A 70,578-nucleotide genomic window follows, 5' to 3' on the forward strand; every position below is an offset into this window, starting at 1 on the left:
TTGTAATTACAGAACTAAGACAACTTTAGGATGTTCTTAACAACTTTGAAGTGGAGGAAAACACTGAATCATTATTACACTCATCAGTCCTTGATCTTTCTCTGTGCAGGTGACTCTGTTCTGGAGTTTGAGGTGGAAGTGGTTTCTCTGACACAGCAGACTCCTTGGCAAAAGCTGGTGAATGACATCTTTCCCCTTGTGTGCCTGGCATTAGTGCCCACTTTATTGGGACTTGTGGGTATATACCTCTACAACAAGGCCAAAGCACAACCTCAAGGGAGGAAGAAGAGCAAGGACAAGAAGAGTAAGAAGAAATGAGAAGGACATGAAAGGAAGAATAAACTATTTAAATAAAAAATAGAAAATGTGAAAAAAAGTTGCTTGGAGTGCAGTCCTTGCGACAGTTCCCTTTATGTCAATTTGTTGTTAATTTTGTTTACTTGATATCACAGAAAAATATAATCTAGCTCAAAAATAATTTTTTAAGGCGTTGAACATCATGATCCTGATTTTTTTAAACTACAGGAAGTAAAGGCAGTCTAATGTCCAAAATATGCATTACAGTATAATGTCTAAATATTTTTAAGTGTGACGTTCATACTATTTGACTTCTTGACTTGTAATGTGACTCTTTTACATTCACATTGTCATTACACGTGTCCTGGAAAATTTATTTGTTTAAATATTTGGTATCTATATGGTACATAGTAACCAACTTTGTCTTTCGTACAATATTTTATATTTGCTCATAGCTGCATGTATATATGTGTGTAATTTCTCTACAATGTGTGCTCCACCACATGAGCAGCTTCTATCACTGTATGCCGCTTGTGTGTTTGTGCATCTGAAGTAGTTGATGCTTGTAGTGACTGGCGGGACACTATGAGAAGTGGATTCCGCTGTCGTAAGATCTCGTCGCTAACAGAGATGCCATCCAGGTACTGCTTGAGAAGAACCCTCAACTGCTGGTTCTCCTGCACTAAAGCCACCTTGTCCTGTTCTAGGCACAAACGCTCCAGGAGAACCTTGTTGTAACGCTGCCAAAACTTTTCCAGAATGGTATAGTCCAGCATTGCCTAACATAAAAGGAGATGTGAAAAGTCAAAGATGAAACTCAAGGAAGACATGAGATAATGGTTCTGTGCTATTCTAGAAGTCTTAGGTAGTAACCTTTGGTATAAATGCCACTACAAAATTGCAAGCCTGCTGTGCTTTGAAAGTCAGTAGGCTGGGAGTGATGCAGTGTACTGTTAGAGGTATCACACAATAATGACCGTAAGACGATACTTGGAGCGTATGGAGTATACCCGTGCCAGTTCTTCAGATGGTTCCTCCATAGCATGTGCTCTCTCCTGACTCAACTCCTCAGCACTTAAAGATGATGTGTAGAACGGAAGCACCTTCTCTTGCTCTGTCTCCAGTTTGCGACACATTTCAGCTAGACGCAACAGTTTCTCACCCTGGGGGCAAAAAACAAAGAAGTGTGTCGTGGGTCAAGTTACTTGGCATGCTTGATTTGTTTTGGGGGTTTTCTGTCTGAAATGTCCCTGGAGTCCCTATTTGAGGTATGACCACTACACTCAGAGAAGCTGTTGAGCCTCAACAGGTAGTGAGCATGAGTACAGTAATGAATGTGTGTAACTACCTTTCCTATGATGTCTTGTAGTTTGTTGATGGTTTTACTGCTGTGCATGGTGAGGTTAGCTAACTGTCTCCTCTCAGCTGCTCGAGCCAGACTGAACTTAGCCTTGAGCTGTTGGACTTTATGGGTAACCTCCTCTCGAGCTGCACGGAGACCATGTACAGACACCTCGCATTCCCTCTGACTGGAGCTCAGCTGAAAACGCAGAGCACTGATGGAGTCCTGCATGCACAAACACACAGCACACAGTTCTGTGAATATGAAAACAGCTTAATATACAAATTTTGGAGCTAGATCATGCAAGGTCATTTTACGGCATTAAATTCATTATGCACAATAACTTGCATTTACAGGGCATGCTATAAATATACACCATTTTAAAATCTTGTAGTGATGTGCTTCTCCCTGTCTGACCTGCATTTTCTGCAAGCGTCTCATCTGCGAGTCTATCTCCTGAGCACTGTGCTCATCTCTGGCACGGAGTGACTCGAAAGCGACGCGGCGGTCCTTGGTGGCCTCGCTGTAGTTGTGTAGCACCTGCTGCAACTGCTTCTGGAGCTCCTCCATGGTGCCTTCCAGCTGCAAACGTAACACATTCTCTATGAGTGAGACACCACACCCCTCTCCTCCCACCTGAACAATCTGGCCTACTATAACTCTGCTGTGTCTACATCATTTACCAGTACCTTGTTTTTGATGTCATCTCGGGTGCTCTGATAGTCCTGCCGGACCTCGCTGTCTATTTCAGCATAGCGCTGCTCCATGGCAAAAGTAACATCCTCTAGATATGCAGTTTCTTGCTTCTGTAGCATCAAAATCTGTTCCCTGAAAAAGTAATACAGTTAAAGCACTAGACTGAGTTAGTTTGAATGCCCTGCAAAAAAAAGGCATGTACACATTCAACTTACAAACAAGATGAAGTGGAAGATGTTGAGGATAAAATATGTGTCTACCTCTCAACATTGTATTCAGTGTTGAGGTCCTCAAGACCAGTGTCCCACTCTAATGCTAATGCAGCCAGTCGCCCCTTCTGGAGCTCCAGCAGGCGATCCATGCTCTGGAGATGAGCCCTAAGTGCGAGAGCTGACTGCTGCTCTGCTTCACTCATATCACACACCAAAGACTGCAAAACATACACATGCCCAGTCATGGAAGCAGTGTTTTTGGAGGACTCTGATGCAGTCTTTTACAAAAACAATCACTCATGCTGATAGTCATTAGGGGAGAATACATTAGATAAAACAAAGATATCTGTCAGTCTACAGATGGTGTTCTGGTGTTTCATAAAAATGTTTTATTGTTCTGTATATTTTTATTATTTAAAAATACTAAGTGATTGCCCTTGGACAAATTAAATGTATTTTCCACCAGACTGTTCTTTTTATTTTTTTGGTTGTTGTCACGGTACGACCTCTCCTCCCAAATGTCTCCCCGTGTGTGTGTGTGTGTGTGTTCGTCCGTGTGGCCATGCCCTCCCTATGCTCCACACCTGCTCCTTGTTGTGTCATTAGTATGCATGTATAAAAGTCTATCGTTTACGTGTTACAATTGTCCGTGTTTAACCCTCATAGCCTGCATGCTATGTTTCCGTGTTATGTGTTAATAAACTTATGTCTTTGTTTTACGTGACTCGTCCCCGCATTCTGCTTAGCCTCGTCATTACAGAAACTCCAACTGACGAAGGATGCCTGGGAAGGGGAGCAAAAAAAGGAAGGAAGGAATGCCCTTCCACAACCCTCGCAGAAAGACACTCCATAATCCTGGCCTCACTCCATACTCCCACAGTGAGGGAGAAGGCCAATGGTGAATTTTGGGGAGGGCCTGTGTATGATCCAGGGTCGGACTCTGCGGAGTCCTACAGACCACAGCCAGACTATGGGGAGCAGTACTGAAAAGTGGACTCCGCTGGGTCTTACAACCCCTATATGGACTACTATGAGGGTTATGCGGATTATGGAGAGAGAGGGGAGTGCAGTGACATTAGTCTGCGGTCGGACTTGGGGTTCGATTCTGTGGAGGATCCACCAATGGAGGTGGAGGAGGTCCTCTATGGGGATCCTCTCACTGACAGTGATGTGGAATCTGCAGTCTTCAGGAGCGAGGAGCCTCTGGCACCTAAAATACTGCCCAAGGCTCTGCCCCGGGGCTGCCGCTCAGGAACAAGCAAGCCGTCCCATGCGGCACACAGAGGTGACCTCGTTTGAAGAGGAAACTCCCTCCACTAGGGCACACAGCCCTGGAACTTGTGCGCCAGTACCGAAGCCTCGCAGATGCAAGAAGGAAGTGACACCAGTGCCCACCCCAGAGACAGGCAAAATAGCTTCTGCGCTTCCTGATACGGGTGTGCAGAAGTCACCGCCCCCCAAATTGGTGCGGGGCGACCCCCCACAGACAGGTTGGACTTCAGCCCAGCCAACGACTGGGGAACAGCCTGGGGCTCTTGCCGGCTTTCCCAGACTCTTTAACATTCCTCAGTGTAGTTTTGTACCTCTCCCTATCACGCTGTCTGTGCCAGTCGCTTTGTCCCCCTTTGTGTCAGTGCCTGTATCTTTCAGTGTGTCTATTCCTATGTTTGTTGTCATCCTGGTCCCTGTCCTTCCCCCATCTGTCCTGCTTGCGCTGGCCCATGTTGGTTCGCTTAGTCCTCCGTCTATGTCATTTGGTGTTGGCTTCGGGGCCATAGCCTAATAGGCTGGCACGCAAGGAGTCGCACCGTTGGGGAGGCGGTCTGTCACGGTACGGCCCCTCCTCCCAAATGTGCATGTGTGTGTTTGTCCGTGTGGCCACGCCCTCCCTGTACTCCACACCTGCACCTCATTGTGTCATTAGTATGCGTGTATAAAAGTCTATCGCTTATGTGTTACGTTTGTCTGTGTTTAACCCTCATAGCCTATGTGCTATGTTTCTGTGTTATGTGTTAATAAACTTATGTCTGTTTTATGTGACTCGTCCCCGCATTCTGATTAGCCTCCTAGTTACAGTTGTTTGTTGTTTCATGCTCAGTATTCCTATTACCCTGTTTGAAGAACAGTTGAGTAAGGTTAAGAAGGGAGGAACTCAAAATTGTGAACCACTTAAATAATTCAGCAGGCAGGCTTATTCCAGTGAATCCAGTGGTTACTATTACATTTCTAGATAAAGTAAGGTGTCGTTGAAACTGTTGGATGGCTAATACAGATTCAGGTGTGCCAGCTCACCTTAATGACGCTGTCCTTGCGGTCTAGGACTCTCTCAAAGGTCTGAATGAGTATTTCAATATCAGTGCGCAGCTCGACGGCACGCGTCTGGCGCAGGACAGCACGCCACTGTTGCATCAACTTGTGCCGGTTTACTGTGCTGTTCCGCTCTTCCTTCTGCAGCTTATCCTACCAAGCACACACACTATCAAAGCTTGACTGAATAACATCATAGCCACGGCAACATATTAGTTTACATTGTTTAAAAAGATTGAGTTTTTAAAAATCAAAATGTGTAATTATATATATCAGGTGTAACCGTATAGTTTATATATATATGTTTAAACAGTCATATAGTCATCAAGCAAAGCACGCACACACACACCTTGAGAAACTGAGTGAGCATGTCTTCTTTTCTTTTAGCCATTTCCTCCTCAGCCCGAGCCTTCTGCTGCATGTACACGAGTCTCTCCTCCTCTGTCATCGCTGCCTGCTTTCCTCCTCCCTTCTTCCCTTTCTTCGGCATAACTGCGCTGCTTCAACACTTTGCTTTCCGAAGACAAAACATTATATTGCTAAACTAAGTTACAGTCAACAGCCTATTACTTCGTTAAATTTTTAATAAAAATAAACAAGCAACACTTGCTAAACATAATTAGCAGCAATTCAAAAATAATCCAAACTGTTTATAAAGATTATTTCTTTCTTTATTTAAAAAGCAATAATAAAGCAGCTAAGTTAGGTTAGCTAACTAGTATCTAAACACAGTAAAGTAACGTTAACAATTTGGAATGGCAGAGTTTAGCTTAACCTACTTACACAGTATTAGTATTAATTCAGTCTGACAAATCTGTATGCGTCCTTCGTTTCAGAAGAAATATGACTCGCAAGGTATGTGTGCCTCGATATAAAATTGACAAACGCATAACTGGCTAAATAAACGTGTAATAAACATGTAACATATGTTCGTTACGTTCGCTATCTGCTAGCTAAAATAAATTTCTTCATAGAGTGCTTCGGTTGATCGTTTCCAAGCAACAAGTAGGTTATAGCTAAATTGTTTCTGGTGGGTCCTAGCTTCTGACAAATTTGGTTCCTATTATCTAGTGGCTAAAGATTGCGCACAAACCCAGCCAACCTTGGGCTCCTCCTATGCATTACATTTTCTAGCCTGTCTGAATTCTAAACCGGTAAATGTAATAACGGAACACAGACGTTGCCAGTCCACTTTTGCTATGTTCCAATGCATAACGCAAATAATTAACTCTCTGGTCCAAGTAGCTTAGTTTTGAACAGGAATACAACAAAAATGTGCTCTAACATTGGATTCCTGAGAACCTGATTTCGGACTAATATTTGGAGTTTATTGCTGCAGCATTATTATTTTTCATACAATAATGTTGTTGCTTTTTTTTTTTTTTTTTTTTTTAAAAAAGCAAAATTTCACAACTGCATTTGGTTTATTGAGTTTTCCTGAATTTCTGTCAACTTTTTTAAAGACTTTAACTTTTACTCAGGTATCTCAAAATCTGCTAAATATAAAGCTCATGGCATCCAGGATGTAAATATTGTGCTGTACTTATAACTGTATTATAGGTGCTTTATTAGATAAATAGGTGTCAAATATATAAGTGTGTTCATTACGATACTTGATATTACTCTCATGGATCCCATGAACACTTGTCCCAGCATTGCCACACCCACCTCTTCCCACCATCATCTCTGATCTGTCTCTGAGTACTAAATATATGCACCTGTTGCCTATTCTCTCCCTCTCTGAACTCTCCTATTTAAGCTCCCCTCACTCGCACTTTCACTGTTCAGTATTGCCATTCTCATCAGAAATACCAAGCTTTTCCTGTATGTGTTAGGTTTCCTGGTTTCCAAACTCTGCCTATTTTACATTTACATTTACACTTACATTTATGGAATTTAGCAGACGCTCTTATCCAGAGCGACTTACAAAAGTGCTTTGTTATTTACTCATAGAATATATCCAAGTACAGTATAGTAGGTTAGAATCAAACATACCAATGAACTAGAATACTGTAGAATACAGGGATGAATGCTGATACCTAGAAGTGCAAAATATATATGGTCTATTTTAAACAATGATAAGTGCTATAAACAATAAGTGCTCTTCAGTCTGCGTTTGAAGACTGCAAGGGACTCTGCTGTCCAGACAGCAAGCGGGAGTTCATTCCACCATCTTGGAGCCAGGACAGAAAATAGTCTCGATGCTTGTCGTCCATGAGACCTGAAGCAAGGTATTTCAAGCCGAGACGTACTTGAGGTTATAAATACTCGAGGTACAGATCGGGCTTGACCTCATGTATGAAGGGGCTGGTCCATTTTTGGATTTGTAGGCAAGCATCAAGGTTTTAAATCTGATGCGTGCAGCTACAGGGAGCCAATGAAGGGAACGCAGCAGTGGAGTAACGTGTGAACTTCGGAAGATTGAAGACCAGTCGTGCTGCTGCATTCTGGACAAGTTGTAGAGGTTTGATGGCTCTTAGAGGAAGACCAGCAAGTAGCAGTAGTCTAGCTTTGAGATCACAAGAGACTGCACAAGCACCTGGGTAGCTTCCTGCGAAAGAAAGGGTCGAATCCTTCATATGTTATAAAGGAGGAATCTGCAAGACCGGGTTAGATTAGAAACATGAGTTGAGAACGACAACTAGTTGTCCGAAGTTATGCCCAGGCTACGGGCAGCTTCGGATGGTGATACCAGGGAGTTCTCAAAGGAAACAGAGAGGTCATGGTAAGGGTTGGGAGTACCTGGGATGAACAGAAGCTCAGTTTTACTGGGGTTGAGCTTCAAGTGGTGGGCTGTCATCCATGACACAATGTCAGTCAAGCATGCCAAGATACGTCTGGAGACCTGCGTGTCAGAGAGTGGAAAATAAATAAATAATTGAGTGTCATTGGCATAGCAGTGGTAGGAGAAACCATGAGAAGATATTACATCACCAAGAGAACGAGTATACAAAGAGAAGAGAAGGGGGCCCAATACTGAGCCTTGTGGAACACAAGTCTACATGGTTTGGATATGGATCCTTTCCATGTCACCTGATAGGACCGCCCATCCAGATAGGACTGAAACCATCTCCAAGCAGAGCCAGTCACACCAAGCCTGGAAATAACAGAGAGAAGAATGTTGTGGTTCACTGTGTCAAAGGCTGCTGAAAGGTCTAGAAGAATCAAAACAGATGATTGTTTGGCAGCTTTAGCGGCATGAAGTTTCTCAGTCATCGCTACGAGGGCCATTTCTGTAGAATGTGTTGGTTTGTAGCCAGAGTGATTGGGATCATGCGGCTGGTTCTGGGTGAGAAAAAAAGACAATTGATTATAAACTGCTCGTTCAAGGGCTTTTGAGAGGAAAGAGAGAAGTGATACCGGCCTGTAGTTGGTAACGCTGGAGCTGTCAAGTGTGGCCTTCTTGAGGATTGGTACCAACCTGGTGGTTTTGACTGCAGTAGGCACATATCCAGAAGATAAGGAGTTGTTGATGATGACAGAGATGAAAGGAAGCAGATCTCTTGCGATTGTCTGGAACAGAGCAGAAGGAATTGGATCCAGCGGACATTTTTTACAGACCTTGTCTCCTGCCTGACACCTGGACTCCATCTGGACTCTGCTCCTTGTTTTCAACCTTGAACCGGCCTGACCTAGAACACCTGCTAACTCCCCCAAACCTGTCTTGCTATGTTTAGGATCCAAAAAACCTCCCACTTCAGTCGCAGCCCACTCCATAATCCTAATAAAACCTCTTGCATCCACTCTTTCTTGTGTTTAGGCCTTAGTTACAATTACAAATTATGCAAGTTTTAGCTTTACTACTTTTTCAGCTCTATCTAAACCTTTACCATCTTAAAGTAATATGTCATAATAAGATATTCACTCTTTTAAATTATAATATGATTGTAAATGTCATAATTGAATATTTACTAAAAGTAATATCTATACCTTTGGACTATAATATATAGGAATGAATAAGTTTTGAAAAATGAAAAATGAAGAAACAAAACAGAGGCCAAATGAGAAGAGAAAGGGAAGCAAGAATAAAAGATGCAGTGAAACAAAAATGGGAGGCTGGAGAAAGGAGGACAAAGAGTTTTTGGAGGAAGCACCCAAAGAGATGCCATAAACATTAAACAGAAGGAAAGAGAGAAAAATATGAAAATAAAACAATGTTTTAACCACACTTTAATTATTTTGTTACGCAATGTAAGATATTACAATAATATTTCTGTTTAGAAAATGAAAAGGCATGTATAAAATGTATACAACACAAGCTGCAGCAGTATTGGTTGTAGGGGGAGAAGAAAGCTCAGGAGAGCAAGAGGACTAAATAAGAGCTAGAAGGTGCTCAACTGAACAAGAACAGCTCACCATTTTGTACTTGACCAGTCTGAGGAACCTAGGCTACCTGGATGGAAGATGTTTACAATCCAAGTGTTCAGAGCATCATCCTAAATCCTTATCCTTTACTAGTCCCAAAAACGTCAGCAGTTTTTAAGGAGACCAAGGCAAGACATCATATTCTAGAGAAACATATTATATTTGTAATATTATTATATTTGTAAATGCTTAGAGGCATCATAAACACCAGTGTGTTTAATGAAAAGGTAGGCTATCGACTGAGTGGCTGTTATGCATGGAACACAGTGGGTAGGTTAGAGTTTTAATCACCTTCAGATGATTGTGATAGCTGAATTACTTTCTGTAAATGAACGACATCACGCCACTCCCTCCGCGATTAATTCTTTAATTCTTCTCTTGTTCTAAACCTTTTCACTAAAACTGATAAGCAATGTCAGGTGTAAGCGTATGCTTTTGTATGAGTCTGTTTAAGTTTCATTTTATTCATTCTCCGATTACAGTATTTTTTAAAGCCGATGAACAACGTTAACACATTTCCGGTACGCCTCTTCCGGTCCTCTTTCCTGCCTCTTGTTCAAGATGGTGAGTGCTGAAACGTGTTGGTGATTTACGCTAATGTGGATTAATGCGATTTATCTCGGTTTGATATAAAGTAAATGTACTTTCATAAAGTGCTACTATTGCGGTAATGTTCTGGGTAACGTCAACAGTAACGACTAGCAAATTCGGTGCATTTTGAATGGAAAATATGTGGCTGTCTAAGCCATGTCGTTCATGCTAATCTAGCTAGCTAATGTTAGCTAACAAGGCCTCGGGTTGTGCAGTGTACAGAATTATTTTGCTGTGTATCAATATTAGTAAGTTGGCACAAATCTATAGCAACTCTGATCAAGAGAAACTTATTACTGATCCTATGAGTTGGCCCGTAAACTTTGCTTTTTAAAATTAATGTTTATTTAGACTCATTTTAGCTTTGGTGGCTATCTAGTTAATAAATAATAGCTACCCAAGGTAGAGTTGATAGGCTTTAACAAGTAATCCTCTATTAGAGTTTCATGTTATTGTTCAGAGTTTGTTAAAGCGAACACTGGCGAGTGGTGCCAGCACACCTAGTGCTTATACTAGAATGCTATTGAGGTCCTTGATTAACTGGATCAAATCGATTTTATTAGGGTGGTAATCAAACTACAGGACAGATCGGGACACAACGCCGATGTGAACTAGCCGCAGCATTTCAGGCAGCCTGTTTAAGCTCTTCTCAAATGTTTGACCTGCGGTTCAACTTCTGGGCCATAGTCATACATCTCCATACGTTTTCATTTTGCAAAGCTAATCTTATGTTCCTCTTTTTTGAATGCCAGACTAAGAAGAGAAGGAACAACGGACGTGCCAAGAAGGGCCGCGGGCATGTTCAGCCCATTCGCTGCACTAACTGCGCTCGGTGTGTTCCTAAAGACAAGGCCATCAAGAAATTTGTCATTAGAAATATTGTTGAGGCTGCAGCTGTGAGGGACATCTCAGAGGCAAGCGTATTTGACTGTAAGTTACTGCATTTGTCAAACACAAACTAAATTTTAATTGCTGTTTTTGTTTGACATGTTAAAATGTTCTCGATGGTGGCACAAAAGGGACAGTGAGTCTAATTCAGATTAGAGAGTTAAGACTAAAGATGGAGATTTTACAGTGAAGCTCAGGAACTTGGCAGTGGTCATATGATACATAACTGAAAACCTGGTTCTGATCTTACCTTTCCGTAGCCTACGTCTTGCCCAAGCTCTATGTGAAGCTGCATTATTGCGTGAGCTGTGCCATCCACAGTAAGGTGGTGAGGAACCGATCTCGGGAGGCCCGCAAGGACCGCACGCCACCTCCACGCTTTAGGCCAAGTGTAAGTGTAGCTGATGCTATCAATTCACACACTCATCAGTATACATACAAACAAGATGCATTAAAATGTCTAGTAAAGAACCTTGTGCACTTGTACTTGGAGTACATGATATGAACAGGCAGCATGACTTAGCATTGTCAGATGCCACTGGCATATTTATTGGAACCCATATTGAAATGTCTTAACAGCATGAAAGCTTTGTCTATAGTTTATTCTAATTTGCTTTTTCCCCTTCTTTTTCCTCATACCGCAGGGCGCTGCTCCTAGAGCTCCTCCAAAGCCTATGTGAAGAATTGGTTGCAAACTGTACACTGTATTGTGTGCACACTAATAAAATCTAGTTAGAAAAGATTTAAAGTGTGATTCTTTTTGAATGACAGTGAAGTGATAACATTGTATGTTAGTGATTGGTCACAAAAAAATCTTCATCCAACTTGAACCTAAGTTGTACATTATTTCAGAGAAGTAGCTGTTTTAGCCATCATGTGACTTAAAAATCACTGTCATGCAAATTTAAGATTTTATTTAAAGTGATTTTGGGTTGCATGGAATCATCGAATAGTTCATAACATGCAGATTAATTTTAGTTAAAGACTTGACTATTTTTAGTAGGGAATTATTTTTCTTAAAGCCAACAAATGGTTACTTAGAAGATAAGTGTATTACTATGGCAAAAAAAACCCTGCCTGCAGAATATACATGTCAAACTTCAGCCAAGACTGGAATGCAGCTAATTGGTTATTGAAAGTTTGAGTATTTGTGCTTGGAGCAAACGTATAACATGGGAGAAGAAGGCTTTCAGTTATGTAGACTTATCCTTTTGCCATCTGTACATCTAACCTACATGAAAGATTTAATACTGCTGAGTGTCAGTCTCACTGATCCTCTTTGAGGGTTGTCAGTTCCTAATCGCCAGACATTTCTCACACATATAAAATAGATCCACTGAGATGAAAACAGCACATGCTGCATTGTCTAGCATGTTGAGAACAGTACATACTGCCCTGTCTTGAAGATTAACATGTCTGTGTTTATTCACGTTTATTCCATATCGGTTTCTTGTGTGTAAGAAGAGTAGCAAAAAAGCTTAGCCTGCTAATCGACGTTTAAGGCTTTTCTTGAAACATCCAAATAGAGGAAGACCAACGTATGCAACGTTTATATTTCCAAGGAGCTAGTTTTCGGTGATTAGAATGTCTGTGCGTGATGGAGCTGGGGAAGAGAGGGTGATGGAAGCGCAGCAGCTGAACAGTGAGGAAGAGGCGCTCCTTCACTTTGGGCGGTATGCTGAAGCTCGAGCTGCCCTACCCTGGGAACAACGCACATTTAAGGAGAAAGTGATGCACCATCTTGATCGTATGTTTCTGGTTTTCCTCGCCATTTTCATCGTGATTGTGCTCTCAGAAGCTGCTTATAAATTTTGGTACATCATGAGCTGGAGGAAAATTTTGCAGTTTCTTCTGGATTCCATGTCTTACCTACTCATGGAAGAAAACAAGGAGGAGTTGCTTTAACTATAATGACCTTTTTGAAAGAATTCTGCTGAGTATCTCAACTTTCACCACAATTAACAACTTTAGGCATACAGCTGTTGAAAATAAAACTGTATTTCTTGCTCCTTTTTTATACGTCTGCTTCATAAGGTCGTGCGTACCTGCTGGAAATATATTTTGAGCTGTGACTCTCATATATCAATAAATCGTTCATTGATTGATCTATCCAAATAAGCTGTTTACTTTTTTTTAAAAAGAACTGAAAGTAAATGTGCTCTAGTAAAATCGTATTAAAAATTCACACTTAGCAAAGGGCGTACACACAACCCAAAGTAAGTAATTGCTGCCACCTACAGGAATTGACTAACCAATGATTGGTCACGCGTTTATCAGCACTGTCCAATCACAGTGTATGACTTTGACAAGAGTTTCTGGAAAGCCAATCAGATCACTCAACACGTCTTCACATCTCGGATATTGCCGTTCGTCTTTCTCTCTCTTTCGGAATTTGCAGCGTGACCAACGTTTCGTGTCTTTCGCAGACTTAAAGTAAGTTCCCCCGGTAACTATATTAGTGATCTTTGTTCTGATTTTATCAACATTTAGTACCTACGAAAGTTTGTACAAGTGTGTTTGAACTTAAGTGGTCAGAAAACGTAAACATTGTAAGCAGCGCTCTTCATCTTGTAATTCCTGGCAAGCTTGAGTACAGTCGTAATGGTAGCTAGTCATGTGCTACACCATTTTGTTAGCTCAGAGGTGACTGGTTATTCGATTTTAAGAGGTTTTGGTGGATGTTCGCGGAGCTCTTGCAATACTTGGTTGATCTTTTCTTAATCCATATTATAAAGATATGTCGTTTAAATGACCTAGCTAGCTGACTTGGTGCAAATTTCTAGCTACATTCGGCACACGTGGAAATGGCACAGCTAACCTAGCGAACTTGATACGTATTCCCGCTAACATCGATGGTACGATTTCAGAGTAGTGGACATTTCTTTATTGTTGGCTAGCTAATGGTAACAACCCAAACACCAAACACCCTATAACACATCAGACTTGCTTTTCTCCATACTGTACACTTGTATAAACATCGTTTATTCATCCAGTAACCTATTATACTGTTGGATACTTGACACGTTATATGTTGTGGAACTATTAAGCACAGGAGCAGTCAAATACATTTCATGTTTATTAGGCAAGGGTCCAATCTTTTTTTTTTTTTCTTTTTAAAAAAAATATAAATAAATAAAAAAAGTCCACAATTTGCCTTCCAGAATGCGTTACGTGGCCGCTTACCTTTTGTCTGTGCTGGGTGGCAACACCAGCCCCTCTGCCAAGGATATCAAAAATATCTTGGGGAGTGTAGGAATCGAGGCCGATGATCAACGTCTTAACAAGGTGTGTGTGTGTGTGTGGTGGTTTATTTTTTTCCTCATGTTTTATCTAGAACCTTGAAGGCACCCAAATGAATCTACTTTATTCATAATCAATAATCAATTATTGGTGGGTTTTCATAAAATGCACTTTTTTGGTTTTACTGCTGTGATGTACAGATGTGATTTGATGATTACAACAGGTCATCAGCGAATTGAATGGCAAAGACATCAATGAAGTCATGAATGCAGGCATGTTTACATTTATTTATTGTTCCTTTTGCTTCATGTCTGGCATATTTTAATAAAGTGTGCAGTGTAACTAGTTAATGGTCATGTTTCTCTAGGCCTCTCTAAGCTAGCCTCCGTACCAGCGGGTGGTGCTGTGGCAGTCTCTGCATCTGCACCGAGTGGTGGGGCTCCAGCAGCAGAAGCACCTGCAGGTGAGTCTCTTCTTATGTGATGGACATAACTGATCCAGGGTCAGTTCAGTACTTGCCATTTATCAGTGAGTAAAGTACAAGTGATCGTGTTTTTCACTGCAGTGTAGTACTATTAAAAATAATTTTTATTTATTTAAGTCTTTGGGTAAAATTCATTTTTTCTAAATTACTATTTTAAATATTATTGAGTAATGTGAACTGGAAATGTTTCCTTCTAGCGGAAGAGAAAAAGGAGGAGAAGAGAGAAGAATCTGAAGAGTCAGATGAAGACATGGGCTTTGGACTCTTTGATTAATCTTTTTCTGGAAAAACATAATAAAAATGGAAATGCTGTTGAACCTTAGCCTTTGCAATTATTTTTACTCGGAAGGCCAGAAATATGTTAAGTTTGTTAGAATGGCAACAGGGTTTAATGTAGAGCAATTCTGTTTCGTATCTTATTTAAAAAAAAATAATTTGAGATTAATAAATATGATAACTGTCTTTAATGTATATGCACAGTGTGGCTATTTAGGGTAGGTGATGATTTAATGCACATAATTCTTGTTCATGCAAGTTATAGTGCCTTAAGGAATGGCAAAGGAGCAGCAGTACTATTGACACACAATCTTTTAGACCTGCAGAAACGGCATACCTAATACAATGGTAGTCAGTTTAATCTGTGTAATTATTAATGTCTCAACTAAATAGAATTTAGTTTTTTTATGTAGTAAATGTTTGAGTTCTACCAGATCAAAAGTGTGCAATCTCTTTGAAATTCAGTTTTGTATATAAATGCCCTTGATGGGAAAGGTAAACTGAAAATTTGGTAACTAACTTGAGATGATGGAATTAGGTTATGATTCTGAATAGACAATGGAATACTGGTCAAGTATTGGGAGTTAATATCTTAGACACAGAGTTTAAAAATAAATATAAAATTACATGTGACTGACAAAATAGTTTGTTCTTATTACCTGTTACACTTTAGTAACATCATGTTTTCCTAATACCAGAGATCTGCATAATGGATTTATAATATTGTCAAGTATTGTGATAATCAAATATTAGCAGTATAACTGATGGAACCAGGTCATTTTTTTTTCTCTTTCACTCCATCTTAGGAAAACCTGTCAAGCATATAAAGCAAATGTTACTTGACTGTTAACTATTCCATAAACAATTTGTTTATCTGTTTTTGGCTTGGTTTGGAAGACCCAGCCTGTGAGAACAGCTTGACATGAAAGAAAGGAATGAGGTAGGGGCTTTGTAGGGCAGGTGATGCCTGACGAGAAGGGAGTTACCAGAGTAATCGAAAACCTGCTGTGGAATTTGATCTCACTCAAGTGCTCAGTGCACCCCAACCTGCCAGAGTGAGTGTAGGCAAGTGTTTAAAGGCACTTTACACTTCATGATCAGATGGACAGAAACTGCATTTGTGCTGCTTAGTCTGGCCTGTGTGGCCAGCGTGGTATAGAGTGTCATACCAGTGGGCAATTAGAACCATTTCCCTTGCTTACAAATCTATGCAGTTTTTTTGTTTTTTTTTTCTTTTTTCTAGGACTGCCAGAAAGGGCTGTAATAAATCATGCATTGATGTGTGCAAAGTCACAAATGCATGTCTTAATATGTCAAAAGCTGGCCAGCCTTGTTATTCTTTTTGTCAGAATTTCATAAAACAGATGGTAATTAACTTTTATATTTAAATAAATACCCAGCATGCTGAAGAACAAACACTATTCTCTCACATTCTAGCTTTTTTTCTGTACTGTCTGGAAGACAGTATGGTATTTAAACTTTCCATAACACCGTCATGCTATCTTATCTGTTCTACTTGTTTCTATCCTGCCCTTTACTTGCTACTGCAATTTTCTCATTCAGATACAGGCTAGAGTTCAAATCTTTGTTATTTAACCTTTTGTCAGTATTGTGGAAGAGTGACACTGTTATAAAGTGCCACACAAAATGGTTGTTAACAGTGAATATGAGCATGTTTCTTGTGTGTGATCACTAAATAGGTTGCAGTTTCTTAATGAGAGAGATTCTTGTTTGGACAGATATGAGTTTGGGTATGGTATTGTTTCTCCCTGACCCACTTCAGAAAACACCTGCTGAACAGGTAATTCTTGCCAACTCTTGGCCATGAGCAACATTCAATACACGGTACATGCACGTATATAAGCATAAAACAGTTCTGACAAGTACACTCCATTTTTACCATGGACACTTGCACAAGTTTGTAAGCTTTGCTAGCATTGGTGAATTTTTCAAGAAATCAAGTAATTTTTTTTTGTTCGTTTTTTGTGAAGCTATAGTAGTTATCTTTAGATGGTCCCTGTACTTATAACATTCCTGCTTTTGTCTGTACAAATTTTGCAGTCCCCTAGTTTGTCTGTTGTGTACTGCCTCTTCTTCCTTGCCCTTTGCTCATTCCCTGTGCCTGCTCTGTCTGTGTTGTTTTTTCTCTGTGCCTGCTGCTTCTGTGGTGTTTTTGCTCTGTGCCTCCTGCCTCTGTGGTGTTTGCTTTGTGCCTGCTGTCTCTATCGTGTGTTTGCTCTGTGCCTGCTGTCTCTATCGTGTGTTTGCTCTGTGCCTGCTGTCTCTATCGTGTGTTTGCTCTGTGCCTGCTGTCTCTATCGTGTGTTTGCTCTGTGCCTGCTGTCTCTATCGTGTGTTTGCTCTGTGCCTGCTGTCTCTGTGGTATTTTTATTCTGTGTCTGCTGCCTATGTGGTGTTTGTATTCTGTGTCTGCTGCCTATGTGGTATTTTTATTGTGTGCTGCCTATGTGGTGTTTGTATTCTGTGCGTGCTGCCTATGTGGTGTTTGTATTCTGTGCGTGCTGCCTATGTGGTGTTTGTATTCTGTGCGTGCTGCCTATGTGGTGTTTGTATTCTGTGCGTGCTGCCTCTGTGGTGTTTGTATTCTGTGCGTGCTGCCTCTGTGGTGTGTTTTCTCTGTGCTTGCTGCCTCTGTGGTGTGTTTTCTCTGTGCCTGCTGCCTCTGTGGTGTGTTTTCTCTGTGCCTGCTGCCTCTGTGGTGTGTTTGCTCCATGCCTGCTGTCTCTGTGGTATTTTTATTCTGTGTCTCTGTGGTGTTTTTATTCTGTCTGCTGTCCTTTCAGCATCTCCTCTTCTTTCTTGCTTTTCCACTTTGGTGCCACGCTCAGGCTGGAAGCTCTTTCAACCATAGCAGTGCTCTGTGCATGTTCTTGTGAAGCACCAGAACAGATGACAAGCCCAAATCTGCTGTTTTTGTCTTCACCCTTAACCTAGAACTAGAGGTATACTGCCATCCTTTGGCAAACCCACATGAGAGAAAGCCTTTTTGGAACCACTGACCTCCAGTAGAGCATGAAACTGAAATCTTGGCTGGTTTGCCTAATCTTGCTTAAAGTACTGATTACTTACAACCAGTCATGAGAGGTAATGTTATTTAATAAAGTTTTGTTCCTTTCTAAGGACATCCTATTAATTATCTCAGAACACTGATTAGACAATGTCCTTGAGTCAGGTTTGCCTGTTTCTGTAAAGATCATTTATTGCAAAATTTATTTTAGGAACCTGTGATAACTAGACAAGAAATTCGCCTTGAAATGTATTAAAGAAAGAAAACTCATATTTACAAAAATATATTTAATGTTTGCTTATTACATTGTGTATGCCTGCATACACAATAACAGTTTGACATAAAGATATATAAAGTGAACATTAGTGAGCATTAATAGCATACCAAGTGTTGATTTTGTATTGACAATATAAATACTAGTGAGTCCTTTTGGAAACTTCAATAGATAGGTTAAGAAAGGGTTGATAGTCATAAGGTTTACACTAGTGCTTTAGAAGAAATCCATACGATGTGTGAGAGAGCTTTTCTTGCCTGTAGTGGGTTTTATGAATTAGAACCAAATGCAAAAATGTTTATGAAAAACTACATGCAGGTACACACACACATACTAGTTTGTTGTTGTTGTGTACTAGAAGCATTCCACTGTGTATGTGTGGTATGTCAGCCTGTTGTCTCTAATAACACAAACATCTTCAATTATGGTTGCATGATTGTGGCACATGTTTATCCTGAAAGAGTATGCAGTGTTGTTACATAAGCACTGTACTATCTGTAATAACAAGGCTTTAAAGCATTCTCCCAGTGCTTTCATCAGTCAAAGTTTCTAAGAGTTGAGGGTTCACAAGCTTGGTCATGTTCCCAGCCAAGGTAATAAGGTGCCTCATATCACTTCTCTTCAAATAGATGCTCCTTCTAGAAGAAAAAAGGACACAGGAGCTTTTATATTATTTTGTTGCTGACACTGACCTCACCTATTGTCCTCAACTATTACAAAATAAAAAACACCAATATAATGTGACTAGATGTTGATTAAATCTGATGGAAGTAGAGAACTTACGACTTCTTTGTTGGTACTTTCCTTTGACTCTGTTTTCTCCTCTGTTATGTCACAGATGTGAGGATGCGTCTCACTCAGGTGAGTGAACCTGTCCTTGAGGTACTGGTTCCCGAAGCCAAGGATATGTCCTGGAGCATGGCGAGAGAGACCAGCCAATCTGGCTGTGAAGTCCAGTGTGAAGGCAAACTTCACCAGTTCTGGAGCTACCACGAGGGGCTGGCTTTTCTGCTCAGGGACCCCCGACTGCACATACTGGTCTGCCAATTGCTGGAAGGAGCTGTATGAGAGTGTGCTGAAGTAACTGCTAACAGTGGAATTTTCCTTTAGCTATGAGGTAAGAGAGGAAAGAGGTTCAGTTATGGCAGGTTTTCCAGATGTTTTAGTATTCACTCATGTAAAGCTGCTCTCAGATAGACTATATGGGAAACAGCTGTGTGGATTGAATTGATTTAAAGTGAATATCATAAGGACAGAAACGGAAAATAAGTAATTGAGAAAGATTCACCTTGGAATCAATGACGTCTCCTTGCTGCTTTATCAAAGCAATGATCCTCTCAACAACTTCCTCTTGAGACACTGCCAAGACAATTATTATTGTGGAAATATAAGAATAATGAAAGTAGGTCATATTATGGCTTTGCTGCAGTAATTATAACAAAAGCCTCCCACTCCCACTTTATTTAACAAATTTCCGCAGAATTTCAATTATGTCAAAAATATAATTAACTGCAGCATAAATATGCAATAAAAAAGTTATTTTAGGCCCAAGTCAATAATCAGTACTCACTGGGCATGCCAGTTGGATCTGTTGGCTGAACTGTATCACAGAAAATTCTGTTGTCCTCTAGGGGGCTGTTCTTTACCTCATGCACAATCTTATGCAACTCTTCTGATACTTTTTCATAATAAAAGTTAGTGGGCTCTACTTCTTCAATTGCTGAAAGAAAAAATAACAGATACATTAATTTGCCATTTGGATATATAAAACTGGAAGTCTGCACACTAAAAACATTTCTATATCAGAAATGTTATGATAAGATCTCAGTTGTTTTAAAACAACCTCATTCTAAATTTCATAATTGCACTATGAGTCTATAGATATTTTGTTGTGCATTATTGATCCTGAAACAACTATCATGATTATTTGATATAACATTAAATGTTCTGTGCATAATAATGCTCTATTGCCTGGGGGTTTGCCACTTGTTTATATTACAAACTAAATTGTGTTTGTAAATACAAGCAAAACCAAATTTGGATGAATTTTCTATGAGCTGGTAAATTACTTTAGGCCTTATAATTGATGTTGCATTGATTTTCAGTGTAAAGATCTTACGTGTGCTATTTAATAAACTAGTTTACTAAGCCTATTACAGAAACTGTGGTCACTTACTAAATAAAAACCTTTTGATGAGCTACAGTATCACATTAGATTCACTAAATGCATGTAGGATACGTACATTTCACCATGGGTTTGTGGTCAACAGTAAACAGGTCTAGTGTAAGTGGCCTCCCAGTTGCCTTATCTAGTCCAATGTCCCCACTGCGTCTCTTTAGTGAAGTCTTCCTATGCATCTGTCTTCTCTTTTTCCAGGTAATGACCTCACCACTAGAGAGAACCTCAGAAAGAGGCAGACAGGAGACTGAAGGAGTTGGGGGAGGTGGGAGGGCTTCTTCATGTTCGTCATCCTCTTCATCTTGCACCTCTTGCTTGTCACTGTTACCTTTGGAGAACCAGCCCAGGACACGCTTCCATATTGAAGACTTCTTCTTCTTCTTGCCCTCTTTGGGCTTCTTTGCCTCTGTTGAGATGGGTATTTGATTAGGTAGGGGGGGCAGCAGGAACGTTTCATGTGTGCTGTCACCAAACTCTGTCTTAGATGCTTTGCTTTGCTGTTTGCCATCACGCTTGTCCTTTTCAAAATGTGAAAACCACTTCAGGGGCTTGCTGTCAGATTTGCAGGACGCAGAAGATCCATTGTTTCTGCTGATAGCACTGTTCTTCCTCCATCGCTTAGACTTGTGATCTGGCTGTTCTCTTGTCACCTGGGTCTTTTTCATGGTTTGAGATTTTGACAATGCCTCATGTTTACTGAGGTCATCCGCAGAATCTGAGGGACTAAGGTGAAGGGAGGAGTCGCTCGAATGTTTACGATCCCTTTTATCTCGTGGATCACGGGTAACCCACTTGCCTTGTTGGCGTCTTTGTCGATATAGAGCCTGTGACCCATCGTTTAGGCTCAGGCTTCTCTTCACATAGACTTCCAGGAGCCTCTTTCTGTCCTTCTCACCCACCAATAGTACCTGTGGAGTGGGCTGTGCAGTCTGCTCAGTCAAAGTCATCCTGTAAACTGGATGTGATCTAAAGAAAACAAAATGAAAACACATAGTTTAAATAAGCAACAAAGATCCACTTCCAACTTTATTAGAAACACTGTAGTTATAGTTTAAAAACTATTTGTTTCCACACACCATTTCTGTTAACTATCCTCCAGCCCTTCATCATTACCCAGTTTCTGACTACAGGACCACTGCTGGCTGGATATTTTTAGGTTGTGGACCACTGTCACTTAGTGTCACTTAGTATCACTTAGTATTGATACTGATGTGTAAAAAACAAACAACAAAAACATCCAAGCAACCAACTAAACAATCAAATTAGCAAAATTGCTTTGCTATTACTGTGCTGAGAACTGTCCACTATCTAAAATAATATCTGGTAAGCAGGGATCATCATATGTTAAGAACCTGGCCTCCCAGGAAATAGTGGCAATGTACAGTGTATGGTTCGAATGAGTCTGAATCCCGTTGCTGATCAGTGACCGCATTGGCTATGTATTTTAACCGCACCTGCACGATAGGTTACAGTAAGCGAGAAAACAAAGTCGAAGGATCGAGGAAGCGACACTTTCATTTATTAAAGCAGACTCTAACTTGTACTTCTGTAGAAAATCATGAGTTATTTACACACTAGATTACTAATTTGTAAGAGCGAAGATAATAAGATATCCAACCTAATATTTTTTAAGAATAAGAAAGGTTATTAAAAAAGGTTAACTATAAAGAAGGAACGACTTCAATGCTATTCTTACCTTTCCCCAAACGTTTATCAATCTGTGAAACGTTCAGAAAAAGAATAGTTTCAACAATATTCAACAAGAGGCAGGTTGCTTGTCTGTTAGTGAGACTAACTACTGGCGTGGCACGTTAATAACAACACTTGAACTCGTTTCCTAGGTAGTCAACGTCACGTGTGCTAAGATAGGCCGAAGTACGTCAGGTGCAGAAGGGATTTTCTATTGTCTTGTTTACGATACCTGTTGGCGTATGAGGAAGTAGACATGCATTTTATAAGAATCCCTTTAATTTACAGTAACGACTGTACATTCAATAATGTAAACAGAAAAAATAGACTGTTAGTACTACTACTAGCCTATACAACTATTACTACTAATATTGCAAACAGCAACCACAGCAATAATAACAATCATATTTATTATTAGTGCCTAATAATAATGCAAGAATGTTTATTTTTATATTTTGGCCTATTTGTCTTTAACTTCAGGCAGCCTATCTTTTCTGATACATTGTTTAACAGATTCAGTCACAAATGCCATTCATTTATTCATTGCTGATTCTTCTTTTTTTACCAGTTGAATCTATTAAGTATCTCAGCTGTACTCAGTTCTTCTCTAGTACATATGTAGTAAATAACTTTGATATTTAAATGCTTTTGATACCTTTGAGGCTGAAATTTTAAATGGCATGTCTGCAGTGTTGGCCTTGAATGTTGCATGGTGTTGGCTTTAGTTTGGTTTTAATACTTTTATAACATTCAGTACCAGGCAAAGGTCTTAATGGAAAATTCCATAACTGTGGTTGGTTCCTTTTGGCTACGTTAGGTTAATATTCCTATATTGTTTTTATCCAACCCCCATTCCTGTACAAGAAACAACAGTATACCAGCAAAACCAATATAAAACTTTCACTAAACAAAATCAACAGAAAATTTATAACAGAAATAAATCTCATGTTTATGCATTATTATTGCTCTAAAACCATGAGGGTAATAAAGTTTTCTGAGGATTTCATTGTAAACCCAAAGTAATACATTTGTGTGCTTCACCCCTGCAACAGAAATGTATAGCAGCTGATATATTCAGTGGCTTCCTTGTAGCCTCTTGATGAACTTTCTTTTTCAGTCATAGTGTACATGGTATTTTAGATCTAAAAGCATGACATCAGCCCAGTTTACTGCACATTCTTTTGTTTAATGTATGTGTGTGTTATCTTTTAGCAGGATCTTTTGAATGAAAGATTGTCCTTTATCAAACTTTCTTATTCATAAATAAGAGGATCAACACAACATATCATTCTTATGGCACAAATCAGGGGTGATAAAGTCCAGCAAAGTTCAGACACAGCAATCAGGTGTATTTAAACAGGTCCATCACCAAACCACACTGGACTCTGGCGCTCTCTGACCAGGGGTTGACACCACAGTGCTAGAGAGCCAGAGTTCAGAGCAGAGCATTCACCAAACTTTGCTAGACACTGGCCCTCCAGAACCGGACTTTGATATAGCTGACGCAGATGCATGTATACTAATATGGAAACATAGGTCTTATATCAAACGACTTAACCCAGACGCCAACACAGCAATCTATGCCCACCAGAGGGCACTAAAAGGACATATTGCGTAGAAGGGTCTTTTTACATAGACGTATAGAGGAGCTAGATGACTACAGTTTAATTCTGACCTCAGGAATTAAATATCAGAAAGAAGAGGAAAAAAAAAGACTCAATTAATCTATCATTAATATTAACAGGCCAATAAGTTTGCATGTATTAATGCTTATATATATTCACCATTTGATTGATTTCAGATTTAATTTATATATTTGTATAAAATCACAAAATGTACACATTAGAATATACACTATATGCACAAAATCATTGAGACAGCCACACACTGCACCTACAGGAGCAATTATGACATCCCATTCTAAATCCATAGGCATTAATATGGAGTTGGTCCCCCCTATGCAGCTATAACAGCTTCTCCTCTTCGGCGAAGGCATACTACTAGATTTTGGAGTGTGCCTGTTGGAATTTTTGCTGATTCATCCAGAAAAGTATTGTGAAGTCAGACACTGATGTTGGATGAGAGGGCCTGGCTCACAATGTCCATTCTAGTTCATCTCCAAAGGTGTTCGATGGGATTGACGTCAGGGCTCTGTGTGGGCCAGTCAACTTTTAACATATCAAACTCACCCACCATGCCTTTATAGACCTTGCTTTGTGTACTGGGGCACAGTGTTGCTGAAACAGAAACGGGCCTTCCCCAAACTGTTACAACAAAGTTAGAAGCATACAATTGTCCATAATGTCTTGGTATGCAGAAGCATTAAGATTTCTTTTATGTAAGTCTTGAATGCAGCTGCTTGGCCATGGAAACACATGCCATTAAGCTCCCAGTGCACAGTTTTTGTGCTGATGTTAATGCCAGAGGAGGAATGGAACTCTGCAGTTATTGAATCTGCAGTGTGTTGGTGACTTTTACACACTATGCACCTTCAGCTCAGAAATTTCATGAACTGACTTGTTGCAATTGTGGCATCCTCTTACAGTACCACACTCTAATTCAGTCAGAATGACACATTCTTTAACAAATGTTTGTAAAGGCACATTGCATGGCATTGTGCTTGACTTTATACACCTGTGGCAATGGAGATGAATGTAAGACCTGAATTCAATGATTGAGAGGTGTGTCCCAATACTTTTGTCCATATATTGTATCACTACCAGGACTTTCTACAACCATTAGAAAAAATGATGAATCCAGATATTTCTGTCACTGAAACTAAACTGCAGAAATCCATGTTGGCAGATTAAATTCTTTACCACCCTATGGTCAAGGTGTGCATTTAAAGTCTTTGGCAGAAGTGTCTTTTGTCACTAATAGCATTTAATGTCTCATTTCAGAGGAACAAGCCATTTCAAGTATTGTATTGTTAATAGGAGTTTCATTTTTATTTCAGAATGGAGCTGCTAAACAATTTCATAGCTTATACATAGAATAAACATATGCAAAATATTTATTATTAGTATATTGGGCATTTCTTCCCCAAGGTATCCAGTTAAACTTAAATAATCAGATCACTGATTAATTACTTGGCAATAATTAATTACTCAGCAGATGACTTAAGCATTACTTGTATATTATTTGTGAGGCACTTGGTGAATCCCACCTGATGTAAAATTGTTTTTAAACCACTTAGCATATTTTAACTGTTTTCTAAATAGACATTCAAGCTTTTCAATCCATTAATTAACATGTTTATTTAAATCCTTACAGAGATTTGTGATAGTGTCATCTTAACACGATGACTAGTAGCACCAGTTTGATGAGTCATTCTCACATCTTACTACACACAAGTAATGTGGGATTCCTGAAAATGGCATTAAGAAGACAATATTTTGAAATCATGGTTTGTCCCTTATGGACAGTTCCTTTTATGTGATCATTAGGGTTGCTGTTTTATCTATATTTATGCAATGTATTAATACAGTTTCCTATTTTCCTTCACAAAAAAGATTCTCATTTTTTGGTATTTTTGTTAATTTGGTTCTTAATTATGAGCAGATAAAATAATGTGCAAGAAATGCGTTAAATTGTTAGTTACATGTGGCACATAATATCATAATTGTTTTCCTATGAGGCATATAGACTAGTAGTCATCAGACCAGCTAGTAGGCCAAGTCATCAGATCAGCTGGTAACCATTTTAAATAATTGAGGAAGACCAAAACATCAACTAAATAATTAAGAAACTAGATGTAACAGAGGTAGGGGTGTGTGTGTGTGTGTGTGTGTGTGTGTGTGTGTGTGTGTGTGTGTGTGTGTGTGTGTGTGTGTGTGTGTGTGTGTGTGTGTGTGTGAGAGAGAGGGAGGGAGAAGGAAAAGCAGGGAGAGGGGAAACTGCTGAGTAATGCAAAATTGGAAGTGGTTGCACAAGACAAGAATCATTTCCCATGAGTCAGATAAATATGGATTTTCTTACCGCATTTACTACAATGTAGTGCTTATCTATGAGTTCACTATATACCATGGAACATTTATATTTATATATATATATATATAATATTTTGTTTGCACTCAACTTGCACAGCTGATTAAGGACCTGTCTGAAACATCCTGTTTCTCTGGAAACCTTGTGGACTGACTGACTGACTGACTGACAGACAGACAGAAAGAAAGAACACAGGATGTTTCAGACAGAGGTCCTTAATCAGCTGTGCAAGTTGAGTGCAAACAAAATTTATATATATACACACACACACACATATATATATATACATACATATATGTATGTACATACATACGTGTGTGTTTGTGTCCCTTATATTAAGCTGTGTTACTGTGGCCTTTTAAAAGGCCACGTGACAGGATATCCCAGTGCCATTTGTTGTTCTGCCAGCATGCTTGCTTTTTCATTGGAACCATCTTTAACAGGGAGACATGACACACCTGTAGATCAGGAGCAAGTCAGAGGGCTTTCTGACACGAGCATCTGAAGGACATGAGAAGACACTAATTAACATGAATGAAAGGTTGTTTAGTCTTCTTCTGATTGACATGTAATGTCACTATATGTAAATTTCCCTTAAAATTATGTTGACACAGCAATGATACCTACCACTGTGCAGTCATAAATATTTGTTTCATACATAAATGTATTATGTAGACCTTATGTTGCTGTTTGCTTTAAATACGAAAGGAGGTTTAATGTAATTTAGTCTTCATTGGCAAATGGCATTTAATTTAATGACTCTTACACAACATTGGTGGGGTATTGGTCTAGGTTTATCCAGGACATGTTTAATAGGTTTCAAAAGCTTGTTGTGCCACATGATATTAGTGTCTGAGGCAGTCTTGCATGAAAAAATCAACAGAGTGAGCTGGGGAGAGCCCACCTGTCACTCAGGAACTCTGTAGCCCACAGAACAGATGGATGCTCCCCCACAAACAGACATGCATATGCATTGGAGCCTTCATTTTGGTGTCACATGAGCACACAATGCCCTGTTTGGTGACTGGGTGACTAGAAATATTCCTTCAATACAGTTTCCTCAAAAACAAAGAAACAAACAAACAAAAAAAACAACAAAAATATTTATTGATGACAATGTAAATTTCTACACATCAATGGGACAATCTTTAATCACATAGGCCTATTTAGTGTTAATCTCATACTGTCAGTCTAAATGCTATGTGGTTGTACTGTAGGCAATATGTGGTTACTTAAACAGTGAATAATGAATTTGACATTCACTGCATTTATTCATTAGGAAGAAGCAGAATCCATTTAGCTGTTCTACTGTCTGGTCAAACGTACAATATACGTATAATCACCATTAGGCCTTTTTTTGTATTAACGGGTTTTTCTTGATTGGATCATGTGGAATTCACTTGACCGCGTGAAAAGCCCGTTGCAAACACACCCAAGACGCATCGGATCATTCAAACCACATTCGGAGGTGGTCAGATACAGATCTTGGCCACATATAATACATGTGTAAACAGAATTATGTAATACAATTAGCCTACGCAAGCGTAAATACATCTGCTGGCTGAGTGCAGAAATTGGGTCAATAACAGCTTCCAAACAAAGCCTTCTCCAGCTCCGAAGAAGACGGATGGTTCGTTTGGTAATAGCCAGCGAACCGTGTTTACATTAGGTAAGTGAAACGGAAACGATGTGTTGGTTGGTGTGCTTTTTACGAGGGAAGGTTAGATCGGAGATCTACATCTCATTTGGTCACAATGGAGGACCCCCTTTTACTAAGAAGTGTAAACAATACGGCCAAAGTAAATCCAGACACGATATGAAACACGTTGGGCCTAATCACCTTTAATATCGCCATGTCGACACCTGTCAACTTACATTGGTGATCAACTTGCATTAGAATTGCGTGAATGATCAAATTCCCACATTTTGGGGTTTATATGTAATCTTAGATCATTCACTCTGCAGTTTGTAGATATAATCAGTCTTTTCAGAGCAGTAAAGCGTAGCAGTTACAGAAATAGACTGTAAACACTGCACGGCTAGCATAAAATGGCTGCTCATGAATTGTTGATAGCCGCGTGTCTCTTCGCCTCACGACTGACCCCGCGGTGCGCCTGACCGGTTAAGCAGATGAGACAAGCTGTGGCGTATTAAAGTAATTACGGACGCTTGTTTTTTTCGTTTCTCCACTTTCCTAATTGGTCCTAACAGGGGCTATCAGTTGAGTGTCGGGTTCTAGAGATAAAACCCAACGCTGCTTTCAGCGGGCAGCTACCCAAGGAATTAACCACATGGTCACTTAAGCTTGCATAGTCACATACATTCCTTTTCGAGCCATTTATTTGTTACATCGAAATAATGACCAGTTACATACTTGATTCATTTCATTTCCGAAGAGAAGCACATTGCAAAAACGTTATTAGTGGACAGTTTTTCTTGTGGGATGAAAATGACATTCATACAAGCAGCAAATATATGAAACGGGCATTAATACAGTTGTAAACTACAGCAAGAAACTGACGCCATATGGCCATCACTCAATTCCAACCGTTTATCTTTAAAAACTGCGACAGCGTTCTGTTACATATCAGCTATTTTCCATAATACATGACTGCAATGCTTCCTCAGAGTTGTATTTTATTACCTGTGCTGCACTTTCACCTTCAAACAGAGGCGTTCCTCGTGAGTTTATGTCAAACTGACGCATGGCATATGTTAATCATCGCCTCTGAAAACAACTTTTACAATTTACTGAAAGACATGGTATGTGTTCCTTGTTCTGTGCTTCTGAACTACCCAGTACTTGCTGTAAGAGGTGCGGATGTTTTACTTTCGTTAAGCGGGCGATCAACTGGACTGTCATAAATATTGGGCAAAACCTAGTTCAAAATGTTCCACCTCAGCAGAGTCGCCCAGTCCCACAGCGGATTTTTCCGCGTGATTTTATTCACGTGCTGATCTCACCTTTAGTTTGGAGCAGCTATAACGGTCTCTGACTGAGCACTTTGGGATTAATTCTTGTACATGCAGGCGCACAGAGAAGCTCATTGTGCAATAAAGCTGTTTAGTCTCCGTCAATGATAAGGTACACTAGCGTGACAATATCTTAGGGACTCTCTCGCCAATATCTCTCATAACAAGCAGTCCTATTTCAATTGCTTTTAGAATCGAATTCCTAACTAAAAATAATATAAAACGACCAGGGTTTGTCAAAGTTTACAGACATCCCAGCAAATGGTTGTTTGTCTAGAAAAATAAATGATGAAGTGATAAAATAGTGATAATGATACAATAGCTGTACATTAAATACATTAGTTCTGGAATGAAGTGAAGCCCTGCTCTGCATATAGGCTAACCTGTACACAGAAGTGGGCAGTAACGTGCTATATTTAATCAGTTACATTTACTTAAGTAACTTTTTGAACAAATCATACTTTTAGGAGTTGTTTTAAAAGAGGCTACTTTATACTCTTAAGTGCTTTTACCAGGTGAAACACATTTATTCTGTTCCTCCATATTTATCTACATTCCTCATATTATTTTTAAAAAATAATTTAAGTTCAATGCACATTTTGTGCGCATTCTTCAACTCTGGTTGTCCCCATGACCTGGACTGTCAAGTGTGGTAGGTTAATGAGAATTTTATGGATGGCCACTGAGTCACACCACTTTGCCTAGTTAGTCCTCTGAAGTCCTCTGCTATGGTACATGATACAATTTAGGAAAAGTGCTTTCTTTTTTTTGAGGCTCATATATCTGTGTGTGAAATTGGTGCTGTCGCCTAATGTGCATTATTAATATGCAAGTAAAGTGTTGTAATATGACATCAGTGATATTCTGAGAAAACAATGGCTAGCTAGCAACAGACAAAAGTAATAAATGCAGCAGCTGAACTGTCATCGTGTCCTATGCATGTTCCATGCTGAAGCACTCTTTATAAATGTTAAGGTTTCTTACTGGTTTTACATATTGACATTTCTGTCGACCACCTAGACACAGTTGTTTAGCAGTTTACATAGCAAGCTAGCAAGCCGGCCTCGTTAATCAGTCACCCACTTGCATTGTAGGCCTAAATATCACGAGAAGCAAAATGCTACCTTTGGCAAGGCATATAGAATATTCTCACAAATTTTGCTAAAAATCACAAATTGATAACTAAATCCACTTTAATGCTTGTTTTACTTATATGCACAATATCTAGCCAATGTCAAAAACCTCATGTAACTTGCTACATACCTAGCTAACACATGACACGTGGCTAGCTAGTTAACTAGCCCCACGTCTTGTTATTGGCGCAACACAGACCCTCTCTAATTCAGAAAATTAGGACATTACTTCCCCTTGCCACCAAGAGTTGGACAAAAATCCAGAGCAATGAGCAACAGTAGTGACAATCCTGTCCAGTACAAACATTATTTATGTGGTGTTAAATGAATTCAAAATAAGCCTACTTTAAACGAGAAGATGGTGCATTATTTGAAATTGGCAACATGTTTTATTACAATTAAGTTGAGAAATGTTGTTTTGGACATATTGACTTGGTGTGTCTTTGTGCTGCCTAAATCAGGCTGTGGTTTTGCAGTTCTATATTGATTACACTGGTTAACATAGATTTTGCCCCATGCAAAAAAACCCAAAACTGTATTTTTGCATACTGAATCCAAATGTGTTTTCAGGATATATTTATTATTCATATTTTTTTTGTTCCACTATATTGACATATTACTATGTGGTGTCAAAGAAAGCGGAGCCCCTCTTGGCCCCTCTAATATGAATAATATATAGAATTAGTAAAATTTATTTTCCCATCACTTAAAAACTATGCCTGGTAGAAAAGTTCCAAAAACAGATTTGAATCCAGCATAAAAACTATTATAAGCATAAAAGTACTATTTCTGTGGGACAAAAAAAAAAATTGTTGCCCAGTGTTAAATTATATTAGATTAAGTTACTCACTACTTGAGTAGGCTTAGTCTTTTTACTAGATACTTTTTTATGTTTAGTTAAGTAATAATTTGACTACTTTTACATCTACTTGAGTAATTATTATTTAAAAGTGACAATACATTTATTGAGTACAGTTTTTGGCTAGTCTACTCACTTCTGTCTGTACCAAACAGACTAAACATTCTAATTATGATAAATGTTTAATAAAAGGCACTCAGAAGATCAAGCATAAAACATAGTGCTCATAGGGTCAACACCTATTTCATACATTCATGAGATGCTAAAAGCCACTATTATTTCAAGGCCCTAAATTATTAGAAGATTATTAGTATCACGTCTGTTATTGGATTCTCTTTAGGAATTCAAAGAAGTGTTCTTGGATTTGCAAATTCTGAAATGCTCATTAATGAATGTACTAATTGCTACACTCTGACATATGCATGCATGAATGCTTTGTCCCTTGACCATATGGAGTATTTTCTTAACTGAAGCAGTCCATACTAGTTAGAACGAAAACATTGTCACATTTTGCTGAGATAATCTGAAGAGATTATTTTATTTATTAATTTTTGTATCATCAAGATCAAAAGCATAGCTTCATTCATATAATTTTTATTTTATGTGATGGTTTTGTTGAATGTATTGTGACGGTGCCAGCAGCCTCTGGCAGTGGTGATGGTCATGCTGCCTTTGGTTTATCTTTGTTATGTTATGTTTGTTTCTGTTGTGTTGCATGTTTTGGTTGTGTGCCAAAACCCACACAAGTGGTGCATTTTGAGTCCCACTTGCTGTTTCACCTATGTGTTATGGTCATTGTGTTTGCTTGACTGTTTGTTGGTCATTAAAGTTACAGTGGCTTTATTTAGTTCCTGTTTGTGCACATTTATGTTCCCTTTTATTTTTATTAAACCCTTCAGCTGGAGACTTGCAATAGCGTCCTTCGTTTTCTGCACATTTTACGCCCCTGACAGTTATGTGCTGGTATAGTTGAAGTTATTCAATTATTAGTGGAAACCTAATTCTAGCTTTCATTGAAAGTGCTGCAATATATTGCTATAATTAACATGAATGCATATAAATGTTTTAATGTAATTTCAAATATGCTATTTACAAAAAGTGCAAGTCTATTCGATTCTGCAAAAAGAAACTGTTACAAAAAGCAATCCCAGTTATAGGTAGATGCATAGTTAAATGTCAACATTTTTGTTATATTTCTTGTTCATTTTTAAGAAATTGACCAGAAATAAGTGCAAACTGCTATGATGCATTAGAAGTAATGTTGCATGTAATGGATACTTCTTTTTTCCACCTAAAAGCCTCCTGAAGAAATTATATATAATATATATGTATGTGTGTGTAATGTAATTGAGAGGTAACTTAGTAAGCTTATCACTAATGGAGATCACATCATGCAAGCTGTGCAATATTCAGCCATAACTGTCTCCATTTGTGAATTTTGGAAGACCTGTGAAGCCACCAACTAACCTATTTGCAGCTAACTGCTGCCATAAATATAAAACCTTACATTTGCTATATTAAGTGTGTATACATCATTGTATATACTGCATTGTTATTAGGGGAACCAACAATAAGAGTAGAGACTGTGCTACATGGTCCAAGTCAGGAAATAGTCATGAAGGGGACAGATGCATTAAAAAATGGTTGTCATGCACATGAAATCATTTGAAACTATAATTTTTGGAGCTAACAAGGCTACAGGCCACTCTTCATATTTGAAGTGAATGTTGATATAAATAGCAATACCTGCATAAATGTGGGATGACCAGCAGAAAGTTGCCACGACACTGTAGGTCATCTAAATATACCACCGTAGCATGCTTTGAATATATTAAAACAAGCAGGTCTGAATACCTATGACAAATATGTGAGATACTTAAAAGGAAACATTTAGTGATATGACAGATGAATCACAGTTTGGTGTAAGTTTGTTTTTTTGTTTTTTTCCTCTTTGAGTAGCAGCAATGTCAAAGGGGATGTCAGCATTAATCTCTACAGGAATGACCTGTTCAGCCAAGTGCAGTAGTGGCAAGGAGGCTCAGAGTGCAGAATCATGATTCCTTAATGATCATTTGAGATGCTTCACAAAACAGGCACCTAATTTCTGCTAAATTAAATGCTTCTTGTGACCTTAGTCAAATGCAGTTAGATTGCACCAAAAAGCCGTCATAGGCAACTGCGTTTCTAACAAGGATTTTTTGGTTCCATAGTGATTACTTTCTGACACTGTTAAGATGGATAGGATGCATTAAAGGGAAACTTTACTTAAATAGCCTTTGTCAGTGTTCAACAAACCCATTACATAGCAGACTGAACAAAGAGGTTTAGAAGTGCAGCACAGTTATATAGCTGAGATGTTTCCAGCAGCCTTTGGCTAGGTCTACATCATTTTTGAGGTGTCTTGATATAAGTACTGTCGGTGTATGCATAGCATTAAATATATAAATGGAAATCTATATTATGCATTTGTCAATCCAAAATTTTCTAAGTGCATTGTTGCATTGTCTTATTATTGCTAGTCATACAAGATTTAGCAGCACTATATATATTTTTTCAAGGAATGCCATTTTTTTCAGTCTGCCAATCCCTGTTGCTCTTGTCCAGAGAATAGATGCTATCATATTTCTCATCAGAATTTTTTTGGTTTGCAGCTGCTTCTTCAGCTGCATCCATCACATGCTTCTCTCCCTGCTCCGTTTCACGATGGTAGAAATAGTTGAAGTTGGAAACAATAACAGGAACAGGAAGAGCAATGGTCAACACACCTGCGATGGCACAGAGGATGCCCACCATCTTACCCCCCACGGTGACTGGGCACATATCACCATAGCCGACTGTAGTCATGGTGACCACAGCCCACCAGAACCCCTCTGGGATGCTCACAAATTGTGTTTCGGGTTCATCAACCTCGGCAAAATAAATGGCACTGGAGAAGAGGATGACTCCGATGAAGAGAAAGAAGATGAGCATGCCAAGCTCCCTCATACTAGCTTTCAGGGTCTGCCCCAGAATCTGGAGTCCTTTGGAGTGGCGGGAGAGCTTGAAGATTCTGAAGACCCTCACTAGTCGAATAACTCTCAGTGTACCCAAAGACAAGTTCTGGTTAGCCATTTCTTCTTCTTCTTCTTCTTGAGATACCGTCAGGTCTGTGATAACAGTAATGAAGTAGGGCATGATGGAGATGAAATCAATCATGTTCATGATGTTGGTGAAAAACTCACACTTGCTGGGGCACACAATGAAGCGCACTCCTAACTCGAAGCAGAACCAGATGATGCAGATTGTTTCTATTATAAAGAAGGGGTCTGTGAACACACTTTCCATTCCTTTGGGAGAAATTCCTGCGGACAGGAGAGTGCTGTTAGCATCACGGGTTAAATTAAAAACTTCACGGGTGAAAGTATGATCATCACGAAACTCTGGCAGAGTCTCTAGGCAGAAGATGCAGATGGAAATGGTGATGACGAGAACAGACACTAAGGCCACAGATCTGGCAGCGCTAGAACTCTCTGGGTACTCAAACAGGAGCCAGAACTGACGGCAAATCTCACTTTCTGGCAGCTGAGGCTCAGGCTCTTTGATGAAACCTTCATCCTCTCTGAATTGTTCCATCACCTCATGACCCAGCCTGTAGAACACAATATCATCCGCAAAAACATCCAGTGGCACATTTGCTGGTCTGCGGATCTTACCCCCAGACTGATAGAAGTATAGGATTCCATCAAAACTGGGACGGTTGCGGTCAAAGAAATACTCATTCTTCATTGGGTCGAAATAGTCGATCCGTCTCTTAGGGTCTCCAAGCAATGAGTCAGGGAACTGGTTCAGGGTTTTGAGTGTCGTCTCATACATCATCCCTGAGACATTGATGACTACTCTCTGGTCTCCCTCCTCAAGCTTCTGCTTTTCCCAAAACATGTCCTCACAACAGTCTTTAGCCACTTTGCCTAAGAGACCCTCATTGGGACTGCCTTCACTGCTCATATGTACCTTCCAATTAGAGATGAGACTATTGCAGCTTGATGTACCTTTCTTTGGGGGTGTTGTGGGCGAGACAGGTGTGTTTCCAGGATGACTCTGTGCCTGTTGTGAATGTCCCAGTGAATTCGTTCTGCGAGTCATGTGATTTTGTTCTGGTGTCTCAGAAGTGGGTGAGGCCGGATATCCTGAATCACTTGGGTCTGCCAGGTTGATTCCAATTTCGTCCAGGTTCTCAAAGTTGACCAGAGGAACCTCCATGGCCTCTTTCTGCTCCCTCAGTCACAGGTGGACTGCCTAACACAGAATGAATGATAAGCAGTAGCCACAAGCCCAGGACAGTTTGTTCCCTGAACAATAAGGAGCACAGCAGGCTCAGAGAGGATCCAGGATGGTCCTGACTCGTTCTGCAGCAGGGAGACGAATCCCAAGACACCCTCACCTGATCTGCCAACAAAGAGAACACAAAAGCTGTGTCACTACTCAGGTGGTATAGGTGGTCTTCCTAGTGGAGTTCAATTAGAATATTCTGTAATGCTGTACACTGCGGGGAAACCCCCCGCCAGAAATTCATAGCATCTATTAAGTAAGATACCATTATGCAGTAATATTTCTAAGATGTAATATGAAACTCAGGGAAAAGTGCAAAGTTATGAATTTCTGGGTAGTTTAGAGATTGTGCAAGTGTGCTGTTGTTGTAATTCTTTCCTTTTCATGAGTGGACATTTTTTCCATCATTTATGGATTAAAATTGATTAGAACCTAGCTAATATATTTCTTATAGTTTAGACTTTTCTGATATTTTCTCCTTGAAATCACCTTAAACAATTTTCAACCCTTATAAATAATTCATTTTAAATTAGCAGTGCGTGTTCTTTTCCTATGTATCCACTACTGAGAATGCCTTCAAACTGAGCATTGCATTTTATCATATTTCACTCACATACACATATTTATGTAACACACACACACACACACACACACACACACACACACACACACACACACAGCCCTCAATTCAGGTCGTCCCTAGAGTAACCAATAGAGACACCATGCAGTGTACATTTCTGCCTTTTCTACTATAAACAAGCCTGATTCAGCTCAAGAAGTAATTTTATAGCTCTCCACAAGCCGCCGTAGCTATCAGAGCAAAGAACACTCCTGCTGGACCCTAATCCAGCTGTACCAACCTTACTTAGCATATGTAGATAAAGGGAACGTCGCTCAACACTGACAGGCCCTGATGGACAGACACAGGCAGAGAGACAATCGGCACACATTTGAAATTCCGACACTTACCCACATCATACTTAATATATATATAAATCAGAAGTCCAGTTTGGGCCCTTATCATCTGCCATCTATTTTCCAGTTAGGGGAGACAGGTAACCGTAGCGGATTCAAACAGCTATCCCTCTTAGCATTTGACACCATAAAACCAGCAGCGGCTAAAGAGAAAAGTCATTGGCTCTTTGTCAAATTGCGCCAGTAACACTGGACAGTAATGCACCTGACACCTTTCACCTTCGTTCCGTGAGATATTCCACTGACCCTATTAGTATACACCAGGGCCTGTCCTTTCCACTGTAATACTCTGATGGGTGAGTTACATGATCACTGTAGTTTCATGTGGCCATATGCTTGTGAGAGGTTGGCAAACTATGCCTTGGTTTATTTGTGTTAGCATATTTGCTGATTGTTGGTGTAAAATTTCACAGAATGCTCTGGGATATTTTAAGCAAAACACAACTACTGTAATTTAAACAGATAGCAAAGTACTAAAATGACAAATACATTTTGCTGGCTTCAGTTCCCAATAATACAGGCTTAAGCATGTTTTTTTGGCTGTGTCCATATCAGGTTTAAAGATGCCATAGTTTTTAGCATCAAAGAAGTAATAAAGTTAAGGGATTTACAAAAAGTTCCCAGTTGCTTTAATTGTTGCTAATAATTTTGGATCTGAATGAGTTCTCTATTATTATTGCAGTCATTTACAATTATCTTTAAACAACTGATTATAATGACTTTTGAAGTAAAAAAAAGTATGCTCAGAAGATCAGTACATGCGTACATGCATGTGTATACAAGAAAGTGTACATTACTGCCTGTTTTGTTTTGCTGACAATGATTGATTTCCATTCTGCATTGTTCTACATTCAGATGTTTGTTAAACTGAGCACAGATAGTCCACTGATCACAATTCCACTACTATCTGTGGATATTCTTGATATTTGAGTATGTACTGATGCAGGGTTTTAAGTCTAGATGCTAATTCCTTTAATTGCTATGTGAAACTAAGTAGCTAACTAACTAATTAACCAACTGGCTAACTAACTAGACTAAATAAATAAAGAAAACAAGAAAGAAATCACATTCAATAAAAGCCTGCAGCAATCTATGTTAATACAGTGTTGTAGGTCAAAGGTTAACAAATGTGCCTCTGGTTTTTGACTGCATCTCAGAATTTGCACATTTTATATAGCTCCCTTTCATGCTTGGAGAAATTTTCAGAAATGAAATATGCAAAAGGATGTCACGTTCAGAGTCCTACTTATTTCTAAAGTTACAATCAACTTACAATAATTGACACCATATAACAGTATTACACTATAGCTGCACAATATTGCAAGCTGCATCCGACTTCAAGGTTAACAATTGAAACATCAGAAAGCTGTAAATGTGAGTGTCAGCATTACACAGTACATGTACTAGGTTATATACACAAAAGCCCATTGTCGAGTGGGGTTTTCATATTTAGAGCTTAGCATAGAGTGCAGGTTTAAAAGAGGTCAGAGAGAGAGGAAGGTGACATCTATAGCCCTCTACAGAACGTGTGTGTGTGTACATGCTTCTGGATGCATAATCGATAATAATGTGGGAAAGTTTCCATTAATACATCTCAATGATGAATGCATTGTTTTATCCTGAGAACCTCTGGGTAAAGGGTTTTATTTGCTGGCTATACATTAAAAGCATTACCATAGAGGAATGTAATTACTGTGCATGGTGTTGCACCATCTCTTGGAAATTCATTTACATAACAGGTTATTTCTATATAATTTTTATTGGATGGTATTATATGAAAATGCTAAAGCAATTGTAATATTTATGGAAAAGCATTCTCTGTTTATGTATCTGCCTTGTTTCTTGTTTCTTGCATGTTCATCCTTTGCGTATCCAGTTTTTGGAACATGGGTATTTTGAAAATAATGTTTAACTGATTCACAAAATCTAGATTTTCAAGCTGGTAAAATTTCAAGCCATTCTAGCACATGCATGCAATAGGGTTTTGTGCACACAATGGAAGATCCCTTTCAGTACACATCTTGCAATTCCAAACACAGGCAAATAAGCTAATAAACAAAACATGCAAACATAAACTTCTGAAAATATGCTTCTCATAAACCCATTTATTCATTTATACAAACCGCTTTAACATGCACAGGAAGACACATACACAAACAAAATCATTAACACTTGACAAATAGTTAACCATATCAAACACTATATCAATCCAGCATTTGGTCTTTGTCCAAAATGTTACCACATGTAAACTAGCACACTCACATACACATTGGCTGGGTGGAGTCTGAAGGATACTTACCAGGGTGTCCCCTGGTCTTTGAGTTTGTAGCTCCAGGTGGCCTGGGGCTCTGTGTGAGTCTTTCTTTCTCTTCTCTCTCTCTCTCTCTCTCTCTCTCTCTCTCTCTCTCTCTCTCTCTCTCTCTCCTCCTCTTCTTCTTTTCTTCTCCTTAGTCTGCCTTACAATCAGATCCCTGTAGCCTCAGGATTGGTTCAAGCTCTCCCTCAGTAATCTTATGCCTACTGAGTAACCTGAGAACCATGGCTTCCATCAGTTAGACACCCACCTACCTACTCCCCCCCCCCCCCCCCCCCCACACACACACACCATCTTACCTTTTGCATTGTACTTGTTTTGAAAGTTGGTGTGGGTCACTTTGCATCTCCCTTGACAACTGCCTCTCTAAGGGCAGAAGACATTGGAGCAGCCAGAGGAGAGGTCTTCAGCGCAGGAGTCAGTTCCTTCAGCTCTCCTGCTCCCCTCTGAGATTCAGCATGACGACAGAGAGGAGGAGAGGACTGTGAGACCTGAACTCCTGCAGAGTAAGCAAATAGCATCACAGCTCCAGGATGCACACACACACATACACGCGCAAAACCCCAATCGCTATTCGCAGCCCAGGGAATCTGACTCAGCACCCAACATTCCTGTCAAACACACACACACACACACACACACACACACACACACAGAGCTTACTCCACACACAGATTCACGCTCACATCTGCAGCAAGGCTCAGCAGCAAAAAGCTTTAAACTGCTTAGTCTGTGCACTGTTTTTCTCTTTAACCAAATTAAGAACCGATGTCAATGCTTCTGTCAGCCTTTTGCCAGTGCACATAAACCAGGACACTTAAAGCAAAATGAATCCATAGACATTAGGCTAATATCTTCCTTTTTCTTAAATTTGCTCTTGAGAAAGGTGCTAAGAAAAAGTCTACGTCGGCTGTATGACGTGTTATTAAACCTGATCACATCTTTGTTCTTGTAATGATGAACACAACTTATAGTGCGTGTCAGCTGTTCCTAATTAGCATGAGTAAATACCCTGCCAATCCCCATCAAAGGGCATGTGCAAGCATGGCTGTGTGCACACAGAAATGGAAGCTTGTTTTGGCCACATTAAAAAAAGGTTGCTTAATTGCGACTTATTTCTCGAAATTCTGAATTTTTTTCCCACAGTTGAACAGGGGTGTTGAGCATAACATTAGTCAAGGATTACAATTGTATCAATTTAAGAGCAATACTATTTTAGAAAGAAAAAAAATGCCTTTGAATTTGTTTGAAGACATTTTTCGGTAATGTTTTCTAAAGGTAGCAGAGAAAGAGTGACTATGGCTAACAATATATAGTATAACCTTTAGCTAAAGCTGTGAGTGGACAGCATCATGCTATAAGTCCATGTGTTAACACTTACAGTAAAAAGTCATTTTAGCTAATTTACCTATCTATAAATTGACTACTTTGCTTGTCCTGATCTAAAAATATGTGAAAAGTGCACCACACCCTCCTCTTAATCTTGTTTTCTGAGAGGTAAAAAATAATTCGGGCCTGGCATCAAAACATTCTGGGTATAATGCTTTGACTTGCCCGCACCTCTAATGCTGACTTTATTACTTGCAGTTCTGACTTTTTTCTTAATCTGTACTGGACAATGGAGAAAGATGCAACTTTAAAAAGAATATTTCACTGATTATTTGATGGCATGGTTCCTAAGTAACATAACTGATTTGAATTTGCAAGTGTTTATGGTCTTTTAAAATAAATGTTCTCTAAAATGATGAAAATAATTATTGAAAAATATTATACATAATATAAAATATTGTTGTAGTTTAAAACCTTTAAAATTATACATCTATAGAATTGAATAAAATGCAACGAACAATTATTTTGCACAAACATGTCAGTTTTTAGATATGCATAAGTGTGCTCTTCAGTGTGCATAGATTCTGTTCTTACCTAAATACAAATCACCAGTAAGAAACCATTGGTGTATGTCAGAATCTTCATGAAAACTGCATAAGTGGGTTTTAAGAAATTTCTTCTGTTGTTGAAGAAGGGTTGGTGAATGAGGCCCATTTTCAAGATTCTCTAAAAATCATGTTTTCTAAATCAAAGGTTTTTATCAGGTCACCCAAATATTAATTAGAAGTCAGAGAATAATACTGTGTTAGACATAGCTGCATGGATCAAATGGATGTGTTATTGAAGCTGTCGGACACATCTTGAGAGGGAATGTGAATAAAAAACATATATCTTGCATTGATGTCTCACCTCCTGCAGGAATCAGAGCTTTAGTGACTGGGTAGACTTTGCACTGATTCTACAAGGATTAGTGCGAACATAGTTATGCTTCTACCAATAGCAAAACTGATGTTGGTGCTGGCTGCATAATTTTATTTTTATATTTTCTTTTTTCCCCTGATGATTAAAACTTTAAAAACCACTTTACTTTAGTATTCAGTGGAAAGTGTAAGTACTTCTGTGGTTAATACAGAGGAGAACAGCACATTTGTGTGCAGCACATTTCTGATAAACGATTAATGACCACAACTGCCCTTCTGGTTTGTGGCCTCTTACTCATGGCACAATTAAGTTATAGTATATTTAGCTGCTGAGCCTGTCCATAATGATTCAGATGCTTATCACCTCAGCAGCATGCCTGGGGGGTTAGGGAACTCTCTGTTGATCCTGGGTTTCACAGCCCTTTACAGTTGCATGGCCAACTCCAGTTCATTTAAATTAGGGCAATGTACTTTACCAACTATAAGACTGATATTTTTGTGGTTAATTATTTTAGTTTACGTACATTAAGCAGTTGTTATATGGTCAACCACGTAACATTACAAATGCCAGGGTATAATTTTATACTTTGCTTAGGAATTATTTATATACCTTCATAGAATAGGTCATGTTTAGTGCCCATTAATTGATTTTAGAATTATGTTATTTATTTTTATTATTATTATTATTATTATTATTATTATTATTATTATTATTATTATTAATATGACCAAGCATGGTAAAACTTAATAAAAGCAGCATTTAGATCATTTAATTAATACACAGTGAAATTGTCGGTTAAATAATGTTCTAAATTATTTTTCAATTCTCAAGAAAATTTTACAAATTCTTAAAAAATGCTGATTTGTATTCATGTGATGCTGTTTATTTTATAATGCATATAACATTTAAACATGGATACATTATTCTGTGGTTCATTGCTGCTAGAATCTCTCTTGTATCTGCCTGTCGTTCACAGGTTTTTGTAACCTCTGTGACATCCTCTCCTTTATTTGCTTATAAAATATTTGTGACCTCATCAGACACTTTGTCCCCAGTGAGGATTGTGGTGCCTGCTGCAGCAGCCATGATGCATGCGCACACACAGAGAGAGAGAGAGAGAGAGAGAGAGAGAGAGAGAGAGAGAGAGAGAGAGAGAGAGAGAGAGAGAGAGAGAGAGAGAGAGAGAGAGAGAGAGAGAGAGAGAGAGAGAGAGAGAGAGAGAGAGAGAGAGAGAGAGAGAGAGAGCCACCACTGCAGTAAGGAAACTGAATGTGATGCAGAAAAGAAACATGGTATTGCTGTGCCTACTGGAACAAATAGGAACTGCACCTTTACTAGAGTGTCATGGCTGCAGTCATTTGCCTATAAGTCATTCATTTATGACCAGAGGTAGGATGTGTATTTAAATGAGCTCTTCTCCATTTTTTGGTTGTTGTTTTTTTCCTCTCTCGCCTTTTCTCTTTCTTTCCCATGCTCATGTGCAAAGCTACTTGTGATACTGGTTTAATAATAAATGATTCTAGACTTCCCCTGTCTTGTACACACACACACAGCAAAGCAAATTTGGCTCGTTGGCATGTATGACTGGCACTCCTGCCCTTTTTTGAGAATTCTGCATTATGCATTAACATGAAAGACGGCCTCGGAAATCTGTCATACATCCAACCAGCTCATTTCTCACCCCTTCTCACCTCATTCCTCTCTCAAATTCTCTCCAGGATATGGGAGGATCATGCCCTGTGGTAAGTTGCCATTAGTGCTCTGTGTGGGCCATCTATAGGCCGACATCTACATTGCATATCAGCTCTGCTTTCGTGCACAGAGAAATGCTTATATTTTTGTTGATTCCTTTTTAGTGTGATGTCATTCCATTGCTTTCATCCTAGCCCAATTTCCTTTGCTTTGATGACGGGGTTGAACTTGTAGCCAGTGAAATATTAAATACTAAGAGAGATATTTGAAGGAGCCTTATCTCTCTGCTTGGCATATAGCTGTGGTACAATACATTATATAAATATCTTATACTCTATTTAAAGTGCAAGAAACCATTTGGAGTTAAAAATGGAAAACCAGGGGCATAAACGCATCAATTCTGTTTTGTGTCAACAGTTGGAGATATATAATATTAGCAAAACCCAGCAAATAGCAAATAAACAATAACAAAATGCTGATATATCACCTCCTAACAGTATGTAAAGGCTAAATAGGGGCAACTAAAATGCTATTTTGCAATTGTATTGTTTTCTGGGGGGATTTCTCCTTTAAGAACAGTATGTGTCTGTCTCCTTGGCTGTGTTTTTCACTCCACCCATAACAGAGTGGAGGAGGCATGGTGCATGGGAACCTGTGTTCTTGGAACCATGGCCAGACCATATGGCAGTTTAACCGTGAAGAGGGGAGATCAGATCATCAGAGAACTAACTTCAGTTGGAAGCAGAATTGCTGTGTATTTCAGAGACTAGAATACGTGATACAGTAGAACACCTCTAGGGGGCACTAAACATAAACCAATAGGTGCACCTTTTCTGAGCATCTCTCTGTACTAAGCCTTCCCCTTGTCTTGAAACCTGCTCAGATAATATACATGAAAACATGAACCAGGCCTTTAGGGATTCATGTATGGATTCCTGTAAAACAGCAGGAAAATAAATTAAGACAATCAATTTCCTCACCACTTTCTATAACCTTTTGTGTGATCATCACTTTTGCCACCTCTCCTCCTGTTTTCTATCACCAGCCATTTTAAAAATAAACCAAGCCATCCAAAAGGTGAACGAGAGCAGAATAATTCATTAGTGAATCTTATTCTCCCCTCCTTCCAAGCATGCTCCCTTAGCCTTCCTTCAGTCTTTCTTGCTATCCTCAGTGAGGATCTATTTTTAGCACACTCTATTCTCCCTTGTGAATGTGTACATGGACACATTCTGTGCTTAAAATTGATAAAGACACCAAAAGGTTTCTAATAAGCCTCTCTCCTGAACACATCTGTTGTTACAAAGCTTTCCATGACTAATAACTTCTAACAGCGAAAAAGCTTTCTGAATTGTTTTGGGATGCTGTAAAATGGTGCAGTCATGCTATGATTCCTTTTCTAAAATTATCCAAATGATATTTCAGAGCTTGCTCTGAGCACCACTGTGACATTTAGACAATGCACAATATGGGGGGGACATTGTGCTGTGCATTGTCTTTTACCACACACACACACAAACAAACAAACAAACAAACAAAGAAAGCATGAACACTGAAAGGAAAACTGCAAACACAGATTTGAGATTATTTCATAGCATTGTTGATGTTTCTTTGTATGTAGACAGATTATGTATGCATAACGTTTAGTGATTAGATTGTCCTGTTGTAATAGTAAAACGCTTCAGAAATGTAGAAGATACCAAATTTCTTATTTGTCCTCTATACTCCATTGTATTTTTAATCATTTTGTACATTTCATGTAGTAGAAAAGAAAAAGAATTGTATTGTAGAGCATACTACAGATGGGAAAATAGTAAAAGTATAAGGTACTTGTTAGAATATCTGTATGCTTCTGGTCTAAAGCTATTCTGTGTAGTCAGTCTGGAAAAATTAAGAGTGTGTTATAACAACACAGATTTCAAACAGATCTGAGTATATTTGCTCATCTTTCAAATCATTTTGCATTGCATTCCTCAAATGTGTAGATCTGCCAAAAATCTACATTATTTGAACACACATCTAGACCAAAGTTGTAGAATTCTAAGATGGTTTAGAATTTTAGAACTCCCTGGCTAGGTTCTAGAGTTCTAGAACCCTTATTTAAACACTAATGGGATGTACAGTGAATAAATGAGAAAATTGGGTAATCACACTGTTTCAGACCAGATTTTCTTCTCTATTTTCAACCAACACATTGCACTTGCAGTTAATATACAGTATTGTATTAAAAACCAGTACTGTATATAGAAATACACTGCAAGGAAAACCGTGATTGTTTTTGTTTGATAGGCATCCTTCTAATCCTTGGCAACAGAGTCATCATATGATGCAACGACAGCAACAATGCCTTACAACATTCATTGCTCCAACAGAAACAGCTAAACAGACAATTTAACAACAAACACAAAACAAGTCAAAGGGTGCACCTGCGACCAGCCTGATGACGGTGCTTTGTGAATCCTCCACTTACAAAAGTGCTAAATGTGCAACGAGAAAACAGCTATTCACAGAGGTACATTTTTCATTGTTATGTCTGGCTCACAATGCGTCCAGGTCACAATTGGTCATACTTGAACTCTCAAATAATAGCAATGAAATAGAACATTTGGCATGTGCAAATGTGTTGATGATACATCCTTCTCAGGTACAATATACATGTTCATTCCCATGCATAGAATGCAAAGCTCCTTGATCGCTTGTAAGATACTTATTATATGTATTTTCTTTCTATAGGCACAGGCTTCCAGGTTCATCCATATTAGGTGAATCCGGTTTTTAATCTCTACCTTCAGTCTTGATGCCAATAGCCAAAATAGGTTCTCTACAGTCATGCTTTTCTGGCCTGAGCTCAAAACATGGCTGACAACTAACACCTATGAGAAATCACCTGCTTTGAATACTCCAGCATCAGTATATACAATATATTAAAAAATAAGAAAAATGCACTGCAGGTGAAGAATCTTATGAATGCTACAAGTGCTTTTCCTATACATTTTATATCAAACAAATAGCATGAAGCCTTATTTGCTAGATAATGACATTTAAAATTCTACCCTGAGCAAAAAAGAACTTTCAAAAAGATATAAATGCAATTTGTGCATTTCCATCATGGGTACTGTGTGCGCAATGTGAGGATTACCATGTTCAGTTATCATTGTGTCAGATGTTTAGCAAAAGCAGCAGCAATAGAGGAAGTGGTCGCTCATATATTGTTTCATTATTACACAACTTAAGGGGCTTTTGGTTTCTTACTGAAAAGGCTTTAAGGAAGTAAGGATGGGTGGGTAATATTTAAGGGTAGGATACTTTAGTGATGATACATACATGGTACAAGGTGTTTTATTTGGTTTGGTGGTTTAAAATGCTGAATCCTAATAATGAGGTTACTGATAAACTATAAAGTTGTGAAGTATAGATGATAATGCTTTCTACTAATGGAATTCACATCATGCAATTTGTTTGTTATTCTGCCATAACTCTGTCACCTCATAAATATAAAACCTTACATTTGTTATATTAAATTTCTTTAAATCTACAGTGCTTGTGTATATAGTATACACTGTATTATTACAAGGTGACCCAACAATAAGAGTTGTTAAGACTGTATAAGACTGTGCCACATGGTTCAGGTCAGAAAGTAGACATGAATTGGACAGATGCAAGATGGGTGTCATGCAGAATTAACAGTAGGTGCTGGACATCATCTGAACATTTCACTGTAGATTTGGAGCTACAGAGGTTGCAGGCCACTCTCCATATTTTAGGTTAATACTGATATAAATAGCAATACCTGCATAAATGTGGGACGGCCAGCAGATGCTGCTATGACAGTGTGGGTCATCTAAATATACCACTGTTACATGCTTTGGATATATTAAAACAAACAAGCCTGATTAACTATGATGTTAAATACTATGTGAGATACTTCAAATGAGACAGATAGTAATATGAATGATGGATCACAGCTTGGTGCAAGTTTTTTTTTTGTCTTTGAGCAGCAGCAATGTCAACAGGGATGTCAGCATTAATCTCTACAGGAATGACCTGTTCAGCCAAGTGCAGTAGTGGCAAGGAGGCTCAGAGTGTAGAATCATGATTCCTTAATTAATCAATTCAAGAGCTTTGCAAAACAGGCACCTAATATCTGTTAAATTAGCATGTTGTGACCTCAGCCAAATGCACTGATACTGCCAAAAAGCCCTCATAGGTAATTTTACATTTGTTTTTTTTTTCCATAGTGATTAATATCCAGTGCTTCAAGATGGATAGGAAGCATTAAAGGGAAATTCCACTTAAACAGCCTTTGTCAGGTTAAGAAGTGAAGCACAATTATATATGTAAGATGTTTCCAGCAACTTTGGCCAGGTCTACATCATTTTTGAGGTTTCTTGATATTATAAGAACTGTCCGTGTATGCATAGCATTAAATACATAAATGGAAATCTATATTATGCATTTGTCAATCCAAAACTAAATTTTCTAAGTGCATTGTTGCATTGTCTTATTATTGCTAGTCATACAAGATTTAGCAGCACTACATTTTTCAAGGAATGCCATTTTTTTCAGTCTGCCAATCTCTGTTGCTCTTGTCCAGAGAATAGATGCTATCATATTTCTCAGAATTTCTTTGGTTTGCAGCTGCCTCTCCAGCTGCATCCATCATAAGCTTCTCTCTCTGCTCCGTTTCACGATGGTAGAAATAGTTGAAGTTGGAAACAATAACAGGAACAGGAAGAGCAATGGTCAACACACCTGCGATGGCACAGAGAATGCCGACCATCTTACCCCCCACGGTGATTGGGCACATATCACCATAGCCGACTGTAGTCATGGTGACCACAGCCCACCAGAACCCCTCTGGGATGCTCACAAATTGTGTTTCAGGTTCATCAACCTCTGCAAAATAAACGGCACTGGAGAAGAGGATGACTCCGATAAAGAGAAAGAAGACAAGCAAGCCAAGCTCCCTCATACTGGCTTTCAGGGTCTGCCCCAGAATCTGGAGTCCTTTGGAGTGGCGGGAGAGCTTGAAGATCCTGAAAACCCTCACCAATCGGATAACTCTCAGTGTACCCAAAGACAAGTTCTGGTTAGCTACTGAGTCTTCTTCTTGAGATACCATCAGGTCTGTGATAACCGTGATGAAGTAGGGCATGATGGAGATGAAATCAATCATGTTCATGAAATTGCTGAAAAACTCACTCTTGCTGGGGCACACAATGAAGCGCACTCCTAACTCGAAACAGAACCAGATGATGCAGATTGTTTCTACTATAAAGAAGGGGTCTGTGAACACACTTTCTATTCCTTTTGGAGAAGGTCCTAGGGACAGGAGAGTGCCATTAGCATCACGGGTTATATTAAAAACTTCACGGGTGAGAGTGTGATCATCACGAAACTCTGGCAGAGTCTCTAGGCAAAAGATGCAGATGGAAACGGTGATAATGAGAACAGACACTAAGGCCACAGATCTGGCAGCGCTAGAACTCTCTGGGTACTCAAACAGGAGCCAGAACCAAAGGGAAATCTCACTTTTCGGCAGTTGAGGCTCAGGCTCTTTGATGAAACCTTCATCCTCTCTGAATTGTTCCATCACCTCGTGACCCAGCCTGTAGAACACAATATCATCTGCAAAAACATCCAGTGGCACATTTGCTGGTCTGCGGATCTTACCCCCAGACTGATAGAAGTATAGGATTCCATCAAAACTGGGACGGTTGCGGTCAAAGAAATACTCATTCTTCATTGGGTCGAAATAGTCGATCCGTCTCTTAGGGTCTCCAAGCAATGAGTCAGGGAACTGGTTCAGGGTTTTGAGTGTCGTCTCATACATCATCCCTGAGACATTGATGACTACTCTCTGGTCCCCCTCCTCAAGTTTCTGCTTTTCCCCAAACATGTCCTCACAACAATCTTTAGCCATTTTGCCTAAGAGACCCTCATTGGGACTGCCTTCACTGCTCATATATACCTTCCAATTAGAGATGAGACTGTTGCAGCTTGATGTACCTTTTTTGGGGGCTGTTGTGGGAGAGACAGGTGTGTTTCCAGGATGACCCTGCCCCTGCTGTAAATGTCCCAGTGAATTTGTTCTGCGGGTCATGCGATTTCGTACTGGTGTCTCAGAAGTGGGTGAGGCCAGATATCCTGAATCACTTGGGTCTGCCAGGTTGATTCTGATCTCGTCCAGGTTCTCAAAGTTGACCAGAGGAACCTCCATGGCCTCCTTCTGCTCCCTGAGTCACAGGTGGACTGCCTAACACAGAATGAATGATAAACAGTAGCCACAAGCCCAGGACAGTTTGTTCCCTGAACAATAATGAACACAGCAGGCTCAGAGAGGATCCAGGATGGTCCTGACTCGTTCTGCAGCAGGGAGACGAATCCCAAGACACCGTCACCTGATCTGCCGACAAAGAAAACAGAACAGCTGTGTCACTACTCAGGTGGTATAGGTGGATTTCCTAGTGGAGTTCAACTAGAGCATTCTGTAATGCTGTACACTAAGGAAAAAATAGAAATTCATTGCATCTATTTATATGGACAAAAATATGCAGTAATATTTCTAAGAGGTAATATGAAATGGTGGAAAAAATGCAATGTTATTAATTTCTGGGTAGAAGGGAGATGTGCTCTAAATATGAAAAATGTGTAAGACAAATGTGCTGTAACTGTAAAGGTATGCTGTAGAGTTTGTACATAAAAAACCTGTGTGTAAAGGTGTGTAAAGTGTGTAAATTTATATAAGGAGCTTTTGTGGGTCTCGAGATGAATTTAACGATAAAGATTGTATCATATCATAATGACTAATTTACATTATTTTAACAAAGTTTCATTTACACAACTGTGTAAGGACAGCTAAGGATTAAAAGTAATTATTACCTAGCTAATATATATATTTTTTCTGTTATCTCTCTCCTTGAAAAATCCTTGAACTTCCTTCAACACTCATAAATAATGCATTTTAAGTTAGCTGCGTGTGTATTTCTTTCCTGTGTCCAATGCTGAGCATGCCTGCAAACTGAGTACTGCTTTTTATCATATTTCACCCGCATACCCATATTAGCGTACCCCCCAACCCACACACAGACACACAGCACTAAATTCAGGTCTCCTCTGGAATAACAAATAGAGACCCCATGCAGTGCACATTTCTGCTTTTTCTTCTCTAGTGTGCCTGATTCAGCTCATGAAGTAATTTTATAGCACTCCACATCTGATGTAGCTATCAGAGCAAAGAACACTCCTGCTGGAGCCTGACTCAGCTGGACCAACCTTACTTAGCATATGTAGTAGAAGGGAGTATCATTCATCACTGACAGGCCCTGTTGGACAGACACTGAGATACAGGCAAAGAGACAATCAGCACACTTGCAAATCAAACACACCTACTTTAGCCACACATAACCTTTCTGTAAAAATATCTACATTTACAGCGTTTAGCTGATACTTTTATCCTTCTGATTAATAGCAAAGTACATTAAGTACAGGAAAACAGTAAATACAGTAAATAAAGGGCCTGTTAGGACTGTAATAGTCTGATGGGTGAGTTAAACTGACATTGTGCTTTTTATGTGGCAGAATATGCCCTATTGTATTTGATATAAACAAAAATACATCTTTACTCGTTAGTATAAAATGTAAAAGAAAGCTGATATATTTTTAATTAAAATAACTAGCTCAATTCAAACAAAAAAAAAAAGTACCAGAATGTCATAAATAAATTTTGCTGTGTTAAGTTTCCAATAATACAGGCTTATACATTTTTTTAATTTTAGAAGCAGTATTGGAAGCAATGAAAATCACAAACTTTAGAAGAAGTGACCGGTCTCTTTGATTGTTGCTAATAATAATAATTTTGGATGTGAATGTTTGACTTCTCCATTATTTTTTTCAGATTTTAGCAATTATCTTAATGTGCTTAAATGGAAAGGTAAAATGACTATTACCGGGTTTGTATGTCCAGGTCACTACAGACGCATATGTATACAAGAAAGTGTACACTGCTGACTGTTTTGCGTTGCTGACAATGACTGCTTTCAATTCTGCATTCTTGCACATTCAGAATTGTGTTAATCTGAGCGCAGACAAGCTGTCTCGTCACTCACTGCCCAGTCCTTAGATCCATTTTTGGAATCCTACCTGTGGATATACCTGACTGTGCATTCAGATCCTATAATTGGAATGTTAATCTAACTACCTAGCTAAGGAACTAACAAACTAGCTCACTAAATAGCTTAAATAAATAAATAAAGCACATTCAATAAAAGCCTGATCATGCAGCAATCTACTTAGGTTTATGTCAATACAACAAAGACAAAAGACACAATGTTACACACCCTCTGTGGTGATATTCAGTGAATGTAAGGTATGGCAATAATAGCATAAACCTGTAGTTTATGGTAATATAGGCCTTGTAAATTGAAATAGCAATGACATGCTAAAACCCTTCCATTGTAGGTCAAAGGTTAACAAATGTGTCTCCATGATTTTTGACTGCATGTCAGAATTTGAACATTTTAAATAATCCTCTTTCAAGTTTGGAAAAACTTTCAGAACTAAAATATATGAGGGTATACCACTTTTGGAATCCATACTCTTAAGTTACAATCAATTTACAACAATTATGATACCATAAAGTAGTATCACACTATATGGGATATTGCAAACTGTATCTTACTGCAAAATTAACAGAAACAGCAAAGAACTGTATATCTTGGAAGTATCAGCATTACCCAATACATGTACTAGGTTATATAGTCGAGAGGGAAGGTTTAAGAGAGGTCAGAGAGGAAAGTGACAGGAGCATCTGTCCCCATGCTGCAGTAACTGGTATGGGAAAATGCTGAAGACATGAAAACTATATGCAGAGATCACATGTACACTCTTCTGCAGAAGGTATGTGTGTGTACATGCCCCTGGAAGCACCAATCATGTGTTTTGAGGCATACACCAACAAGGGAAACCCATATATATATATATATATATATATATATATATATATATATATATATATATATATATATATATATATATATATATATATACACACACACACACACACACACACACACACACACACATTTATGTTCAAAATAATAGGGTGTTTAAAAAAGTGAGTAAAGCTCAAAATTCTTATAATAGATTTTATTTTCATACACACAAATGCATTGAGAACGCTGCACATTCTATTTCAAATCAAAACACGAATTAAAGTTCATAAAATGTGTTATTACTTTATGGAAAGTGAAGAAAAGGGAATATTAGGCTGTTCAAAAAATAGTAGTGTTTTTCTTTACAAACTCACACATTGAATATTGAGCTTTCCTGTGAATCACTAAACTAATATTTAGTTGTATAACCACTGTTTCTGAGAACTGCTACACATCTGTGTTGCATGTAGTCGACCAATTTCTCATCCCTGTGAGCAGGTATTCCAGCCCAGGATGACTGGACTACATTCCACAATTCCTCAGCATTTCTTGGTTTGCCAAGCATTTCTGATGTCACCCTACAAGTTTTCTATTGAATAAAGGTCGAGATTGGGCTGACCACTCCGTAAAGTTAATCTTCTTGGTCTGGAACCAAGATGTTGCACGCTTGTGTGTTTGGGGTCACTGTCTTGTTGAAAAACTCAAGGGCGTTTCGTCTTTGATTAAACACAACCTCTTCAAGTATTTTGATGCATTCAAACTGATCCATGATCCCTGATATGCAATAAATAGGCCTGACACCATAGTATAAGAAACATCCGCGTTTCATGATGCTTGCACCACCATGCTTCACTGTCTTCACAGTGTACTGTGGCTTGAAAACTGACAAACTGTCTGCGGCCCCTAGACCCAAAAACAACAATTTTGCTTTCATCAGTCCCCAAAATGTTGCGCCTTTTCTCTTTAAGCCAGTCGATGTGTTCTTTGGCAAATTGTAACCTCTTCAGCACATGTTGTTTTTGCAGCAATGGAACTTCTTTGATCTCCCTGGAGCTGATCATTGGCTGAGTCTTTATTCTTTGATCCATTCAAATGGGAGTTTTGTTTTTCTTCAACATCCTTCTGGTTTTGGTTGCTATTTTAAAGCATTTGAGATCATTTTAGCTGAGCAGCCTATCATTTTTTACTACTTTAAATGATTTCCCCTCTCCAATTAACTTTTTAATCAAAGTACACTGTTCTTTTGAACAATATCTGGAACGGCCCATTTTAGAGAGAGTTGCACCATAACCAGTATGCACAACATCTGCTTTCATCCTATAATAGGGTTTTTTCATAGAATGAACGACCTCACTAATTGAAATTCACACAGCTATTATTTTATACACGTCCCTTTTAGTTAATTATTCAGTTACACAGAATCAGCAGCATACATGTCATGACTGCTGGGTTTGTTGTTTTTTATTACTCTTACCACACCTACTAGTAAATTTTTTGCCATGTAGAAATATAATTTCTTCCAAAAACAGTGATTGATCTAGTTAGTGATGTTGATGTAGGATACTACATCTTAGCTGAGGTTATTTTTTAGATATTTTTTATTGAATTTTAATAAAACATGTATGGATAAACATTCTGTGTTTGTCTCTGTCTTTATTTAGTTGTTTCTTGGGTGATGACCTTTTGCATATCAAGTTGTTGATTCATGTAACTGTTAAAGATTTTTCACAAAATGTAACTACAATTTAAGCTTGGTAAGTACCAAGACTAAGTCATTTCAAGACATTCTAGCACATGCATGCAGTAATGTGCTGCTCACTCAAAGGAAGTTCCCTTTCTGACATCTTCCATTCCCAAACATATTAACATTAACTTCTCAAAATAAGCTTCTCATTTATTACCTATACAAACTGCTTTAACATGCACAGGCAGACACAGACATACACAAATTCATCAACACTTAACAAATAGTTAACTATATCAAACACAATATAAAGCCACCATTTCGCATAAACCTGCTGCCAAAAATTTTGCCAACACTCAACCACATGTAAACTAGCACACACTCTCACATACAAAGTGGCTTAGGTGGAGTCTGACGGATACTTACCAGGGCATCCCTGGTCTTTGTTTGAGCTTCTAACTCCAGGTGGCCTGGGGCTTCATATCTCTCTGCCTCGCTCCCTCCCTCTCTCTGTCTCTCTCTTATTTTCTTCCCCTTAATCTGCCTTACAATCAGATCCCTGTAGCCTCAGGATCGGTTCAAGCTCTCCCTCAGTAATCTTATGCCTACTGAGTAACCTGAGAACCATGGCTTCCATCAGTCAGACACCCACCTACCTACCTACACAACGCCCACAACGCCTCCCCCCCCCACCCCCCCACCCACCATCTTACCTTTTGCATTGTACTTGTTTTGAAAGTTGGTGTGGGTCACTTTGCGTCTCCCTTGACCACTGCCTCTCCAAGGGCAGAGGACACTGGAGCAGCCAGAGGAGAAGTCGTCAGCGCACAGTTCCTCCAGCTCTCCTGCTCCCCTCTGAGATTCAGCATGACGACAGAAAGGAGGAGAGGACTGTGAGACCTGAACTCCTGCAGAGTAAGCAAACAGCATCACAGCTCTAGGGTGCATACACACGCACGCACGCACGCGCGCACGCACGCGCACACACACACACAAAACCCCAATATCTATTCCCAGTCCAGGGAATCTGACTCAGCACCCAACATCCCTGTTAGAGACAGCCAGCCAGCCAGCCAGACACACACACACACACACACACACACACACACACACACACACACACACACACACACACACAAAACCCAAATCTCTATTTCCAGCCCAGGGAATCTGACTCAGCACCCAACATCCCTGTTAGACACAAACACACACACACACACACACACACACACACACACACACACACACACACACACACACACACACACACACACACACACACACACACACAGATGCTTACCCTACACACAGATTCACACTCACATTTGCAGCAAGGCTCAGCAGCAAAAATCTTTATACTGCTTAGTCTGTGCACTGCTTTTCTCTTTAACTGCATCTCTTTGTCACTGTAAAAATAAAATTTTTATTGTTAGTATAAATTCACTGTTAGTCAAGAATGAAGAAGACAGTTACGGCTGGTGAAATATGTTGTAGGTGGGGCTATTTGTGACAGTCGGTTTTAACAACCATCTCAATACAACAAACTACTAGTGCTCTGTGAAATAGCCAGTAACTGTTGTAATTGGCATTAAAAATCAACAAATAAAAATGACAATTATCATTAGTTGTAGTTCTAATGTGCTCAGATAAAACGTGCAGTATGTATTATTAGATTACAGACTGAGTCTTGTTAAATATTTACAGTAATATTAGCAAATACATTGGCGGATGAGGTCTTATGCTATAAAGAAAATGTAGCTTATTTGCGCTGCGATTGTATGCATAATGCGTAGGTTAGGTTTATGTGGCTTCCACACGTTTGTTAGAGCAACTTTAAAAACGCTGAGAGTTAGGAATATTAGCGTAACTTGTATTGTTATCCTGGGATGCAAAGCAATTTTAATTAACGTTCACAGTGAAAAACATTTGAATATTTTGTTAACTAAAGGAACATTGAAAGCTTGCATTTTAAAAGTTAGCGCAGTGGCCTTACACCGTTTTCCTATAAATTAGGTGTCAATAGGAAAACTCCTACTCATAAATTACAACTGCGAAGTTTAGGCTTAGCTCAGTTCGTCAGAAGCACCACCAGAACACACAACTAGCCAGCTAACGTTAGCAAGATATTAGCAATAAAGTTAGCTAGCTAACAGTTTACGAAAGCTAGCTATCTTCATTCGCCAGAACAACCACTAGGTTAGCTACACAAGTTGTTAACAGTTAACTAACATTAACATTTCACTAGCTTATTTAGTTTATTGGGACAATAAATTAAAAACTACCACAAAATACACAAGGAACTGGACTGACTAAAGCTAGCTAGCCAGCCAATCTAAACAAACTACTCAACAACGAGTAGTTTCTCCACCAAAGTTTTCTCAAGTGGATTTTGGAGAAGAGATGTTTTTGAATTTGGGGGCGTCTGAATGCCTTGTCTTGAGTAACAACGTTTATCAATAACGTCTGCTTGGGGCCATAAATTTGTTTCTATGTGCCTATCTTGTGTTAGCGACGGTCAGTCAATAGGCTGCGCTGCTGTTCTACTGCTCCAATTCTATCGCCCCAGCTATTACCAGGAACCTAATTTCCCACAATATGTTATATATATTACACATTATTGTGCATGCATACTTAAATACGTAGTTATTTATTACTTAAAAAAATGAAAACCAGGGATGGTGGCACCATACCACCCTCTATTGGCCAGCCGCCATTGGCAGAAGCTCATGCTTGTTTTAGGCTTGGGCTTTCAAACCTACTCTAAAGCCAACTACATACTCTATATTGCATTCTGCACTCAGTAAATACGCCATACTGGACACTGATCTGCTTAGAAGTAGTAGTAGTATACAGTATAATATCCAGCATGTGACAAACGCATACCATGCTACGGGGTCACGTGAACATATGAAGGTTCTATTTACTTGAGAAAGATTTTCTGCCACTCTTGCCTGAAGGCATTCAGTACACCACAAAAATTGCGTACTGGAATATTTGACTGAAGTAGTACATCATCGGGGTATTTTTCAAGTACAGGAAAATTTTATTTTGATCGCATACTGCCTGTGGCAAACTGATTAGTGGTCCAATCAGTACGCAAGAAGTATAAGTTATTTTGAACACAGAAATGAACTGCCCATGCCCCTTACTAATGATTCAGCACTCTACAGTCTATTTATAGAATTAACTGCCCTCTCTGACCTTTGGTTGTACTTTGTGGCGGTTTTAACAATTTTAGAAATCATAATTGGTAAGATTAATTGGGGTACTGTCCTGATTAACAGGGAAAATAAATGGTTATTTATTCAGTCTGAACTCATGAAAGTCACCAGTACATAACGTGATTTTTTGTCATCTACCAAAAATTAGAATATCACTCTTGACTCTCAAGCATTCTAACTAGAGTACAATAAACAATATTCATTGTATAAACAGAGTTGGGAGAACATTCATGAAGATTCTACTAATGACCAGAGGTACTGAGTCTTCTAAAATTGGTATAGTATACCAAATGCAACTGTTACAAAAAAAATGGGCATGTGTATGTTGTAGAGTGCCTCTGCACATACTAGGTTCGCTGCTGGGATTTCCTCATTTGAGTCTCTACTCCACTCCTCTCTAGATTTTCATGCCAGCTGGTCCGCCTTTTAAATGGTCTGTCCAGAGAGAACGTGAGAGAGATTGCGAGATGCACTGAGCAGAGAATCATTGTGTTTGGATTGTGATTATTCTTGTGAGATTTGTATTTATATTTTGGCTTTAATACTTGTTTTTGACCTTGTTTTTCATTGTGACCTCGAGCTTGTAGATTCTCTGTGTGATTTTGGCTGCTGGTTTAAGCCCCACCACTGCCAAGTTGCCACTGTTGGGCCCCTGAGTAAGGCCCTTAACCTTAAATTGCTCAAGTTGTACTTATAATTGTAAGTTGCTTTGGATAAAAGTATCAGTAGTGGTGAACAATGGTGAAATGAACAGAAAGCTTGCAATTTGACAGTTGCAGCTGCATTAGCTGATGAATTTGTATTAACCCACAAAATGGTTTTCGAATTCCCCTGTGTCTCACAGTCGTGCTCTGTCCCCGTTGCAAAAACTCAAGAACACCATGCTTCCCTAGAATACAGCTGTGCCCCCAGTGACAACATACATAGGCATACTTTGACTACCGCTGCACAATATGTTTTTATGTTCAGACAATTACACTGGTGTTGTTAAAGTGGCTGCTCGTTCAGATGATTGTGAGTCTGTTCGTAAACCTGACCTTATTGTACCTGCTCTGACCATTTTGCTTGACCTTTTGTCTGAGTTGGATCTTATCACTGCTCAGAGGTCTGATGATACTCCAGTTCATTGTTTCACACTGACTGACAGGAAAAACAAACCCTCAAAATCAAGCATTTTTTTCAGGACAATGTTTTAATGACAACATGGGCTCCGTGTTGGACTGTGTTGGACCTTTGCCAAAAACACGCTATGGAAATAGTTATGTTTTTACTTTGATGTGTGCTATATTCCACTGATGACACTGTGTATGAGTCTCTTGGCTTTAGCCTGAACACAATGGACTTTGGAGGTGCTGTTTGTGGTCCTCTCAAGGTAAGATGTGAGAAGTCAGCCCGTGTCTACCCCTGCTGTGTTTGTCTGTGATTTTTATTTCTAGGCTTCGTGACAGGCAACAGGCAGTTTGTGAAGTTTCTAAGAAGAACCTGCATTCTTTCCAGACCACCATGAAGACATGACAAAAAGACGGTTAGGTGACAATTTGAAGTTCGTTAGAAAGTACTCGCTCTTCTCCCTGTTATTGGCTCTACCCTCAGTGCACATTTCTTTCTCTAGTCCCTATGTGATTCTTTCTAAATTATCTCCCACCAACTGTATGATAACCACTCTGAAACGACAACAAAAGTCTGAGGGTGTGTCATATCAACCCCTTCCCTCCCTGCGTGTCCTTTGCACAACATACTTTACACTGACCAGGGGTGTCGAACCTTTTATTCAGGTGTATGCTGAGGAAAAGGCATGCATGTTTACTAGTCTTTGTTTTCATGATTGGGAGAATGGAACTCCTGTAAGACATTCCACCACCAATCAATTAAACAAAAGAATATAACCATATATTTCTTAAACAATTTCAAACCTCATGGTCCTAGAATGAAGTTTACAAGCAAAGTATCAAAACCTAGGATGGGTGCAGTGATTGGATAATCAATTTTATTTATTATCTATTTTCTTGGTTACAAATTACTGAATTTAATACATTTTGTCTACGTTTGTTCCTGTAAGAATTCTAGTAAATACAATTAGAAGGGGTTAACAATTTGTAACTGAATACGAGGTAAGCACGTTACAGCAACAAGGTAACTGACTATGAGGAATAACGCAAATGAATAAGAAACAAGTAATGAAGAGAATAATCACATCGCATTTTGAAGATTATATTAAGATAGTCATACATTCTTGGCTGATTGCCATTTAACATTATAGTAGGTTAAAATAGCAAATGAATATTTTGTAAAGCTGTGGGGAAAAGAAACATATATATTTGTGAAATCTAATGGAATTTAGGGTCATGGTTCCTTGAAGTTTAACCAGGCTCTTAAGAGGTTCCTGCATTCCAACATGTGGGTTTATGAAACCTAAGATGAGTGGAAATGGTCAGAAAGTCATCAGCTAGGCTGTTTTTTGGCTTTGTTGCTAGGCATCATGGTGCCAGAGGAGTCTTGGTTCCTGTCTGTGGGCCAGGGGTGAGAGAAAGCCCAAGCTGACAAGATGCATGCTTCATCCAAGGAAGTCTATCTGCACTACAGCTTCATATTGTAAATTAATATTTCTCTTATTTTCTCAATAGAATTTATGACAACTAGCAGCAGTTGGCTAATCTTCAGCCCTTCCAGCTCTATTCCTTATTACCTCTCTGACCTTCTCTCTCTCTCTCTCTCTCTCTCTCTCTCTCTCTCTCTCTCTCTCTCACACACACACATACACACACACCCTGTTTTCCCCTCCCTGTACTACTTCCTTCCTCCTTACATACACCTCAACAATACAAATACCTTCCCTCTGCTGCTAATAAACTACAGTTTCTCTGACTACAACATTAAGATAGACCTTATGTATTTTGTACTTCTAGGTATCAGCACTGATCCCTGTATTCTACAGTATTCTAGTTCATTGGTATGTTGGACTCTAACTGTGGAGGAAAAATCATTTGGACTCGAGTTAGATGTGCAGATGAGCGAGTTTTATTGGTTCTGTCCTTTACGCATCGAGGGAGAGAAGCCTCAAACATCTCTCTCACATGGGTTCATATACCCCCACCATTCCCTGTTGTTCTCTCATGCGCTAATCTCGTGACTCCAGGTGCCAGGCATCTCAACCGTCCTTGAACATTCTTTCCTGCTAAAAGCAAGTTGTTACTCCCTGCTACTACACCTTTGCCCAGCAACAGTTAAGTGATAACTGTCATACTCCATCACTTCTTTATTGCCTTTCTTGCAGACTGGTCAAGATGAGGGCAAAGGTCACATAAAGGTCACATATTCCTAACTTCCTCCTTTAAGCAAGCATTAAGCATTTTCCCCTCACACTAACCTACTGTACTCTACCAGCATATATTCTATGAGTAAATGACAAAGCACCTTTGTAAGTCACTCTGGATAAGAGTGTCTGCTAAATGCCGAAAATGTAAATGTAACTGACTCTCATTTCTTGATTTGGGGTTGCTCTCTGAGCTTGTAGAGGGAACAGACTGAACAGAAAGGTGGACTGCTGCATTTCTACTAAACAATAATCTAAGATCCTTACAGTCACTGCTTCTGTCAGCCTCTTGCCAATGCCCATAAATCAGGACACTTAAAGCCAAAGAAATTTACAGACATAGTTTTGTAAAAATCTTTATATGCTTTCTAAATAAAAGGTTTTTATCAGGTCACAAAAATTCTTATTTGTGCACAATGAATCCCTTATAAGTTTAAGAGAACTTAAAGGTCACCCAAATATTAATTAGAAGTCAGAGAATGATAGGAGTGTGTTAGACATAGCGGCATGGATCAAATGGATATGTATTACTAAAGCTTTCGGACACATCTTGAGAGGGAATGAAAAAAAAAACCATACATCTTGCATTGATATCTCACCTCCAGCATGAATCAGAGCTTTAGTGACTGGGTAAATTTTACACTGATTCTACAAGGATTAGTCTGAACATAGTTGTGCTTCTCCACAATAGTAAAACTGATTAATTTTGTCATTCAGTGAATTTTATCATTCATTGCAAGAATGAAACAAATTATTTGATGTTATGACCACAAGCAGCCTAACATCAAAGTACAAAGCATTGTACAGAGCTTCAAGAACTTTGCTTTGAAAATGTGATTTTTTAAAATTAAAAGTAAGAAAAAACTCCATTCAGAAGGAAACATATTTCAACTTTTGTTTGGAGCATGAATGTTGCATCTGCTTAATGAACTCTTGAGTACATTTTTATTGAGTTGATGCATCCAGAGTTGGCAGAGTTTTTTGTGTGTGTGTATGAAAAAATATAGAGCTGCTGCCTTTTTTTGAGTCTTTTTATGCACTTTAAAATGGAATGCAGGGGAGCAAGGAAAGGCAATTAATGAAGGCAATTAAAGAACAGAATCTCTCATTCTAAGACCAACTCTCCATGAACATATAGGGTGCTGTGTAGCTTTTTAGTCCTTACGCCCCTGCCAACTCAAGCAGAATGTGCATCAGCAGGAAGGGGGTTGTCAGATTAACAGAATGGCCTGCTCAGTCATGACTCCAAAAAGACACAGGAAGAGACCAATATGAAGAAGCAGAAAGTGAGAGAGCATTAATTTTGTGCTGTAGCTTTGCCCAGGCTTTATATCTTGCTGAATCATAGAAGTAAGTAGATGCAGACGGAGGAAAACTCTTCTAATCATGCAGATCTTCCTTGATTCTGTAATTGAACGACCCATGCACATAAGACAGAAGATTGGACTTTCTGTTTCATGACAGAAAGGACAGGCATGAGGCAAAAAAGTACTTTCTTTTCCAATTTGTTCAATTTGTTATTGGGTGAGGATGGGGCTGCTATCTTGGCATCTCTCACTATGCTATGCTTGCAGAAAAGGAGGCGCAAAGAAGTAATGATGGAGTTTTGTTGACAGCCATGCTCTGCTATGGGGTCTTTTCATAAATCACAAAACATTCTCCCTCTCTCTCCTCCTCTATATTTCTCTTCCACTCCTTCTTTGTATCATCCAGGGACATCAGAAATATAAAAAATGTCAACACCAGTCTAGTTGAACAAGAAAGAAGAGACACAAATGAGATATAACTCCATAGTCCTCATGGCACAGTAATCCTGTAGGTTTAAGATTTATAGATTGCAATACTGAATTGACAAACAATTAGGTCACACTGTATGCTTTTTGTTGGTCCTGCTTCTTATGTTTGAAAATCCATAAACTCTTGGGCCCTTTCATATTATTTAAAACTCCAAATAAACACCACATGTGGGGTTCCTCATAGGTCACTACTTGGACTGTGAGTAGATATGAGATCAAATGCTATTTTATGGTTTCATGGTTCCACCAACTGATTTGATGTCCAAACGAGTTTGGGGGCTTCTCACATTCTTCTTGCCTTTTACTAAAAACATGCTGAATGTGAAAGAAACAAAACCAGAAAAACAAATAAATGGTGGCAGTTTAATGAGCAGCTAAATATTTCCCTTTTTAAAAAAACATTTTTCATTAAGTAAAGAGGAGCTGGCAGCAGACTCACTGCAGCGTCACCTCCATTAATACGATTGCATTGCAGAGTTCTCATGGGGTCTACTACCCGCCTTGATCACGAGTAGTTGCGATGTAAACACATGGACCTAGTCCAGAGCGTCACTAGAATCTGTGTAAATGTTCCTCATGTCCTGTCATCTCCCTGGCAGAATTATTTGGGAGTAGCAAGAACTGTGTGCCCAGTTTCTGCAACAAAGTTTTCATTACAAGTGTTATTTTAAAAAAAAACAAAAAAACTGGCAAGCTTTGCTAGGTTAGCAGATCTTTCTGGGCACAGTGAATTATTGCTTCTAGAGGTATGTCACTTTTTCACTAAATGAACCATTGTTGATGTATTTCGTACCTCTTACAAAATGGTTCTACAAGGGTTAAGTGTTTACACATCGCAAATCTGACTGGATGAGAAAGGCTGCCATATAATAAAACCTTTACAAATGCAATGGCAGCAGCTCCCTTATCAAAGTCTTGAAATTACTTTTAGTCCCCTTAATTTGAGACATCCTGTTCAAAGTTTGCCAACACTTCCACAGTGAGCTAGACAGACCTGCCAGACCTCTCAGTAGCCAAACAGCTCCACCCCTCCCCCACTGCTTTTAATTAGTGTTCCACCTGGCACTGCCTATCCCAGGGCACCTTTCCCAGGTACTGGGTAGCCTCTTCTCAGCCACTCCACCTCCATACCTGCCTCCCTCTGTTGCACCATCTGTCTGGCCTACGGTCCAGCATAACGCCATTGGCCGTGGATGCCCATGCTGCGTGCATTAACAAAGTCGAGCATGAGATGCCTGGAAAGTCTCATGGACAGTCACACGGTTCAAGGGGGTGAGGTGTGGGGAGTTTAAAATGAGGTGCAGTCACACTTGTTTTCCTTGTAGCCTATTTGCAACCTGTGAATATGGGTTGATATTCTTAGACACAATTTCACATATCCGACGGCTTTTTCACACCAGATGTTGGTGTCGGTAGCACTATCTTATTTCCCTGATGCTTAAAACAACTTTATAAACCACTTTAATTCAGACACCACTACATTTTTAGCTTTCAGTGGAAAGTGTAAATACTTATGAGAAGACCTTTGTGTACAGCACATTTCTAATAAACGATTAATGACCACAGCTGCCTTTCTGGGTTGTGGCCTCTTACTCATGGCACAATTAAGTTATAGTATATTTAGCTGCTGAGCCTGTCCATAATAATTCAGATGCTTATCACCTCAGCAGCATGCCTGGGGGGTTAGGGAACTCTCTGTTGACCCTGGGTTTCACAGCCCTTTACAGTTGCATGGCCAATAGGAACAACTGAAGCTCAGGACAATTAAGTGAAATATTGATTTGATCCAACTCCAGTTCATTTAAATTAGGGCAATGTACTTTACCAACTATAACACTGATATTTTTCTGGTTAATTATTTTAGTTTACTTACATTAAGCAGTTGCTATATCAGTTATATCAGTACAATAAAATGAAATATTGATTTGATCCAACTCAGTTCATTTACAGAACGGCAATGAACTTTTCCGTCTATGTGATTGTGAGAATGGTTATATTCTTTCTGGTTCATTTTTTAGTTTACTTGCACTAAGCAGTAGTATATGAAAATGAAATAAAATTAAAACTCAAGATCACAGTGCCAAAACTAAACTTACTTAAACGGTTTAATGTTATAAATGCCAAGGTACCATTTTAGGCTTTTTACACTATCAAAATTGCTTACAATCCCAATTTCTCAGTCAATCCTAATTTTGTCATAGATCCATTCCCACTGTCACAATCCTATTCTGACCATGCTGTCAATACTTAATTCCTACAATTTTCTATTTTAGCCATTCCATTAGTCATTTCCTGTTATACTAGCCTGGCTCATTTTCTCACTTTTAACAGTTGATAGAACATTACTGGATTTGTATTCAGAAATTGCATTTATTATAATATCTTACTCTATCATTCAAGCAATGTTTGAATTTACTTGCTTTCTGTTTAGAGTTGAATTTAGAGTGTCAATCATTTTGTAGTGTTGTCCAATTTCTCAGTGGACAATTCAGGTTCCCTGTATAGTTTACTATATTGTTACCCATAGGGTGCTGTTAATGTAGTGAACAACTGAGATACACTTCTTAATAATAATAATAACTAGATTTATATAGTGCCTTTCACAATCTCAACAGTGCTTTACACTTAACAGTGCTTTACATCACAAACATTTCTCCTGTTTATCATATACATTTGCTCACTTCGCCAGATCTACAGTAATGGTTTTGAATTTCAGTGCTATGCTCATGATATTCAGATCTATATCATCACTGATTCCTCCACTGCTTCTGCCCATATATATATATATATATATATCTATATATCTATATATATATATATATATATATATATATATATATATATATATATATATATATATATATATATATATATACATACACACACACACACACACACACACACACACACACTGAATGGCCAAAGAGAGAAATGTTATACTTTATCTGAGAAATTATGGGGAGCAAGAGCAATTGCTAGAGAACAGGTGTAATAGGTGCAGTAATATGTGCATTCAACCCCAGTAAAACTGAGCTTCTGTACATCCCAGGTATTCCCAACCTTACCCTCACCTCACAATTTCTTTTGAGAGCTCCCTGGTATCACCATTTGAAGCTGCCCGCAGCCTGGGTATAACTTTGGACAACCAATTCTCAACTCATGTTTCAAATCTAACTTGGTCTTGCAGATTTCTCCTTTGTAACACAAGGATTCAGCCCTTTCTTTCGCAGGAACCTACCCAGGACTAGTCTTCAGTCTTCTGAAGTTCACAGATGTCACTGCACTGCTACACTTCCTTCATTGGCTTCCAGTAGCTGCACGCATCAGATTTATAACCTTGACACCCTCTCATCATCACGGAGAGTGACGTGAGGGGAGTGTTTAAAAGGGTGAATACCAGGAAGGCGATGGGACCAGATGGTATCTGCGGGAGGGTCCTCAAAGCCTGCGCAGATCAGCTAGCCCTGGTATTCACCGACATCTTCAATCTCTCCCTGACGCTCGGTATCGTCCCGTCCAGCTTCAAGTGGTCCACCATCGTCCCCGTCCCGAAGAAACCTCGACCCTCCGACCTCAATGACTACCGTCCTGTCGCCCTCACGTCAGTCGTGATGAAGTGCTTTGAAAAGCTAGTCAGAGACTTCATCACATCTTCACTGCCAGCCTCCATGGACCCACTGCAGTTTGCATACCGCCACAACCACTCCACTGACGATGCAACTGCACATCTGCTCCACACTACACTGACTCACCTGGACGAAGGGAGGGGAAATTATGTTAAATTGCTATTTGTCGACTACAGTTCAGCATTTAACACTATCATCCCCTCCCTACTCACTACTAAGTTGGGGGATCTAGGACTGCATACATCCCTGTGCGACTGGATCTCCAACTTCCTAACAGACAGACCACAATCAGTACGGGTGGGCAACTGCGCCTCATCCACCCTCCTCGGGGTTGTGCCCTAAGCCCCCTGCTCTACTCACTGTACACCTACGACTGCACAGCCACTTCCAGCTCCACCATCATTGTCAAGTTTGCTGACGACACCGTTGTCATGGGTCTGATCTCGGACAACGACGAGAGAGCCTACCTGGAGGAGATTAAACACCTGGAAAACTGGTGCCAGGAAAATAATCTCCTCCTAAACGTCAGTAAGACAAAGGAGCTGATCGTGGATTGCAGCAAGAAGCAGGAGTGGCACTACCAACCTGTGAGGATCAGTGGAACCACAGTGGAGAGAGTAGATAGTTTCAGGTACCTTGGTGTTCACATCTCGCAGGACCTGTCCTGGTCCCGCCATACCAACTCCCTGACAAAGAAGGCTCGTCAGCGTCTTTACCACCTCAGACGCCTAAGAGACTTCAGACTGCCCTCCAAAGTACTGTGGAACTTCTACACCTGCACTATCGAGAGCATCCTCACGGGGAACATCACAGTCTGGTTTGGGAATAGCACCAAGCAGGACAGACAAGTACTCCAAAGGGTAGTGCGTTCAGCAGAGCGCATCACTCACACGAAACTTCCTGACCTGCAGACCATCTACTACAAGCGGTGCCAGACCAAGGCCAGGAGAATTGTGAAGGACCCCACCCATCCCAACAATAGACTCTTCTCTCTGTTGAGGTCAGGGAGGCGCTTCCGCTCCCTGAAGACCAAGACAGAGAGGCTGAAGAGGAGCTTCTTCCCACAGGCCATTCGGGCCCTGAATCAGGGAAACTGATAAACTGTGGGGACCACCACCACCATGTAACATAACTGTATATCTGTATATATATATTTATATTCAATTACCTTGTTACACAACAACTGTAGATATGTTATTATACGAAATGGATCTGTACATTCTGTAGATGGTGTACATATATACACAACCATATACATTGTACATTGTGTATATAATCATAATATACATATATTGTACATACATTGTTAATATATTTTGTACATACATAGAATATATATATTTATCTTGCATATATATATTTCACATATAGAGAATATCTATATTTCTCTATGCACCCCTGTTTTCTTTTCCTCAGTTTGGACAGAGCACTCTCCACCATTTCACTGTGAGTTATACTGTGTATGACTATGTATGTGACGAATAAACCAAACTTGAACTTGAACTTGATTCTTGCCTACGAAGCCAAAAATGGACCAGCCCCTCCATACATGAGGTCAGTGGTCAAAGCCTGATCCATACGTCGAGTACCTCGAACCTCACTTATGGCTCGGCTTGAAATACCATGCTTCAAGTCTGATGGAGGACAAACATCTAGACTAGATGGTGGAATGAACTTCCATTTGCTGTCTGGACAGCAAAGTCCCTTTCAGTCTTCAAACACAGACTGAAGACCCATCTATTTGTGGAATATTTAAATGACCACCGACCCTACTCCTATATTAGCTAACTGAAACTAGTACTTATTGTAGGGTATTGTTTATTACACTGATGTTGACAAACTCTAATACTTATTGTTTATTGCACTTATCATTGTCTAAGATAGAGCTTATGTATTTTCTAATTCTACACATCAGCATTGATCCCTGTATTTCTATAGTATTCTAGATCATTGGTATATTGGAGTCTAACCTACTGTACTGGTTAGAATGTATTCTATGAGTAAATGACAAAGCACTTTTGTAAGTCATTCTGGATAAGAGTGTCTGCTAAATTCCATCGATGTAAATGCAGTGTGCTTGTTAGATGTTAGTTCTTTCGCTCTAGCTAGGAGTTCTTTCACTCTACCTTTCATTGAGCATGGGGTGTAAACAGTTTTAGAGATTAACTTAATGTGAGACTCAAAGGTGAGTGAGGAATCAAAGAGACAGTCAAGGTTTTTAATAACTTGGGTTGGCTTGATAGCAACACTTTCAATGTCAATAGAGAAATTTGAGATATGGGAAAGTAGTGATTTGGGTCCAACTAGTAAAACATCTGTTATATTTGTGTTGAGCTTTAGGTAGTTATTATGCAGCCAAAAAAAGAGCCTGGTCAGAAGCAGTGGAGCCTGGTCAGAAGCAGTGGAGGAATCAGTGCTGATATAGATATGAATATCATCATCATAGCAGTGAAATTTCAGATCATGACTGTGGATAATCTGGCCCAGTGGGGAAATGTTTATGATAAAGAGGACAGGTCCAAGAACAGATCACTGGGGTACACTTGGATCGACAGAGGCCAAGAGATTATTTGTGAGGGACTACTGTGATGAATTGTAGTCTATTGATGAGATATGACTGCAACCAGTTAAGTGCTAGGCCAGTAATGCTGACAGATAACAATCTAGAAATGAACAAATCATGGTTATCAAGATCAAAAGCTGCTGTTAGATATAAGAGAACCAGGATATTGACAAAGCCAGCATCTGTTGACATCTTTAATGACGGCAGACTCTTACTTAGACTCTTAAGCCAGTTTCTTAGGGACAAAGGTACCACAAAGCATAGCGGTTTTCTGCGGCAGATATTAGTGCTGTATTTTATGGAGGTAATTTTGTGTCTAAATATTTGAGAGAAGATATTATGTTTTAGAAAAGGAATGTTACATGTTGAAAGGAAAACAGTAATAAACTTGAATTAATTTATCAGCACTAAATGTGCAGGTAAATACCTTTGGATTTGCTAAAAAACCACTGCTTTCATTCAAAACTTGAAACCCTGCTTGATAGTGTTATTTCCATTCAAAATGCATGCAAAACATTTGGGCTCCATTCAAAACTTACTCAACAACTCTCTCCACATTAGAAACTCTTATATGCTTACGATCTATGTTTGCGCTCAGCTTCACAACCCATCTCAAGTTTTACATTTTCTCAGTGCAAAGCATTGGAATTTTTGACTCAAAATTCCAGCCAAACAGATTTCAATAAGAATTCGAGTGGCAGGTCTCATCACTGCATCTTGACATTCTTACATTTTTACTGCCAAGGGTTGTGAGTCAATCTGCTTATAACCTTTTTGACATTAGATAGCTAGCTGTACGGATAGCTTACTTTCTAGCATCAAATAAAATTCTATTTATTTATCAATAATACATTGTGATAAAAAAGGTTAGTTATGTAATTTAAGGTAATTTTAGGTATTTCACTGTCGTACTGGATCTTAATAAATAATGCTTCCTCCCCCCCGTAATTTTAGAAAGTAGAAATAAACTCAAGTACATCCAAATAGACATTGTGACCAAAGGTTTTTTTTTCGATTCAACCACTGAATCAATGGTACTCTGAAGTACAGTAAGTTGGTCCTGGCACAGAGGGCAGGGAATGCTGGGAACAAGCACTCCTTTCCTTCACATTTGTTGGTCCTTCATATGGTCACCTGAGTACTGACTCGATAACACTTAATCAATAATGAACTTTTTTCATAATTTTAGAAAGTAGAAATAAACTCAGGTACATCCAAATAGATATTGCAACCAAATGTCTCAGATTCAACCACTGGATCAATGGTACTCTGAAGTACAGTGAGTTGGTCCTGGGACAGAGGGCAGGGAATGCTGGGAACAAGCACTCCTTTCCTTCACATTTGTTGGTCCTTCATATGGTCACCTGAGTACTGACTCGATAACACTTAATCAATAATGAACTTTTTTCATAATTTTAGAAAGTAGAAATAAACTCAGGTACATCCAAATAGATATTGCAACCAAATGTCTCAGATTCAACCACTGGATCAATGGTACTCTGAAGTACAGTGAGTTGGTCCTGGGACAGAGGGCAGGGAATGCTGGGAACAAGCACTCCTTCCTTCACATTTGTTGGGCCTTCTGACTCATGTCAACTTGCTGAAGCTATAAAAATATATTGTGGACAAAGCAGCATAGCTAAAGAAAATACATTTCAAAGCATGTGAGATAAAGTTATTTTATTGATTATATGCTTTGTTTTTCTAAGAAACACAGCAACAGTGAAGAATTTAATTTTCATATTCTGTTTCACAGTTAGTCCAAGAGTAGAGTCTTTGTAATTCCTTTCAGACCAAGTATTGGTCTGAAAATATTTGTATACAAGATCACATTTTAAAGTTTTCACGATAACACGCTAAGGGCTGTTCCTAAACATTTACACAAATATTTAAAACTAAAAATAATTATTTTAGCTCAAACCTCACAATAATAGATAGAGGCGCTGTGGATTTAAGTCTATTTATTTATTTTTTAAGTACTGAATTTTCTAGAAATATTTCATTAAATGTCCAAGTGACCTTTTCAGAGACTTTTTACTCTAAATAGTCAATTGTCCCCACTCATCGTGGTTGTCATGACATTGTGGTTGCCATAGCAATGCCTCATTTTCCTTTCATTTTTGTTTCATGAACTTTGTGTTCTTCCTGGTCTTGCTTCCATGTGCTTCCTTGTTGTGGTTATTGTTTTCACCTGTTTCTAGTTGGTCATCATTAGTTCTATTATTTAAGCCATGTGTTTTGTATGCCTTGTTGTCGGTTTTTGTAATTTCCCCTCATTCACCTATGATTACCCAGTTTATTGTGTTCGTGTTTGCAATTATTTGTTGTTGGTTTTTCCCATTATTGTTCTTGTCCCATTTGTTTCTTTTATGTTTTTAAGTTTATTCAGTTTCTGCCTGCTGCTTTAATAAAATGTTATGACCCGATCTAGGCTCAGGACTGTAACAGGGAGAGACAGGGAAAAGGAAGTACTAAAGAAAAATTAGTTGTTTATTTTGCAGAGTGGGTGTACTTCAGGATGACAGTGGCAAAATAACGAACTAAGTCCTGGAACAAAAATAAAGCAGATATCTTACCTAACAGAAAAATAAAATCTAAAATAGATCAATATGGGGCAGTAGTGATGATCATAAATGGTGTGACAAAGCCAAGGTCAGAATACCAGGGATCCTGTTCATTTAGAAATTAAATACACACTACCAAGATTTTCACAATCGTACCACAATCGTACAAACAAATACAAACTCTCACATACTCACAACCACTAAAACATGAATTCACAGTCACAAATCAATGAGTGTAATTGAAATAGGCAATTCCATCCTTCTGTCTTCTCACTCAGGTGGGATGTATATAGTGGTGTGAGGTGGGACAACCAATTGGAGCAAAGGGTACCACAATCAAGGAGGACTGTCAGCACCTGGTGTGGCGCACAGATGGAGACAGTTGATCCAAAAACGAGGAGATACATAATCTAAAATACAGAGGACATACAAACAGAAATTGCCCAACTGGGGTCGTAACAAAAATCACTTTGACTTCGCATTTGTGTCAGCTACCTCATTACAGAAAGAATGACCACT

General features: G+C 39.1%; 8 protein-coding genes across 10 annotated transcripts in view; 3 read left to right on the forward strand and 5 right to left on the reverse strand.

The window, feature by feature from the left end:
- The window catches only part of fkbp11 (FKBP prolyl isomerase 11), a 4,597-nt gene extending 3,989 nt beyond the window's left edge, over positions 1-608 (forward strand). Inside the window, exon 6 of the mRNA XM_027016743.3 lies at positions 110-608. Coding sequence (XP_026872544.1) covers positions 110-318 — 209 coding nt within the window. The 3' untranslated portion in view covers positions 319-608. The remainder of the gene's footprint in view (positions 1-109) is intronic.
- Positions 609-746: 138 nt separating this feature from the next.
- Positions 747-5,876, reverse strand: drc2 (dynein regulatory complex subunit 2). 2 transcript variants are annotated; one of them, XM_027016742.3, is made up of 9 exons: positions 5,638-5,876; positions 5,204-5,362; positions 4,840-5,007; positions 2,596-2,765; positions 2,329-2,467; positions 2,057-2,221; positions 1,646-1,864; positions 1,308-1,460; positions 747-1,076 (listed from the first exon to the last, which is right to left on the reverse strand). In XM_027016742.3, the coding sequence occupies exons 2-9, from the start codon at positions 5,342-5,344 to the stop codon at positions 780-782; spliced, it is 1,452 nt and encodes a 483-aa protein (XP_026872543.1). In that variant the 5' UTR covers positions 5,345-5,362; positions 5,638-5,876; the 3' UTR covers positions 747-779. The 2 variants fall into 2 exon arrangements, with proteins under 2 accessions (XP_026872543.1, XP_026872542.1); XM_027016741.3 differs by having other exon boundaries at positions 5,204-5,367; positions 5,638-5,874.
- A 356-nt stretch (positions 5,877-6,232) lies between these two features.
- Positions 6,233-9,535, reverse strand: LOC145658719 (uncharacterized). Its single transcript, XM_081717411.1, has 5 exons — positions 9,511-9,535; positions 8,276-8,367; positions 7,888-8,139; positions 7,597-7,699; positions 6,233-7,405 (listed from the first exon to the last, which is right to left on the reverse strand). Exons 3-5 carry the CDS (start codon positions 8,083-8,085, stop codon positions 7,200-7,202), a joined length of 507 nt encoding a protein of 168 aa, XP_081573537.1. The 5' UTR covers positions 8,086-8,139; positions 8,276-8,367; positions 9,511-9,535; the 3' UTR covers positions 6,233-7,199.
- A 117-nt stretch (positions 9,536-9,652) lies between these two features.
- Positions 9,653-11,440, forward strand: rps26l (ribosomal protein S26, like). The gene is made up of 4 exons (XM_027016777.2): positions 9,653-9,783; positions 10,563-10,740; positions 10,959-11,089; positions 11,343-11,440. Exons 1-4 carry the CDS (start codon positions 9,781-9,783, stop codon positions 11,376-11,378), a joined length of 348 nt encoding a protein of 115 aa, XP_026872578.1. The 5' UTR covers positions 9,653-9,780; the 3' UTR covers positions 11,379-11,440.
- A 1,535-nt stretch (positions 11,441-12,975) lies between these two features.
- On the forward strand, positions 12,976-14,739 carry rplp2a (ribosomal protein, large P2a). Its single transcript, XM_027016776.3, has 5 exons — positions 12,976-13,131; positions 13,860-13,983; positions 14,162-14,210; positions 14,306-14,401; positions 14,620-14,739. The coding sequence occupies exons 1-5, from the start codon at positions 12,995-12,997 to the stop codon at positions 14,694-14,696; spliced, it is 483 nt and encodes a 160-aa protein (XP_026872577.2). The 5' UTR covers positions 12,976-12,994; the 3' UTR covers positions 14,697-14,739.
- A 2,079-nt stretch (positions 14,740-16,818) lies between these two features.
- LOC113581558 (uncharacterized) lies at positions 16,819-26,795 on the reverse strand. Its single transcript, XM_027016778.3, has 6 exons — positions 21,876-26,795; positions 20,244-21,145; positions 19,571-19,720; positions 19,289-19,359; positions 18,784-19,110; positions 16,819-18,638 (listed from the first exon to the last, which is right to left on the reverse strand). Exons 2-6 carry the CDS (start codon positions 21,124-21,126, stop codon positions 18,612-18,614), a joined length of 1,458 nt encoding a protein of 485 aa, XP_026872579.2. The 5' UTR covers positions 21,127-21,145; positions 21,876-26,795; the 3' UTR covers positions 16,819-18,611.
- Positions 26,796-26,944: 149 nt separating this feature from the next.
- On the reverse strand, positions 26,945-41,310 carry LOC113581547 (potassium voltage-gated channel subfamily A member 10). Of its 2 annotated transcripts, none has more exons than XM_035523920.2 (2): positions 38,717-41,310; positions 26,945-35,245 (listed from the first exon to the last, which is right to left on the reverse strand). In XM_035523920.2, the coding sequence occupies exon 2, from the start codon at positions 35,057-35,059 to the stop codon at positions 33,374-33,376; it is 1,686 nt and encodes a 561-aa protein (XP_035379813.1). In that variant the 5' UTR covers positions 35,060-35,245; positions 38,717-41,310; the 3' UTR covers positions 26,945-33,373. The 2 variants fall into 2 exon arrangements, with proteins under 2 accessions (XP_035379813.1, XP_035379812.1); XM_035523919.2 differs by lacking the exon at positions 38,717-41,310 and adding an exon at positions 38,403-38,474.
- A 215-nt stretch (positions 41,311-41,525) lies between these two features.
- Positions 41,526-54,027, reverse strand: LOC113589594 (potassium voltage-gated channel subfamily A member 10-like). The gene is made up of 2 exons (XM_035523921.2): positions 53,690-54,027; positions 41,526-48,765 (listed from the first exon to the last, which is right to left on the reverse strand). The coding sequence occupies exon 2, from the start codon at positions 48,577-48,579 to the stop codon at positions 46,903-46,905; it is 1,677 nt and encodes a 558-aa protein (XP_035379814.2). The 5' UTR covers positions 48,580-48,765; positions 53,690-54,027; the 3' UTR covers positions 41,526-46,902.
- Positions 54,028-70,578: the final 16,551 nt, after the last annotated feature.

The sequence above is a fragment of the Electrophorus electricus genome, chromosome 7 (assembly GCF_041902795.1).
Source record: "Electrophorus electricus isolate QZ-2024a chromosome 7, ASM4190279v1, whole genome shotgun sequence".
NCBI classification, from domain to species: Eukaryota; Metazoa; Chordata; class Actinopteri; order Gymnotiformes; family Gymnotidae; genus Electrophorus; species Electrophorus electricus.

Excerpts from the sequence above, each read along its gene's own strand:
- rplp2a (XM_027016776.3), top strand. The coding sequence starts at position 12,995 with ATGACTTTGACAAGAGTTTCTGGAAAGCCAATCAGATCACTCAACACG. Across the intron at positions 13,132-13,859 it reads GTGTCTTTCGCAGACTTAAA|AATGCGTTACGTGGCCGCTT; the intron begins GTAAGTTCCCCC and ends TTTGCCTTCCAG. Across the intron at positions 14,402-14,619 it reads AGCAGCAGAAGCACCTGCAG|CGGAAGAGAAAAAGGAGGAG; the intron begins GTGAGTCTCTTC and ends GTTTCCTTCTAG.
- LOC113581558 (XM_027016778.3), bottom strand. The coding sequence starts at position 21,126 with ATGACTTTGACTGAGCAGACTGCACAGCCCACTCCACAGGTACTATTG. Across the intron at positions 19,721-20,243 it reads CCACAAACCCATGGTGAAAT|CAATTGAAGAAGTAGAGCCC; the intron begins GTACGTATCCTA and ends TTTTTCTTTCAG. Across the intron at positions 19,360-19,570 it reads AGATCCAACTGGCATGCCCA|TGTCTCAAGAGGAAGTTGTT; the intron begins GTGAGTACTGAT and ends TTGTCTTGGCAG.
- rps26l (XM_027016777.2), top strand. Across the intron at positions 10,741-10,958 it reads AGAGGCAAGCGTATTTGACT|CCTACGTCTTGCCCAAGCTC; the intron begins GTAAGTTACTGC and ends ACCTTTCCGTAG. Across the intron at positions 11,090-11,342 it reads CTCCACGCTTTAGGCCAAGT|GGCGCTGCTCCTAGAGCTCC; the intron begins GTAAGTGTAGCT and ends CTCATACCGCAG.
- drc2 (XM_027016742.3), bottom strand. The coding sequence starts at position 5,344 with ATGCCGAAGAAAGGGAAGAAGGGAGGAGGAAAGCAGGCAGCGATGACA. Across the intron at positions 5,008-5,203 it reads TGCTCACTCAGTTTCTCAAG|GATAAGCTGCAGAAGGAAGA; the intron begins GTGTGTGTGTGC and ends TGTGCTTGGTAG. Across the intron at positions 1,077-1,307 it reads CATCTGAAGAACTGGCACGG|GCAATGCTGGACTATACCAT; the intron begins GTATACTCCATA and ends CTTTTATGTTAG.
- LOC113581547 (XM_035523920.2), bottom strand. The coding sequence starts at position 35,059 with ATGGAGGTTCCTCTGGTCAACTTTGAGAACCTGGACGAAATTGGAATC.
- LOC145658719 (XM_081717411.1), bottom strand. The coding sequence starts at position 8,085 with ATGGCCCTCGTAGCGATGACTGAGAAACTTCATGCCGCTAAAGCTGCC. Across the intron at positions 7,700-7,887 it reads TGGATGGGCGGTCCTATCAG|GTCTCCAGACGTATCTTGGC; the intron begins GTGACATGGAAA and ends TCTGACACGCAG. Across the intron at positions 7,406-7,596 it reads TGAGCTTCTGTTCATCCCAG|GAAGCTACCCAGGTGCTTGT; the intron begins GTACTCCCAACC and ends TTTCTTTCGCAG.
- LOC113589594 (XM_035523921.2), bottom strand. The coding sequence starts at position 48,579 with ATGGAGGTTCCTCTGGTCAACTTTGAGAACCTGGACGAGATCAGAATC.